This window comes from Gallinula chloropus, assembly GCF_964237585.1.
Source record: "Gallinula chloropus genome assembly, chromosome: 22".
Classification (NCBI taxonomy): Eukaryota; Metazoa; Chordata; class Aves; order Gruiformes; family Rallidae; genus Gallinula; species Gallinula chloropus.
Window position 1 is genome coordinate 3,402,415 of NC_140107.1, and position 70,412 is coordinate 3,472,826.

General features: G+C 46.5%; 3 protein-coding genes across 4 annotated transcripts in view; 2 read left to right on the forward strand and 1 right to left on the reverse strand.

The window, feature by feature from the left end:
* Window positions 1-561: 561 nt before the first annotated feature.
* Window positions 562-19,816, forward strand: ZMPSTE24 (zinc metallopeptidase STE24; the record flags this gene model as incomplete). Its single annotated transcript, XM_084274385.1, has 10 exons — window positions 562-678; window positions 2,771-2,917; window positions 5,266-5,352; window positions 6,020-6,136; window positions 9,611-9,763; window positions 13,522-13,663; window positions 14,182-14,342; window positions 17,190-17,294; window positions 18,939-19,082; window positions 19,403-19,816. 10 exons carry the CDS (start codon window positions 562-564, stop codon window positions 19,625-19,627), a joined length of 1,398 nt encoding a protein of 465 aa, XP_084130511.1. The 3' UTR covers window positions 19,628-19,816.
* Window positions 19,817-23,636: 3,820 nt separating this feature from the next.
* On the forward strand, window positions 23,637-58,063 carry KDM1A (lysine demethylase 1A; the record flags this gene model as incomplete). 2 transcript variants are annotated; one of them, XM_084274061.1, is made up of 20 exons in its annotated part: window positions 23,637-23,921; window positions 26,514-26,679; window positions 31,464-31,523; window positions 35,587-35,720; window positions 37,567-37,645; window positions 38,583-38,675; window positions 39,022-39,128; window positions 41,116-41,197; window positions 43,387-43,481; window positions 45,054-45,196; window positions 46,295-46,385; window positions 47,097-47,231; window positions 48,395-48,468; window positions 49,109-49,220; window positions 50,815-50,947; window positions 52,065-52,252; window positions 52,993-53,107; window positions 53,757-53,884; window positions 55,662-55,808; window positions 57,276-58,063. In XM_084274061.1, the coding sequence occupies 20 exons, from the start codon at window positions 23,637-23,639 to the stop codon at window positions 57,459-57,461; spliced, it is 2,553 nt and encodes an 850-aa protein (XP_084130187.1). In that variant the 3' UTR covers window positions 57,462-58,063. The 2 variants fall into 2 exon arrangements, with proteins under 2 accessions (XP_084130187.1, XP_084130186.1); XM_084274060.1 differs by lacking the exon at window positions 31,464-31,523.
* An 8,391-nt stretch (window positions 58,064-66,454) lies between these two features.
* LUZP1 (leucine zipper protein 1) overlaps window positions 66,455-70,412 on the reverse strand; it is a gene marked incomplete at both ends in the record, with an annotated part of 9,506 nt that continues 5,548 nt past the window's right edge. The window contains 2 exons of the mRNA XM_084274311.1: window positions 66,455-66,493; window positions 67,982-68,146. Coding sequence (XP_084130437.1) covers window positions 66,455-66,493; window positions 67,982-68,146 — 204 coding nt within the window. The remainder of the gene's footprint in view (window positions 66,494-67,981; window positions 68,147-70,412) is intronic.

Here is a 70,412-nt window from a genome sequence, read left to right on the forward strand (position 1 = left end):
ACGTTTCACCTCATCAGGGCGCAGTGAACTAACGCCTGTAACTCACCAAGTCCGTGCTCTGCGGTACTGACCGGTACAACAGGGAAGGGACCTTCCGAACACCTTCGTGCCTGAGCAGCGTGAGGTGTCCGGTACCCTCCCTGCCCGCCGCCGGTGCCTCCCAAGGCCACCCGCCGCTCCCAGCACCCTGCCCCGGGGGTCTCCTCACACGCGGGGCTTCCCCTGGCACACAAAGGCTGGTGGGGGAACGGGCTCGTCTCGCTCCTGAGCGCTTCCGACCCAGGGCGGCCGCCTCAGCCCGCTCCACAGGGAGAGCGGCCGGGCCCGCCGGCTCCGCTCCGCCCTGCCTGGCGCTGCCTTGGGCACCGGAGGAGCCGAACCCCGCCCCGCCCCAGCACAAGGCGGCTGACACGGCGCTCCGGCCCCCTCCGGCCTCGCTGCTGCTCCCGCCTCCGAGGCCCCGGCCCCGCGTCCCGCCCCTCGGGCCGGCCCTTCCCGCGGCTCCTCCGGGCGCCAGGCGGCGCCGCAGCGGGGAGGGCGGAAGGAAGCGTGGGAGCGGCGATGGCGCTGCCCGGCGAGCTGTGGGCAGAGCTGCCGGCCGAGAAGCGCATCTTCTGCTCCGTGCTGCTCTTCTCCTGGGCTGTCTACCTGTGGGAGGCCTTCCTGGCGCACCGGCAGGTCGGTGGGGGCTGCAGCGGGGCCGGGGGCCGGGCCGGGCCTCACGCGGGTCGGGTCGGGCCGGGCGCGGAGCGGGGCCCAGGCCGAGAAGCGCGGGAAGCGCTTTAGTCTGAGGAGGGGTTGTCCCTGTCCCGGCCGAGGTGGCGGGGCGGCGGCGCCGTGTCAGCCCTGCGGGTGGGCGAGGGGAAGGACCGCCCCGCGGGGCCCGGGCCGGGAGGTGACGCTCCGTGTGCCGCCGCTCCCCGTGTCCGCTCCCACACGACCACGGCGGGGTGGTGGGGACGCTCGTCATGGCATCAGGGAGCCGGGTGGGTGCGGAGAAGGATCTGCAGAGCGCAGGAAACCAGCAGCCCAGCGCTTCCATCCCCGGGACGGGGGAGAGAGCAGGAAGAGGAGAAATGTAGAAGCTGAGGATCAGAGTGAAGGCAGCTCAATAAGCGAAGGGAAGAGGAGGGGAAAAGCCCCCGTGTGCTACAAAGGCAGCACCTCCCACAAGCAGGCTGGTGCCTGGATGTCACACTCCTCACCCACTTTCTTCCTCTGCTTCTATTGCTGAGTGTAACATTACACAGCGTGGAATGTCCCTTCAGTCAGCTCAGGCCAGCTGTCCTGGCTGAGTCTCCTTCCAGCCTCTTCAAATCACAGAATCCCAGACTGGTCTGGGTTGGAAGGGACCCCAAGGATCACAGAGCTCCAACCCCCTGCCACAGGCAGGGCCACCAACCTCCAGGCCTGGAGCTACACAAGGTTGCCCAGGGCCCCATCCAACCTGGCCTTGAACACCCCCAGGGATGGGGCACCCACCCCCTCTGGGCAGCCTGTTCCAGACCCTCACCACTCTCTCTGTAAAAAGCTTCCCCCTAATATCTCATCTAACCCTTCCCTCCTTCAGCTTCACTCCATCCCCCTTGTCCTGCCATTATCCACCCTTTAACAAGCTGATTCCCCTCCTGTTTCTCTGCTCCCTTCAGGCACTGGGAGGCTGCAATGAGGTCCCCCCACAGCCTTCTCTTCTCCAGGCTGAACCATCCCAGCTCCCTCAGCCTCTCTCCGTAGGGGAGCTGCTCCAGCCCCTCTGATCATCTCCGTGGCTCCTCTGACCCCTCTCCAACAGTCCCACATCTTTCTTGTACTGGGACACAGGACTCCAGCTGGGGCCTCAGGAGGGCAGAGCAGAGAGGGACAATCCCCTCCCTGTCCCTGCTGCCACCCCTCTGCTGATGGAGCTCGGGATCCCATCGCCCTTCCCAGCTGCCAGAGCCACTGCTGCTCAGGGGAAGTTTCTCATCCACCAGAACCCCCAGGTCCTTCTCAGCCGGGCTGGTCTCAAGGGGCTCCTCTCCAGCCTGTCACGATCCCTCTGGATGACCTCTTTCCTTCTAGCATGTCTTTTACCCACCTTCAGCCTGGGGAAGAGGGAGGGGAAGCCTTGACATTGTTAGACAGTGTGTACAACATGTGTGTGTGTCATCAGTGGTGCTTTGGCCACAGATGCAGCAGGTACTGGGGAGCTGGCTGCTCTGGGGGACAGTGCTGCTGGAAAGGCAGGAGTTGATGCTGCCTCCTGTGAGCTGTGCAGTCAGCTAAGCCACCTGTGGGATTGCAGCCCAGTGATCTGGTTGGGGGAAGAATGTATTTTGAAGTGACAAAGGGTAAGAGCTTTTCCTCTGAGGAGGAATAAATACACCAAAGCAAGACAAGGCAGTGGTTGGGATAAGGACTTTTCATCTTTAGAAGTTTTAAAGTGTTAAGTTCTCTGCTGAAGATGAAAACCTTCTTTATGCAGCCATATCATAGGGATGTTTTCTGGTTGAAGATGTGTCACTTGCCTGCATGGATCTGGGGTTTAGTTTCAAACTCTCCTTATTGTGGTAGAGTAAGTCATATCCTGTGGAAAAATTTCTGGATATAAACTAATAGTTATTCTTCAGTCTTGTATTTGGGTCTTGATTTTGGGAATACTTATGGGGCTTGAATTTATTTTAATTTTCTGTGGTAGCCTGTGGGATCTTACTCTGTGTTACTCTTAAATCTTACTTATCTCTTTAAAAATGCTGGATGTAGACTTTACATTTCTTTTTCAATGTTTCAGAGACGAGTGTATAGAACAACAACTCATGTGCCCCAGGAACTGGGACAGATCATGGATTCTGAAACATTTGAGAAATCTCGCCTCTATCAGCTGGACAAAAGCACTTTCAGCTTTTGGTCAGGCCTGTATTCAGAGGTTGAAGGCACTGTAAGTACCTGAGCTGATCTGGCATTCCTATGGTTCTCTTCTTGTACTTAAACTGTGGAGCATTTCGATTCTCAGTGTCCCTGTGCAGCTGTGCCTTTGGCATTGTGGTGTCTCACATCAAACCCTGCAGTTTGGGAGCTCTGGGATCCTGTGCTTCTTGCTAATGGCTGCATTTGCCACCTGAAAAGAGGAATTCTTCAGACAGCACCTAATAGCTTTATCCAGTGCTGAGTTATAGTGCACAACTACAGTTTACATTGTTATGTTTTACTGGCACAGCTGACCTGTTATGACCTTAGCCAAATAATTAAGATTAGAGTTATTTTAAATTGTTCCAAATACAGCTCTTTTTCTGTGTTTGCAGGTATGCAACTACTTTCCTTTTTAGATAAGATATGTTAGAAGGTAGGAAGAACACCTGTAAGAACAGGAAGAGTACCAATGGATACTTGAATGTAACAAGAATTACCATGGGAGGTAACATTCGCAGATATGAAAAACAGAGCCACTGAGGTAGAGCAAAGTGTTTACATGTGTGATCTGCACAGAGTGGTAAGGGAAACCTTTCCTGATTTCCTGCTGAAATGCCCTGCTCATCAGTGGCACAACTGGGTCAGAAAGGGATCCTGACATGCCTGGTACTGCCAAATGCAATTAGAGTGTTATATATGATGAGTTTAAGGAAGCAGAAAGGTTAGTTATAAAAGATAATGAAAATAGGAGTGTAAGTCATGTAGCTGCCTAATGAGGTGGTGTGAAACTAGTACTTGAGAATCCTGACCCCTCTGAGCTCTCTGTGCAGCCTGACCTGCACCTCATTCGCTCTGTATGAACCTGTACAGATGTTCTGTGTGTGGCTGATACTCTTTCAGAGTGTTTCAGTGTGGTGAGTAGAACTCCAGTCAGTTTTCACATGAAAAGCTTTTATGTTTTCTCCTGACTTCAGAGGGAACATTGCATTTGAAGACTGAAGCTGTCCTCCAACAGTGGATTAGTAGACAGGGTGAGATGGTACAAGCTAGCAAGTGCAACAGGACAAAAAGTTCTGAAGCTTTATCTTCATTTCAAGAGCTTTAGCCAAAACTAGTTCCCTTGTTTGTAAGGAAAACATGTGTCATTGGAATGAGCCTCTCTTGCTGCTGAATTTAGTGCCCTGCTAAAGAAAGAGCTGTGTCAGGAGACTGTGCTTATCTTCACTACTGTTGTTAAGGTCTCCACAACATTCTGGCTTGTACCAGAAACAGTGTGGCCAGCAGGACCAGGACAGGGAGCATCCCCCTGTACTGGGCACTGGTGAGACTGCACCTCCAGTGCAGTTTTGGGTCCCTCAGTACAAGAAGGACATGGAGGTGCTGGAGTGTGTCCAGAGAAGGGCAAAGAAACTGGTAAAAGGTCTGGAGCATGAGTCTTAGGAGGAATGGCTGAAGGAACTGGGCTTGTTTAGCCTGGAGACAAGGAAGCTGAAGGGGGATAACTACCTTTCTATGCTCTACAGCTACCTAAAAGGAGGGTGTAGTGAGCTGCTGTTGGTCTCTTCTCCCAAGGAAGAAGTGACAGGACAAGAAGAAATGGTGCCAAGTTGTGCCAGGGGAGGTTTAGATTGGAGATGAAAAAGAGGAGAAAATTCTTCAGCACAAGGGCTGTTAAGTACTGGAATAGGCTGCCCAGGGAGCTGGTTAAGTCATCATTGCTGGAGGTATTGCAAAGGTGTAGAGTTGCTGCTTATGGACATGATTTAGTGGTGGACATGGCAGTGCTGGGGTGACACTTGGGTTCAGTGATCTCAAAGCTCTTTTGCAACTTAAATGATTCTCTGAATCTGTTAAGCTGATAGCCTGAGGTTTAAGGTGTGTACAGGTTCTTCTCTAGGTGTGTGATGATGATGAGCTGTGTCTTTTCTCAGCATCTGTCTTGGGGTTATCAGATTCCATACAGAGCTAATGGCCTCTTGCTGCTTCCTCAGAGCATAAACTACATCCTTCCTTGGCTTTGGGAACAGCCTGGGCTGCAAAGAAGCTGTTGTGGCCCAAGTTGGTGAAATTGCATGATGGTTTTGCAACATTTTGCTTTTAGTAGGTAGAAGTGTGATTCATTAACTTAGCAAGTTAATTGAAGTGGAGATGCTGTGTGAGACCTGATGCCTTGTTCTGTAAAATAGAAATGACCCTTTGCCAGTTATTCCAGGCTTGCTGTGTGCACTGCCAGGACCAGAGTGGGACAGCCAGCCAGCCCAACTGTAACATTGTTCTCCTTCACCCTTAAAAGGTCCTTATCATGCTGAAATTCTAGTAGAGTAACATGACACTCAGTTTGATGTTGCCCCTGTGGTATGTGCTTTTATTTTCAAGATGATTCTCCTCTGTGGAGGAATTCCTTTTCTCTGGAACGTGTCTGGTCGGATCTCTGGTCGTGCTGGGTTTGGACCAGAATATGAGGTAAAAAGTCTTTGCATTTTAGTGAAAACTTCTGGTCCATGATCTATACCATTATAATTATTTTTTAATTATTCTTTTTAAGCTTGCATTTACTTAAAGTGGGTTTTAGCTGCAAGTATGATATAGTGAGAATAACAGGTGTTTTCTGGTGAACACAGTGGTTGGAGAACTGACACCAACTTTTAAATTACCTTAAAGTTAAAATAGCCTTGGATGGTAACAGCATACAAGCCTCAAACCAGCTTGGGTCAAACGAGGTGGTGGGATGAGGTTTTCAGGGGTTTTTGTGAGGGTGTTGGCTTGTTACTAATCTGAGATATGACCTTACTGCACAGGAAAAGGGGATGAAACTTGAGGCTTCATTTTATGTTGTCTTTGTGCTGTGGATGAGGCATCTGTGCAATGTCTTGTCCCAGAACCTTAGCTTTTATTGGCATGTTTTATCAGTATATTTTTTTCTTTCTTTATCACAGTGAGCTATTCCAGTGATCATAATCTAATTGTCACAAACATGTTATTTCTGTGAAATTACCTAGATCCATCTTCCAACCAATTTCAGTTAAACCAGTTACATAAAATGCATTGTTAACATCTGACATATTAATATTTGTAGAAGTAAATATCAGTTTGGGTTTTTTGTTGGGTTTTTTTGTTTGTTTTCTTTTAGATTGTTCAGTCATTGGTATTTCTGCTGCTTGCAACGCTCTTCAGTGCAGTGACTGGTCTCCCATGGAGTTTATATAACACATTTGTCATAGAAGAGAAACATGGCTTCAATCAACAGGTATTGCAGACAGCCCCTACACTGACCTCACACCTTCACTTGGTTTTAGTTGGTTAGATGGCACCTGTCTGTGTCAGAGAACATTAGTTTCAGGAATGTTTCCTCTTGCCCTGCATCAGAGCAATGCCAGTTTGTGACTGTTGCAGAAGTACCTTGTCTGCACCAGAAGGTCTCTTCCTGAGCCTGTGCCTCTGAGGAGAGAGAAACGTGTATTCAGGCAACAGAACAAATAACATTTCATACCTCAGCTGTTCATTTTTGGATCAACTATTCTTTCAACTTCACATACCCTTCCTGAACAGTCTGGATCACTGCTGGACAGGAGCACAGAGCAGAGGAAACAGAACCGAGAAATGACTCCTCCTCCCTTTGTTCAGCTCAGATTTCTTGTATCAGCTGTTAGTAGATTAGGTGCTTCAGCTCTTCATTTGTATTTCTCCTAGGTACTCAGTATCAGTCCTGGGTCTCTTTAATTTCTCTCACCAACTTAGTTTAACCAGTTTCATGATCAGTTTCTCATGAGATCAGTTTTCCTTTTGGGACGGGAACCTCAGTCTGTCTGGGATGCATCATTAGCCAGGTGATGCCAGAGCATCAGACTTGTTCTCTGCTTTTGGACCTAGTTAGTGTTTTCAACAGTACTTTCTGCTCCAAGACTATTAGGAAATTGGGTTTTGTTTACTTTTTTAACAATAGAATGATATTTGGATGGGTAGCACATGTGGGATAAAGCTGTTTCCCTCATTTTCATAAGGATAGAGATGCTCTTTGTGGTGGTTCAGCCCCAACCAGTGGCTGAGCACCACACGCTGCTCGCTCACTCCCAAAGGAGAAACAAAGCCTCTGTGGGTTGGGATAAGGACAGTTTACTGAGAAAATCACCCTGCAAGTAGAACAACAGCAGCCAATTACACTGATACCTGGTGATAACACAGAGTATCTTATCAACACAGAAATTACTGAGTGCTGCAGGACCCCAGCCCCACTCAGACTGCCCTGGAGGCACCCCAGAGTAGCCCTGCCCAGCCAGCCCCTTCTATGGGGAGGTGGTGTCAGGCGGTGTGGAAAACAGCCCAGGCTGACTCAGCTCCCCTGTGCTGGCTGCTTGGGGAGGTTAACTCTGGCCTGGCCAGGACATTATCCACCACTTTTTCCACACCATCTACATCATGCCCAGATCTTACATTTTCAGTGTACTTGGGAGGTTGATAACACCATTTATCTGTTATTGTTACCATCTGCCATGTACACCAGCAGTTTAGTGACTGTCCTTACCTAGAATTAAACCCCCTTGGGGTGCACACTGGGCTTCCCCATCCTTTTGCATCACCCACCAAGCGCACCCAGGTCCCTGAGGAAAAGCAATCCCACAGATGGGGTTGCCTTTGCCTGAAGCAGGAACAACCCAGACTGTTTTCTCCAACAGGTTTTTTTTTATGAGCACTCCAGGGATGTTATCCCATTCTACAGCATGTGGGAGTTTTGATTGGGCAGGGCCAGCTGGATTGGTAGATCCCCTGGAGTTAACTTGGCTAAATGCATATCCCAGTTTTTTAGGGTTCCACTACCCATTCCTTTTAGTGTGGTTTTTAACAGCCCATTGTACCTCTCAACTTTCCCAGAGGCTGCTGCACAGTAGGGTACATGATACACCCCTCACCCATTTGATGCCATGTTCTTTGGCCCAGGTGTCTATGAGATTATTCCAGAAATGAGTCCCACTGTCCAACTCAGTTCTTTCTGGAGTGCTATGTCACCAGAGGACTTGCTTCTCCAGACCCAGGGTGGTGTTGTGGGTGGTAGTATGGCACAGGGTAGGTTTCTAGCCAGCTGGTGGTTGGTTCCACCATCGTGAGCTCATCCCCCTTGCCTTGGGGTGTCTGGCAGAGCTGTGTCATCCACCTGCCAGGCCTCTCCAGATCTGTGTTTCATCTGGTGTCCTCTTCCTCAGAGGCTTTAACAGCCTGGCTGGCTTGATGGAGGCACGTGTTTCACATTCATGGATGGCCTGTGAGATAGTCCAGGTCCCTCTGGATAACATCCCATCATTCTGGCATGTCAGCTGTGTACCACCAGCTTGGTGTCATCTGCAGACTCGTTAAGGGTCATTGTCAATGACATCATTGTCAATGTCACTGATGAAGATGCTAAATAACACTGGTCCCAGTACAGACCCTTGAGGGACACGGCCTGTCACAGATCTCCATCTGGACATCGAGCCATTGATGACTGCTCTCTGGATGTGACCATCCAACCGATTCCTTATCCACCAAACAGTCCACTCATCAAGTCCATTTCTCTGCAGTTTAGAGAGAGGATGCTGTGGGGGACAGTGTCAAAGGCTGTACAGCAGTCCAGACAGATCACATCCATCACCCTTCCTGTGTCCACTGAGGCGGTCACCCCATCATAGAAAGCCACCAGGTTGGTCAGGCAGGCCCTGCCCTTGCTGAAGCCATGCTGGCTGTCTCAAATCATCTCTCCCCTTCTCCACCAGAACCCAGCCATGCAAACCTATTTCAGTCCTTTAGTGAATGAACCAAAGTCACACCTGGTACCAGTCCAGACTTTGGAATTTCTAGCAATGATTTTCACATGATCTTCAGACAGACTCTTCCTTCCATGGGAGGGGCTTGCTGAAAGGGAGGGTCTTTCTGTCCAGACAAGTTCTGTATCTTTAATGTAGTGGAGGCTTTTTAATGCAACTTTGTTGGGAAGGATCTTTACAGAACATCCCCCTCATTTCTGTGTCTGTCAGTACTGAAGTAAACATTTCCAGAAAAACTAGTTGGGTGTCTGATTGTGTTGCAGGCACCAGACCAGACTCATTCAGGTAGAGGTATTTGAAATTTCTATTACTTCTGTTAAAGTTATGCTAATTTTAAGACCCAGGACAGCTATGTGAGTTGTAACTATAAGTCAAGGGAAGCTTGGAGTAATATGGCCATTGGATCTAAAAAGATTTAATAGGATTTCTAAATGTTTCCAGTTAAGACAGTCCACTTAGTGGTGACTCACATATAAGTTGGAGGCAGCTGTTTAAAGAGAACACGTTCTACAGTAGCTGTGTTGCTTTAAGACTTTTTTTATTCTCTAAAAACCCATAATGCCTAAGATAGGGACTGGTGATGGGATTAAGGGACAGACGAGCTTAAATATTTCTTTCCTCCTTTCCATCCTTTAATTAAGTACATACATGCAATACAGAAGAAGGGTTCAGGTCTGATCTTGCTAAGGAAGTGTGCAACTGCATGGACTGGAGTCCGTGTGGATGTAAAGAGCCACAGTTACCAGGAGAGGAGGGGAAAATCTTCTTCCACCTTTTCTTAACTGACTGTGATTTCCTTATCACACTGATACTGCTGTTTAGTGATCTGTTTTGTTTCTGTGCATCCCCTGAAGGGCTCAGTTCATTAACCACACTGACACCTCAGTATTTACATTTAATATATCACTGATCTTCTTTCTTTACAGACCCTGGGGTTTTTTTTTAAGGATGCTATCAAGAAGTTTATCGTGACTCAGTGTATTCTGTTGCCAGTGACATCCCTTCTGCTTTACATTATTAAAATAGGGGGAGACTACTTCTTCATCTATGCTTGGCTCTTCACTTTAGTTGTTTCCTTGGTGAGTATGAAATGTGTTTGTGTTTCTTTCCATTCCTAGTGTATGGCTCAGTGTGCTGAGGTGTAAAAACAGAACTGAAAGCAAATGGAGAAAAATCTAAATCTGGGAATTTTAGTATCCACAAATATCAACAATGTGTCTTGCTCTCAGTGTGCTTGTTCAGGAATACCAGCTCATACTAATTGTCCACATTAATCTGGTATCTTAGATTTTGTCTGTTTAATACTGAAGCATCTTCATCAACTGAAAAATAAACATTCAAAAAGCTTTAAAATAGATACTGGAAATACAGCACTATGTGGTGATGTGGTTTTGCTTCTTAAATACACAAAGGGCATAAGGACAACTGCCAGCAGGTTGGCAAGCCAGGGCAGAATGTGCTTTCATCAGTTAGGTTTCCATTGGACTTTTACAGGTTATCAAACACCAGCTCTCAGTTGAATTGCTTTGAATTGAGTAGCAATCTTCCATTGCTGGTTCTGCTTACAGAACTGCTTTGATACACTGAGCTGGTAACTGGCATTTTTTTGGCTCTTTTTGTGTACATAGAGCAGAGTTTGATGTCTTCTATTATTACTGTAAACTGAGGGCTGTATTTTTTCTTTCTATTCCAACATAGTGCTCTCCTGTCTTTCTGCTCACCCAAGGAAGAAATTACAGAAGTACTGTTGTATATATATTAATTCATATTAATTCATTTTTATATGAAAAGAGCCCCTCAGCAAGTGAAGGAATTATTTCATTACCATAGTGGAATAAGCCTGACATGTTGGTCCAACAATAAATTTGGGTCAGTGAGATCCTAATTCTTGTGTCAAGTTCAGACTTTCTGGTTGAACTTGAGTGCATCATCAAGAAAATTTTTAGGAATACCTGAGTAGGAAATCATGATTGCTTTCTTTCTTAAGCTTCTCTGTAATGATTTAAGTGTTTATTTATTTCTTTTTTCTTTTCCTTCTCCCCACTGCTGATAGATTCAGATCCCTTTTATAGCTTGCTTGGGCTTTGTGAGCTTCCTCTCTAGAACACAGGCATTAGATGGCCAGGTTTGTACAAAAATGTGGTCATAGTGCTACATGGGAGGTCTCTGCAATTAATGCAGGAAAATCTGATTGCACACTTGGTCAGTGCAGCTTACAGGAATATTTCTCACATGGCAACATGGGAGTTTAAATCACAACTAGAGAGTCTTTTCATAGTCGTGTTGTTATGGGACATGGATCTCGTTACTGGAATAGGATTTGTTGCTTACTTACATTTTTCTTTATTGATGCCTAACATATAACTGAAGTAAAACCTGTGTGGATTAGTGGATTTCTGTCTGGCCACTATTCCAGGCATGGCATAGTTACCAGTTCTAGGTTTCTGAGGAATTTGATGGCAGTAGTGTAGTAGCAGATGTGGTAAGTCTAGCTTACAGTTACTATGAGTTCTTTCAAGCTTTTTTGTTTGTTGGCTTAATTTTATTTATATTTTCATATAAACAAAATACATCTCTATAGTAATTATAATTTATACAGTGTTTGCTGAGTTCTGTTTTGCTGGCTTCTGCTCTCTGTAGTGTTGTTATGCTGTGATATCTTCCCTTTTTTTGTCCCTGAACGTATTCTGAACAATCGTGGGGTTAGGTCTTAAAAATGTCAGTTCACATGTATTGAAATGACTGTTACAGAAAGATTGGTGCAGATTCTGGTAAGTACTACTTGAAGAATTATTCCTTTTCTTTGAAGTATTGCTCAGCAGTATATTACACTCACAATTCAGCATTTGAGCTACTTCTCTGTCAACTGGAGTGAAACAGTCCTTCCATCTTGGTCTAGTTTAACCTTATTTGTAAAATCAGGGAGATACTGGTTCCTCCTGTGATATCCAGTTCATATTTCAAGTCTTTAGTCTTAAGGGCTTTAAAAACTGGCTTTTTCATAGAAGGATCAAGCCAAAATTTTAAAAGAACTGGTAGTTTCAAGATTGGAAGAAGGTGCAGGGAACAGTCTGCCCTCATTTGTACACCAGAAGTGAAAGGGTTTTTCCTTAGCTTCCTTTATGCCAGGCACTGATTGTTTTATTCTTGCCACCTTTTCTTTAAAATATATATTATATAAAAAAAAAAAAAGGTTGCATGATGTCATATGAGAAACTTTCTTAATGTCCATTTCATAGTCTTTACCTGGGAAGTTTAGGAGAAAGAAGAGGTATGGGTGAGGAGCACCTAACACTCAGTGTAAAGGTGGTTACCAGGACATCCTCAGGTGATACTGCATTTCTTTCTCTGGCACTTTCTATCACAAATTAGTATTTTATTTTTGCTTTCCCTGCCCTTCCTAAATAAGCTGTCCTAAGCAAGGGTTGGCCTGTTTTACACAATAAAAGCTAGAAAATTAAATGTGGTCACAGCTACAGACTTCTGTACTGAAAGATTATGCAACATGACATCATCATAGCAAAAAATGAGTGGATCCCCTTCCCCTGAGGATTAAGTCCATGCCCAGACTATTAGTGATTTTTCATCTGTCTTGGAATATCACAGCAGCTGTATGGGGTGTTGATCATAGTTTGAGGCCTTAATGGTTTGAACAGTCTTTATTAACATGCAAAGTAACCTAAAGAGCTGTTAGATTTACCCTTTAGACATTCTCCTTAGGGAAATATTCCAGTTGTAATCACATTCCCTAACTCTGTATTCACAGAGTTGCATCCTTCTACAGTCTGTTGTGCCTGCTGATACCAAGGGATGACACAAAGATCAGAGATAACTTAAAATTTAGTCCACACATATTACGTGGTCTGAGAGGTGTCTGGACTGAAACAGAGGATTTCTGCTCTATAAAATACCCTTCTACACTTGCTGCAAAATATCTGCTGAGGTTTAACAGTTGCAGGAAGGAAGATAACTCTGCTACTTTGTTTCATAGTTATGCCTTCACTTGCTGTGGCTCTGAAGAAGTCAGTTTCCCTAGTTTTAGATTTCATTGGACTTTTTCAACAGTGCAGATGCTTTCAAAAGTCAAGGTACAATGCCCTGCCAAGATAGCTTTGAAGTGGATGCTGATGTCTATTTGCCTTTCATGTCCTGTTGCTGTTTTGCAAACTAAAATTTAAACTTTTCCCCAGTCCTGTTCTTAAAAATAAATAAACAAAAATCACTTAGTGAAGGTCCAGATTGAGAGAAGTGGGTTCAGCTTTCCTTCCCATCACAGAGTTCTTCCAGTTGTGGCTTTCTCATCTGGGATACTTCAGCCAGTTTTAAGAGGACCAGGCACATTGTAGGGTTAATCTTTGTGGACCAGATGCATCGGGCAGTTCATTAGTAGGACTAATGAAGTGTCACTATCTCTTGGTTCAGTCATCTGTTGCTGAATACTTCAGAGCTTTCCAGTATGGGTGAAGTGTGTGGAAGTGGCAGCCAGTCACTGATAAGGCCACCGCTCCCAGCTGTCATAGTGCCTTTGTCTTTTGCAGTTTGATGAACCATAGGAGCAAAAGCACTGTTTACAGGAATTCCTCTGAGGGCTCTAGTTTGTAATTAACCTGCCCCCAGCCCCATCTTCCTGTTGCCCATCTGACTGTCAGCAGACTAAGTACTTGTCTTCATAGATGGGATGGCCCATCGAGAGCCTGGCTATAGGTCATCCTTCATACAGGACTTGTCTTTATCAGGCTGTTTGCTGAAATGGTGCTCTCTTCTTGTGCTGTCTCATGCTGTACCTTCAGTACTAACCACAGGTTTGTGTTTTTGTGCTCTCTGGATGTGTTTGCAGGTGCTGGTCACAATCTACGCAGACTATATTGCGCCTCTGTTTGACAAATTCATTCCCCTTCCTGAGGGAGACCTCAAACAAGAGATTGAAACCATGGCAAAGAGCATTGACTTCCCACTTACCAAGGTGTATGTTGTTGAAGGTGAGGGGGGGGGGTGTTAATTTTTTCCTTTTTAACAGAAAGTCTTTGTTGTTTTGAATTGGGGGATTTTTAGCTTTGGATGTTGGGACTGCAGTAGAGCAGCTGCTTGTATCCCTCAGCTCTTGTAATGCTGTCAACTTGTTGATGGCTGGACCAGTCATCAACAGGAGGGCAGCACGTGTTCTGTGCAGATGGCTCTTTCCATTTGGAACCTGAAATTGCAATAGAATTTGCTTTTCTTTTGGATAGTAGAGCTTCACATGAATTCTTGTGATTTTAGTGATTCTACTGAGTACCTGTTACAGATTAAAAAAGAAATTCTTTCTCTCTTGGAGTCCCTCAATGAGATCATTGTTACTTAGGTCATTGGAAGATATGCTTCACCCTGCACACTCCTGAGTTTGTTGTTCATTTGGGAGCTTTGAAAGTTCATTTTGAAGAGTCTGTTCCATATAACATTGCTCTTTAGTGATGGGAATATTCAGCTCATGGTCTTCAGTGTAAATTTCCCCCCCCAGGCTCGAAGCGTTCGTCTCACAGCAATGCTTACTTCTATGGCTTCTTCAAGAATAAGCGGATAGTCCTCTTTGACACCCTCCTAGAAGATTATTCTGCACTGAACAAAGAGTCAGTAGAAGGAGAAGATGGGGAGAATGAAGAGACAAAGTCTAAACCCAAAGTGAGTTCATTTTTGGTTTTTATCATGTTGTTTATATTAACTTCTGGGTGAGATAGAATCATAAAAGGTTTGGGTTCAAAGGAACCTTAAAACCCATCTAGTTCCAACCCCTTTGCCATGGGCAGGGACACACATCACCAGCCCAGGGTGCCCAGAGCCCCATCCGATCTGGCCTTGAACCCTGCCAGGGATCCAGGGGCAGCCAACAGCTTCTCTGGGAAATCTGTGCCGGGGCCTCACTGTCCTCATGGAGAAGAAACATTTCCCTTGTACCTTACCTAAATCTACCTCCTTTTAGTTTAAAGTCATTACCCCTTGTCCAGTCACTCTCTACCCTTGTAAACAACCTCTCTCCCTCTTTCCTGGAGCCTCTTTAGGGACTAGAAGGCTGCAGTAAGATCTTCCTAGAACCTTCTGTTCTCCAGGCTGAACAACCCCAACTCTCTCAGCCTGTCTTCACAGGAGAGCTGCTCCAGCCCTCTCACCATCTTCATGGCCTCCTCTGGACTTGCTCCAGCAGCCTCAGGTCCTTCTGATACTAAGGACCCCAGAGCTGGATGCAGTTCTCCAGTTTGGGTCCCCTCCCTTGGCCTGCTGGTCACGCTGCTTTGGGCACGGTTGGCTCTCTGGGCTGCAGGTGTGTATTGCAGACACATGTTGAGCTTTTCACCAATCAGTACGCCCAAGTCCTTCTCAGGGCTGCTCTCAATCCATTCTCCATCCAGCCTGCAGTTAGTACATGGGCTTGTGCTGAGCCAGGTGCAGGACCTTGCTCTTTGCCTTGTTGAACTTCATGAGGTTTGCACAGTCCCAGCTCTCCAGCCTGTTGAGATCCCTCTGGATGGCATCACTTCTCTCCAGCGTGCCAGCCACACCACACAGCTTGGCACACCTGCTGAGGGTGCACTTGGTCCCATGTCCATGTAACCAACGAAGATGTTAAAGAGTGCTGGTCCCAACACCAAGCCCTGAGGAATGCCATTCATCACTGGTCTCCACTTGGACATAGAGCTGTTGACCACAACTCTTTGAATGTGACAGTCCAGCCAATTCCTTACCCACTGAGTGGTCCACCTGTCAAAGCCATGTCTCTCCAACTTAGAGAAAAGAATGTCACATCAAGTCTATGATGTGGGACAGTGTCAAATGGTTTGCACAACTCCAGGTAGCTGACATCTGTCACTCTTCCTTTGTCCACCAGCACTGCAACCCCATCATAGAAGGCAACCAAATCTGTCAGGCACCATTTGCCCTTAGCGAAGCCATGTTGGGTGTCATCATTCCCCTCATTTCCCATGTACTCAGACACAGTTTGTATCTGCTCCATGCTCTTGCCAGGCAGAGAGGTGAGACTGGCCGGTCTATAGATTCCCAGGTCTGCCTTTGCCCCTTTTTAAAATGGGGGTTGTGTTTCCCCTTTTCCAGTCAGTGGGAACTTCACCAGACTGCCTTGACTTCTCAGACACGATGGATATTGGCTTAGCCACTTCAGTTCCCTCAGGACCTGTGGATGCAACTCATCAGGTCCCATGGGCTTGTGCATCTTCAGGTTCCTTAGATGGTCTCAAACCTGATCTTGGGGATGGTTCATTTTCCCAGTCCCTCCCTTTGCCTTCTGTGGCCTGGGTGGTGTGGCTAGAGTCCTTGCCAGTGAAGACCGAGGCCAAAAAGTCACTGAGTACCTTGTCCTTCTTCATATCCCAGGTAACCAGCTCTCCTGTGACATTCTGGAGAAGGGCACGTTTTCCCTATTCTTACCTCTAACACAGATACATATATAAAAGCTTTAATTGTTGGGATTTGTTGTCCTGAGCTTGGAGGAGGTGATCCTTGAGTACTACCCATCTTTTCTTGGGCCCCTCTACCCTCCAGGGCTTTGGTCCATGGTACTCTACCAAGCAGATCCTGCAGAGGCCCAGAGTCTGCTCTCCTGAAGTCCAGGGTAGTGATTTTTCTGTGTGCCCTGCTGCTGCCTTCAGGATCTTGAGCTCCAGCATTCCATGGTCGCTGCAGCCAAGGCTGCCCTTGAGCCTCACATCCCCTACCAGCTCCTCCTTGTTGGGGAGAACAGGGTCCAGCATAGCACCTCTCTCTCTCCTCATTGGCTCGTCTATTACTTGCAGGAGGAAGCTGTCATCAACACATTCCAGGAACCTCCTGGATTGCTTATGCCCTGCTGGGTTGTCCTCCAACAACCCAACAATTGAGGTGGTTGAAGTCGGCTGTGAGGCTCACCACCTCTCTGATGCTGATGAGATCACAGCCCTGCAGGCAATACATCTCTAACTCCTCTGGTTTGGTCCCCATGCTACTCATGTTTGCTTAGAGGCATTTCAGTTGGGTCCCCATGAAGCTGACTGACTGGCTGGAGTGGCTGGAATTCCTTGGAGGTACTTTATGAGTGTTTCCCTGTTGGTTCCTTTCACTTCAGGAGCCCCTGGCTCATCTCTCTTAAGACTTCAAGCGTGCTGCGGTGTATCCAGCATGAGTGTCCTTGCTGGTGGGGAGAGAGTTTGGAAGACAAATCTCCCAGAGTTCTTCCAGGTTTACATAGGCATGTTTGCACACATAGAAATAAAAGCACACCACCTCATGGTAGAAACCTGGTTGAATTTAACAGTTTACTTTAGAAAAAAAAGATTACTTTTGCCTAAAGTTTACTTTTTTCTAAGTATCTTCCTGGAAAAGGCTCAATTCAAAATGCTGTGTGTGTATTTGCTGGTAGAAAGGAACAACCTCACCTAGGGCCACTTAAGTGACCAAGGGAAAACCAAACTAATATGGAAGAAATGTATGCAGTTGTGGGTAGTCATACCTAATCTTACTTCTGCTTTGTTATTTCCACAGAATAAGAAACAAGGATGTAAAAATGAAGAAGTTCTGGCTGTGCTTGGTCATGAATTGGGTCACTGGAAACTAGGTCACACTGTCAAAAATATTATCATCAGTCAGGTAATTTATGAATAACTGGTGTTTTTCCTAGAGGGTTGTAATTCCTGCTGTTTCCAAATTCCTGCTGTTTTCCAGACTTATAACGGCACCTTCACACAGCGAAACACCCTGGGACAGAAAGTTGGTTGTTTTTTTTTACCTTTGCTCTATCCAGAGTGAACATGCACTGACCTTTCTGTGCTCTCCTTCCTCCACCTGGTTAGTAAAATCATAGAATCACAGAACTGTAGGGGTTGGAAGGGACCTCCAGAGCCCATGATGTCCAACCCCCTGCCAGAGCAGGGTCCCTAAGACAGGGCACACAGGTCGGTGTCCAGACGGGGCTGGAATCTCTCCAGAGAAGGAGACTCCACACCCCCTGGGCAGCCTGTCCCAGGGCTCCCTCACCCTCACTGGGGAAAAGTTCCTCCTGTGCTCCAACTTGCAGCCATTGCCCCTTGTCCTGTCCCCACAGACACTGAAAAGGGGCTGCCCATTTCCCCCTGCATCCCATACTTAAGATATTTATAAACATTAATAAGGTCCTCCCTTAGTCTTCTTTTCTCCAGGCTGAACAGCCCCAGCTCACTCAGCCTTTCCTCACCAATCTTGGTGCATGCCCAGCTGGGGATGAACATGGGGCAGTCCCTGGAGAGTGCTGCAACCTTGGCCTTTAAAAGGAGTCTCTGTACTCATAGATACACCTCTGAACATTGCACAATACAGGCAGCTTCTCCTCCAAACTTTCTATCAAATTCATTTGTGTGCACGATTCCAGAAATGCTGTTCTGTTCTTTTCCTAAGGCTGTGCACAAGCTTTTTAGGCTGGAACCACCACTATCAAACTCCTGTTTAAGAAAAATCCATTTCCATGCTGGCTTTTCCTTATCCATGTAACTGAACAGTTCAACGAGGCCCTTCTCACCTTCTGCTTTAAGGCAGTTACCTTCTAACTTCTGACATCAGTGTTGATCCCCACTAACCAGCTGCTCTGCTAACTCACATAACTTTTGTCTTTGGACCCACTTTCTAGATGGTGTCATTTGGCTGTAACAGGTAGATTTTTATCTTCATTTCCAGAACACAGTGTCTCCTGCAATGTTGTCCCATTTGTTCTGTTGTTTCCTTTCACAGCCATTCCCTTTTTTTTTCTGTCCTGTGGGTTTTGATAACAAAGAATATTCTGGCACTTTCCACCCTAACCTAAAAGGACTAAACAGCCACTTGAATAGGTTGCAAAGTTGCCAGTTGCCCTCTCTAGAAAGCCTGGTGAGGCATGGGCCTGCCTCTGGCCTCTGGAAAGCCAGGTGAGCACAGAACAAGTGTAGACTCTTTCCAGGAATAGAAGTATGACACAGCACAGGCAGATTTTGTTTGCTTTTAAACTTTTGGGAACCTATACTTAAATCCAAGGAGCTGAATGCTACCTGTACTCCCTCCTTGCTTATCTTGTTGTCTGCCTTTTCATCTTCCTTCATGACTGAGACCTTTTTTTAGCTGACTGACAGAAAACTGTGTGTCTTGTTGCTGTGTGCTTGCAGAAAGCAGGTAAGGCTAGCTCTTTGGCTGTGATTACTGGTGTTTCCTCCCAAATGTGTAATATGAATAGGCCATGTTTTAGATGAGAAACTCCTCTTAATCAATAATTTGGTTTCTTTTCTCTAGATGAATTCCTTTCTCTGCTTCTTCCTGTTTGCTGTGTTAATTGGTCAAAAAGAACTCTTTGCTGCATTTGGTTTCTATGACTCCCAGCCTACCCTGATAGGCTTGATGATTATTTTCCAGTTCATCTTTTCACCTTACAATGAGGTAAATTATTTTCAACACAGAGATGCTGAAGTATTATCCTATTTAAGGGATGATTTTTATTTTGACTGGGGTGAGGGGGGGACAGTTGAAGTTTCTAGGGGTTCTGTCTGGTCTCACATGTTAATAAATAGGCTTAGAGCTTCATGTTGGGTCAGAGTCCCTGTTTCAAGTGTAGCCTGGATAAACCTTAGTGAGGTGATTCTCCAGCTAGAGCGATGTGTGGGATGTGGGAAGGAAGATGCAGTGGTATTTAATGATGCTGTAGGGAATCTGCAGATAGCTGAATTTTAAAATGATTTAAAATCTGTTTCTCTCCACAGGTTCTCTCATTTTGCTTGACTGTGTTAAGCCGACGATTTGAGTTTCAAGCAGATGCATTTGCCAAGGAACTTGGGAAAGCTAAAGACCTTTATTCTGCTTTGATCAAGCTAAACAAAGATAATTTAGGATTCCCTGTTTCTGACTGGATCTTTTCAATGTGGCATTATTCGCATCCACCCCTTTTAGAAAGACTTCAGGCCTTGAAGGAAACAAAGCAAGAGTGACAGGAATGGGTGGTGGTTCAGAGACAGTGCTTCCAGCTCAGAAGCAAAGTTCAGAGCGGCTTCTTAATTTCTTTATAAAAGTGGATAATGCCAATTTAGTCAACAATGCAATGTCAACAGCACCACAGATCTGAGAATCCTGAAACAGGTATTAAATTATAAATGAATGACTATAAAACAAAACCAAAAGTGTGGAACTTATTTTAGAAAAAGCACTGGGTGAAGCCCTCTCCCCCTCCCCCTTATCTCCATGTCATAGTAGACTTGTAAAGGCAGGAAAACAGAAGTAAAGACTTGGAAGCACATGTTTCTTTAGTTGGTTTATGCCTTGAGCATTGCTTTTGATCCCTTTCCCATTCTCAGTGTTCTGCAAACTCCCAGTCTCAACCCTCTTCACAGTGAAGAGTGTTTGAGTGACTCCACTTCTTACATAGGAAAACGTGTACTCGCCAGTCACTGGTTTGTGTTGGAGAAAGTTGCTAATTCTCTGTTCTTCTCCCTTTTGCCTGTGAGTGGAATGGTTAACAACTTTTCCATACCACAGTTCCTCCATTTCTGTTGTTCTTTGCTTATTTTTTTTGTGTATATGGAAGTGTCCAGTTGCTCAGTGTATCTATCAGAGCCAGACTTCCATTCTGAGGGGGTTGTACTTTGCTCCTAGTAGGGTTTTCCATTCATACAAATCCAGCTGAAACAGTGGTGCTGAAATACTTCAGAAATCTTTCTCATGGGTGTTCTGATATAAGGAGCCCAAGACAATTTGTTCATACAGGTCAGTGAAGGACAAAGTGAATAATTGTGGAAATAGCTTTTGCATTGATTATCTCAGTTTTTTCTGAGGAAAGGTGGAATCAATTTTACTTTTATTGAAATAAAAGTTAAATATAATCTTGTACATGCCATACAAGTGCTTTGGCCCAGACTGAATGCACATACTTCATAAAAGATCAGATTTTATATCTGCAGGAAACTAAAAAGTTTAGCTCAGCTCTGTACAGAGAGAAATGGTCAGAGGAATTCTGGTTTCACAGAATCACAAGGTTGGAAGAGACCTTTGAAGATCGAGTCCAACCATTCCCATCCTAAGCTAAACCAGATCCCTGAGCACCTCATCTACCCTTTTTTAAACACACCCAGGGAAGGTGACTCAGCCCCTCCCTGGGCAGCCTGTTCCAGGCCCCAAAAACTCTTTCAGTAAAAAATTTTTTTCTAATGTCCAATCTGCCCTGGCACAGCTTGAGCCCATTGCCCCTTGTCCCATCTCCTGTCACCTGGCTGAAGAGACCATCACCCACCTTTCTGCACCCTCCCTTCAGTTAGTTGTAGGTGGTGATAAGGTCTCCCCTCAGCCTTCTCTTCATGTGGGGTATTCTCAGAGATGTTACTGGTAGCTAAACTCAGCTCTTCTGATCCCAGGGGAAAATGCCTTGTAAGATTATGGCCCTGATGATGTCTCAGGTGCAACAAGATACAGGATGTTGCTGGAAGCCCTTTGTATGCCTTACTCTGTGTTTATACCCCAGTGAGTATGAAGCTATGGATTTAGGAGACAGTTTCACAAATAAGGGGAGCCTGTATTTGTCACATTAACTGCATTTAATAAACGGCCCTTAATAAAAGGATTAACTTGAATCTGTCCATGCAGAAGAGCAAATGCGTCGAGTTTTGAGATCTTGGTTGCTGTAAACCTATAGAAAACACACAGTGCACTCTGAGGAAACTCTGTCCCACCCATTAGGTGAAACATACTCAAAAATTAATTTTGTGGCTATTACAGAAATGTGGGTAAACATACAAAAGGAGAGTAAAGTGGAGTAATGAAGGAAAGAAAGGTTCCTATGGAAATTTTAAGTGCTTAGCCTTACAAGCCTAAGCAATTGTCTGTTGCTTCCTTTTCTTCCCTGACTATTTGGAGTTGATTGCTACATTCTTCCATCTGGATTTCATCATCTAACGCCTCTGAAAAAGGGTTCTGTGTTGGTTCCAGTCTGCTCCAGTCACTTTTCCACACTGGTACTGTCTGTCAGCATGTGCTGTCGACCTTCTGCCTGTCACCACTACTGTGCAGACATCTGGAATGCATCAGCTCCATGTTGCAGACATTCTACAGCATCTAGTTGCTGACTCTGTTCCTGAGGATGGTCAAAATCACATCTAAACCTTTCTGTGCAGCTGCTGCCTTCCCTGGTACCTAAATCCTACACCATCTCCACAGCCACATGACTAGCCAATACAGCCTCCCTTGTGATTGATGGCCAGTTTTGAGGAGAGAGGCAAGAAAATTAGCAATAGTGGGCTTTTGGTTTCTGTTAATCAAGGCAAGGAGACCCAAAGCAGAACATGTCTGGCACTACGCTCTGGCAACAGAGGGGCTGGTGGACACTGAGCAGCTGTGTCCTGCCCAAAGGCTGACAGCTTCAGCTTCCTGCATCCTCCCTCACAAGCTTTTTTAGGTGGTGCAAACAGAAGCTTGAGAGAACAGGGTGAGGAAAAGTCCAGCCCAGACCTTGGAAGGAAACAGACGGAATCATAGAATCATGAAAGAGTCTGGGTTTGAAGGGACCCCAAGGATCACAGAGCTCCAACCCCCTGCCACAGGCAGGGACACCAACCTCCAGGCCTGGAGCTACACAAGGTTGCCCAGGGCCCCATCCAACCTGGCCTTGAACACCCCCAGGGATGGGGCACCCACCCCCTCTCTGGGCAGCCTGTTCCAGCCCCTCACCACTCTCTCTGCAAAGAACTTCCCCCCAGTATCTCATCTCCCCCTTCCCTCCTTCAGCTTCACTCCATCCCCCTTGTCCTGCCATTATCCACCCTTTAACAAGCTGATTCCCCTCCTGTTCCTCTGCTCCCTTCAGGGACTGGAAGGCTGCAATGAGGTCCCCCCACAGCCTTCTCTTCTCCAGGCTGACCCAGCCCAGCTCCCTCAGCCTCAGGACTCCAGCTGGGGCCTCAGGAGGGCAGAGCAGAGAGGGACAATCCCCTCCCTGTCCCTGCTGCCACCCCTCTGCTGATGGAGCCCAGGATCCCATCGCCCTTCCCAGCTGCAAGAGCCACTGCTGCTCATGGGAAGTTTCTCCTCCCCCATGACACCCAGGGCTGGTCTCCAGGGGCTCCTCTCCCAGTCTGTTTATCTGTCTGGGATTCCTCTGGCCCAAGTGCAGCACCTGACACTTGGCAGTGTTGAACCTCATCAGGTTCACCCACCTTTTCAGCCTGTCAAGCTCCCCCTGGGTGGCTCTTTTCCTTCTGTTGTGTCAACCACACCACTCAGCCTGGTGCCAAAATTGAAACGCTTCATGGAAATGGGCACAAAGCTCCCTTTCAGCAGCCCTGGGCATTGCCCACGTATGTCAGACATACACCCGCACAGCCCTGCTATGGGCACAGGGCTCCTAACACTCCTCTTGGTGGCCTCGCCGCTTTGGACTGGGTGTGCGGACACGGGAGCTGTGGGGAGGTGTGTGCAGAGGCGGCTCACGGCATGCAGCTGAGGCGCAGTGTGGGCTCGCTGAAGGGCTCCACTGGTGGCACCCCACAGGCTGGCGGCAACACCAACCCGGCAACAGCTCTGCTCGGGTGCGGAGCCAGGGGCTGCCCCGAACGAGCCACCTCACGCCAGCCTGAGGCGTCTGAGGGAACAGCGGGCGGCGAGACGCCCGTCTGAGACTCCTCCGCGGTCGCGGGACACGCCGGCCCGTGTCCCCCTTCAGCGTCTTCCCCGAGCGAGTCGCCCTCCGGCGGGTGACCTCCCCATCCCCCCGCCGGGCGCGCTGCACGCGCCGCGAGGAAGCGCCGCGAGCCCCACCCCTGCCCGCGCCCCGCCCCGCCGGGACAGCTGCGGCGGCGGCTCGCGGCGGGCCCGCCCGCGCGTGCGCGGCTGCGGCCGGCGCCAACGCCTCAGTGCGCGCGCGCGCCGCGGCCCGGAGGTGACGCGGGAGGGCGGGGCCGGCAGCGCGCTCGCGGGGGCTCTTTGTGTGCGCGGCGGCGCGGCGCGGCCGTGGCGATGCTGTCGGGAGGGAAGAAGGCCGCGGAGGCGGCCGCGGGCGGCGAGGGCGGGCCTGAGGCGCCGGCACCTCCGCCCGCTGCCGCGGGGGCCCTGGGCTCCTCTGGCGAGAGCGGCGTGGCTGCGGAGCGCACTCCCCGCAAGAAGGAGCCGCCGCGGGCCTCGCCCCCGGGCGGGCTGTCCGAGCCGCCGGCCGCCGGCGCCGCCCCTCCGCCCGGTGCCGAAACCACCGGCATCGCCGAGACCCCCGAGGGTCGCAGGACCAGCCGCCGCAAGCGGGCCAAAGTAGGTGTGGGGGAGGCTGGGGCTACGGGCCTGGCCCCGCCGGCCTGCAGCCGCGGCCGGAGCGGGGGTGTAGCGGGCGGCGCTTGCTCCGGGCGTTGGGCTGCCGGGCCCCGGCAGTGAGCGGGGAGGCTCTCGGTACCGCGACGGGCTCCAGGGAAGAGGCTGGCGGGACGGGCCGAGTGCCCCCGGGACCGCTCCCTGCCCGGCCCGAGGGAGCTTCCCCGGGCGGCGCTGGTGTGTGGGGTGGGGGAGCCGCTCGGGAGGGATCGAGTCCTCCTCGGGGGTGATGAACATGCGGGCGCGCAGGGATCTAGCGCGGGTTTAGAGCTCCTATCGAAATCTTTCCTATTAGCTGCCCTTCGCCAGGCCCGGGGCTTAGTCCTGCGCTCTCACAAAGCTGAGCAGCCTGCAGTGGTCCGCGGAGCTCTGTAGGGCTTCCTGGTCAGGTATGAGGGATAAAAACCAGTGCCCTACCATGGCATCTGAGCTCCTGCGGTCATACGTCCTTGTTATTGCTAGGGGTGTGTGACTGCGGGCTCTCTCGAGGCTTGTATGCATGGGATGGTGTTGGTACTGCAGCATTATAAAGGTAATGACACCGTGCTCAGTCCTCTGTTCCTCAGTTTCCCTCCGTTATCAGTGGAGCCAATGTGCTGTGTTAAGGGTGAGACTGAAGGCCAGAAACAGGTCCCAGTAGTTCAGGCTTGTGGTTTTCCTGTTTCCATGTGGGAACGTGACTGTATCTTGGTGAAACTTTTTTCTTGGAAACCCTGTAGCAGAAGGCTTTTAAGATGTTGGCTGTGCTCAAAGCTGGGTGTGCTTGATGTGGAAGCTGAAATGACTTTGAGGAGCGCTCTGTTGTGCTGTAGCTGTGGCACTGAATGTCTCGCTCTTCAGAGCTCTTATGCAAGGTGATAGCTGGACTCATCCTTTGCATATAGGAAGTGTTGAGTAGGTCAGTCTAGTGCATCGTTTAAGCTTGAAGAGGATAGGTGTAGATTAGACATGATGAAGAAATGTTTTTTATGATGAGGGAGAGGCACTGACAGATTTTCCAGACAAGCTGGGGCTGCCCCGGGATTCCTGGCAGGGTTCAAGGCCAGGGTGGGTGGGGCATTGGGCACCCTGGGCTGGTGGGGGGTGTCCCTGCCCATCGCAGGGGGGCTGGACCAGGGAATCTTTAAAGGTTCCTTTCAACCTAAACAGTCTGTGATTCCTTTAGAGGCAGTATATCTGGAGTTTGCTTGCTTTATAGTGTTTTACTAACAAGTAGGAATTAGTGTGCTACCAGTGGGTTGTATTTGGGTGTGTTTACTGACAGTAACCATTTGCTAGGGGTGTCAATCTCTTAACACAGCATGTCCCCACGTTCACTTCAGGCTAGCATAGGGTGCACCTTACTGTGGATGTTTGTGATGTGAACTCCATTGCAGAGGATATCCAGATCAAAAAGAAACCTTGGGGCAAGTTAGGTTTTTATTGGGCTTGATTGTTCTCTGAAAGTTTTGTGAGCACAAGGTGGATGGGGCACTTAAGAAGCAGAACTAGTCTGTGCTGGGCTTATCTGCCTGTGGTACTGTACTAGTGATGTGGTGGGTCATGGTAACTTGCTTCAGAAGGGGCGTTCACAAAAGGTCCCAGTAGTGTGACATTTGCTCAACCATGTGAAAAGCTGAATGTGCTGGGCAGGATGGGATGGAAGTATTTGATAGGTGATGGGGTGTGTTAGTGGTTTACAGAATTTGCTTTGCTGTACCTGGGCTTCCCAATGATACTTTGAATCGTGCCTGCTAATACCCTTTCTTAATGACTGAACTTTTTGAAAGGAGCTGCCCTGTGGTGTGTTGGAGGTGCACTAGCTGCTTTCTTGTCTTTCCCATGGTTGTATATAGTGAGAAGTGCTTATTTCTTTTCCAGTACGTAGGGAAATTCAGTGACAGCATACAAAGCTTTCTTACCTTGTGAATGTGCTTGGTTTATTAAGCAGTATGAGGTGCATCCCTTCTATGTTATTTCATGGAATTTCCACATTCCTTTAAGTTGGACAAAGGTTTTTTTCAATCTGGTAATATTTATTCTTACCAGAGAACATAAAACATAAATGTCAATAAAGTCTTTTGGGTTTTGGTTTTTTTTCTTTTTTGGTCTTGTGTGACCATACTGGAGAGGAGGCAGATGGGATCCTCTGTACCAGGGCAAGGTGACATCCCCTGCACAGTTCTGGTCACCCATGTTTGAGAGAGAAATTCAAGTTGGAAGATATTGATTGGATGCAGAGGCAATTTGTTATCCCAGGGTTCAACAGGAAGGTGAAGGAAGGGAAGAAAATGAAAGAGGTTAAATGATAACAACTAGACATAAACTGGGCTTGCTATGAGTAGAAAGTTTTGGGTTTTTTTTTTAAATATAGTGGAGGTGAAAATAAGTGGACCTTGGTAAAATTTTATAGCATAGTAGCTGTTGTAGAACTGGACAAGGTAACTCAGGCCTCTTCTTCAACCTGTAAACGACTTCGTCACTTGCAGCGTTCACTTTAGTACAGAGACTTACAGATGTCTGCAGTGTGTTCATCCTCTGTTCTGCTTTTTACAGGTGGAGTACAGAGAGATGGATGAGAGTCTTGCAAACCTGTCAGAAGATGAGTATTACTCTGAAGAAGAGAGGAATGCTAAAGCTGAGAAAGAGAAAAAACTACCACCACCACCCCCACCAGCACCTGCAGAAGAAGAGAATGAAAGTGAGCCAGAGGAACCATCTGGTGAGTTGAGGGAGGCCTTTGTTAATTGCCAGAAATTAAGCAAGGTCATTCATATTCAGCGTCATGAATCCTGTGTCTGACTTTGAATGGCTGTTCTACAGTGTTTTCTTTGCTGGTGCAATATGTGGAAGGAGGGGGAAAACCACAGAAGAGCCACCTAATAAAGATGGGAATATGCATGATCTAATGACAAACTAACCTAAACCTCTTGTACTACATTCTCATGATCCTTATTGACTGTTCTTTGCAAGCTTATTGACCAGGTGAGGCATTTTGGCTTTTAGCTGCAGCATCTGTGTGCCAACATTCACCTCCCCTGAGAGAACAGAGGATAGGTTTTGCTGGGGGTGTCGCTATGATGGAGAAAGACTTAACATACAGTGGCTTTAAACTATGATTAAGTTCTGGTTGGATACTGTTTGCTTAAATTTCAGTGCTTTCCTCATTACCTGTGACAGACTTGTAAAGCTTCACTTTACACCAGAAAGTTTTTGTGTCAGTCTTGTTCCAGAGGCAGCTGTTGAAATGTATGGTGTTAGCAGTACCATATCCATTCTTTCCTTCTGTTGTGTCTATGGCTACCACCATGAGTTAAGTCTGGTGTTGGTGTATCCCTCTATCTATAAAATCATGCTTTTGCTACGTTCAGCTGTTGGAGATTCCATGATGTGTGTGTGCTGATTGGTTTTTGGCAATGGCTGAAATTTAGGAGTTGAACTTCTGCTCTATCACTGATGTAACTGTTTTCAGTCCTACTGCTCTTACTTGGCTTATTTTTGGCTGTCAGGTTTGAGAACGTAGACAAAAGACTGATGCCAGTTTGGGAATACTTACCTTCAGTTTCAGAAAATGTTAAAAGCTACAATTAGGTCTTATCTCAGGATTTGTCCCTGTCATCTCTCTCCAGCTGTGGCTGTTGACTCCTGGCTTCATACAGGAATGCCATAGCCTAGACTGGAATAATTTCAAATCCTCACCGCCCCTAGTTGTATCTGACATATAAAAAATGGAATCTTAATTGGTGTAATTAAGTATCTTAAGTTTAGCATTTCATTTAGCTTAGACTTTTTGTTTGATCTTTGTGACCTAATATTAAGAAATCGTTGATTTTTTTTCAGATGCTGTTTTGTGCCTCTGAGAATGATGATTGAAATTAGCTTGAGACAAAAGTCATTGAAGTAGAGTGTGTTGCCCATGAAGGAAGAGATGTGGAAGTTAGGCAATGATAGACTCAGGCTATTCTATGTACTCGGTAGTCTGTTCAGCAGTTGCTTTGCAAGCACTCTGGATTAGTTGTATTAATACAGCCAGTTTTAAACCAGGTTGTATCTACCTGCCTAGATTTTGGGTCATCCTATCCTTTTTTTTGTTCCTAGAAATCCTGTGATACACATGGAGCATAGGAAGCTGAGAAATGTTCAGTTGTCATTCCCTAGGTGGTCTTGCTGTGTTTTTAAAGGCTTCTGAAGCTGTATTCATTGGTGCATCTCTCTGTCTTTGTCTTTATTAACGCTGGTGTCGAGAGCATCAGGTCATCTATGCTGACTGTTCCAGTACACTGAAACTTCTAATTCAAATGCCTGTTGACAGGAAGAGGCAGGGAGTCTCCTGCATATAGAAGCAATGTTTATAATTGAGATTTTTCTCTCTGCCATTTCTCTGAAGCAAAAATAAGTGCTCAATAAGACATATGAAATAGGACAGCAATGCTAGATCAGGATTAGAGATTGGAAGTTTAATAAAATACAGAAAGTTAGCTTGTGTGTTACTGTTGCTTTATTCTCACTGTGGTTCTTAGCAATGGCCTTGTATGTTTAAAGTCTGTGAAAACACAGGTAGTGGGGTGGAGGTGCAAAGCTGTCCTGTTCTAGGTTATGATGTTTTGTGTTGAAAAGTATAATTGTGCAATCCTAACGTAACAGTGACAGCAGCAGGTATTTAATTAGTCTGTCCTCACAGACAGTTTACCATAGAAGATTATGAACTGTCACAGTTAGGTGCCAGTGAAATGCTTGGTCTCGTTTGGGGTGCATTCCAGTAGTGCCCTCCACTGTGGGGAAGCTCAGATGGTTTTGCTACTATTACAGTCTGGATTAGCAAGATTTACCATGTTTTATGGCACAGTTGTTTTAGAAAGTGCAGCAGTACTTCCTAAGATCACTTTCTTAAGGCATCTCTCCTCTTTTTTTACCTGAGACAAAAAAAAAGCTTCAAGCTCATTTCAGTCCTGATGGTATGTGTGTTCTTGTTTGCCAGCATCCCTTTTGAAAGTAAGGAGCTTGCTGCTTTAATTTTTCTCCTCTGAGGGTCTTTTTTGTTTGTCCTCACCAAATTGGGTTTTCTTATAGCTTCCTGAAGTGGCTCTTACCTTTTCGGTTCAGTCAGTATTCTGTGTGGTAATCTTGCATTTCTAGCTGCTGTTTTCCATGGAAGCCTGAGACTGAATGTGATCTAGACTAATGTCAAATGAATAGTCAAGCTATTGGTGCTGTCTCTGTTTTCCTGCCTCTTTTTTTCCTGTTTTCCTAATTAAATCCAGTCCTCAGTGGTAATTGTGTGCTGCTATTCTTTATATTAAGGCAGTGGATGATTGTACAAGGTGGACTCCTTGTAGGCCTTTCCTGGCTGTGGTTCAGCCCACGGTCCATTGTTCTGTTGCCTTGAGCCTTTCAGCAGATGCTGCTGCTGCAGAGGCTGCATTCAGCTGTGAAAACTTGCTGGTAATGTGGATCAGCACATTGCTTGCTGCTTTGTTCCTGTACAGATGGAGCATGACTTTCTGATGGGGAAGGAGAGGCCATCTGCTCCCACAGGCCTTGTTCCCACACCTCTGTGCTCAGACTAGGCAGTGTTCAGAACTGGGTTCAAGCCAGCAGTGATAGTGATGAGCTTTCTTTGACCTAACATTGAAAACGGTTTCACTGTTGCTAACAGAAGAGGGAAATGATGATTTCACTTGAAGTCAAGCAATTTAGTCTCCTTTCCTCACTGTCAGTGTGAATTCATGGGTAATAAATGTCTGGTGTCAGCATCTGTCCAATTTCATGACTTTTAGAAGGCACAAGTGTAACTTTTCCTGCTAATTAATGGCCTGTGTGGGAGTGTAAATACTGATGTTTGAGTTGTGTTAATCTCTCCCAGAATGGAAGCAGGTCTTGTAATGTTCTGAGGAAAATAAAGTACTTACAGATTAAGTGAAGTGAGGAATTTTCTCTTGCTGTTGCAGATATGTAGAGTCCCAACTCTGGGACTTCTGAGGCCTGTCAAAATGCAGTAATTTGTAACAGTCTCTCCTGTGAGTTTCTGAGCTTCCCTGCTGGTAGGCTGACAAGTACTGACTGTAGCTTCTCTGCTGTAGCTGAGTGAAAATGGCTGAGTGAAACTGTTTCAATTCCTGTTGTATCTGTAGATGTGTAATGTTACAGCAGTCCAGATGTTCATCCAGCTTTGGGTCACTTTGTGACCTGCACTAGGGGTTAAATTTGTAGTTCAGATTAAGTGCTTTTAAGTTAGTATATCCCTTTAATAGCCTCAAATTACATTCTGGCAAAACAGTCCACCCAATCCCAAACTCCAAAGAGTAATCTTAACTGTGGTACGTTCAGCCTCAGGTTAGACCTTACTCTTATGTGGTTAGAGGTGGCACCTTGATCAGAAAGCGACTGTTCCATTTGCTGCCTTGACCTCATCACTCTGTCTCGAGTGAGATTTTGTTTGGACTTCAGAAAACACCAGTTTGCTGACTGTTGAAGCTTTTGGGTGCAGGAGCAGCAGTGGAACAGTGCTCAGATATCTCTCTTCCACAGCTTCCTGCTCTAGGGCTGTGACAAGACTTCAGCAAATATCTGACAGTGGAAGAGTATCACTTACAGACTAAACTTGCAGCTAGTGTCTGTGAAGATGAGCAGTGTGTGAGGTGACCTTTGTCAGCTTTGTTTCTGCAGACATCACAGCTGTGTTCTAGATATGCCCTGTTGCTGGTTGTGTTGTAGCCCTGTCAAGGTTGCAATTTAGGACTTACATGCAAGCTAAGGTAATTTTGAGTCTTCTTCAGATCTTTGAGTGCTTTGCCTTTCCTTGTGCTTCCAGCCCTGGGTATGTTGAAAGACCAATGTCTTTCAGTGCTGGGTATTGATCATGTTGCTGATCAATGGTATTGATGTGTCCTTGGCTTCAAAGGTGGTCTTCATGTGTTAGAATATTTCTGGTGTATCAAAGGTGCTGAAGCTGAAATAAGTGGTCTGAGCCTTTCCAAAAAAAAGCTTTGTCATCAAGTTTCAAGGAAGAGTTTATGGCCAAAGAAAAAAGCTCATGTGAAAGTAGGAGGCTTTTCAGAGTGGTTCAAAGTGCCCCCTTACCCCTATGGGGAGGCTTGTGAGTACCAAGGTCAAGGTTGTCAAATTCTTATTGTTTGAGATCTGTAGGATCTGATGGTATCCATCCACCAGATCTTGGCAGTAAGAAATGTAATCTTATTATTTGAATCCTAGCTGTTAATGAAGTTGATCATAAGTATTTATCCACCAGGAATGCTACATATTGTGCACCTCTTTAGTTCCCATAAAGTTTGATGTAAAGCGTTCCAGTAACATGGATAACACTTTAGAAGACCACAGAGTTTGGTGCCCTGAACCTAGGTTCTGGAAGATGGGATTCTTTCTCAGAAATGGGTTGAAGTTAGTTGGTGAAATTTAATACCTAAAACGCCAACTGCCGGGCCTTTATGTCCAGTATGATTTAACTTATGGAGTAAGGTCCCTGAGTTCTCCTCTTTCCTTCCACAGGGCAAGCAGGAGGACTTCAAGACGACAATTCTGGAGGGTATGGAGACGGCCAAGCATCAGGTGAGGGTGGCGTTTGATGCTTGCCACTTAGTAGCAAGAGCCGCCAAGTTAGGGATGATGCTTGCAAGTGCGCATGGGTGCGGTGGTCCAGAGCTTAGCCAGAGACCCAGGAGTTGTGTACCCCCTGGTTACAAAAGTGAAGGGGACTCTCAGACTGCAGTTGGGGTCTGTACCAGCTGCAGAAAGGATGCTAACCTGTGTTGAAATGCCTCAGGCCGATCTCTCATCCCTCCACTCCTCTCCATGTTTAGAGGAGTCCAAACGTGCAGAAAGATACCTAGTACTTAGCCAGTTTCTACCACCTGGAATGACATGTAAAGCCCTGGGCTTCAGCATAGTAAATAAACCTTTTTTTCTAATTTGCTGAAGAAACGTTGTGGGGAGTCCTGTTTGTGCTCCTTTGCTTTTGTTTTTTTCTTTTGAAAGGGTTTGTGCTTGAGCTGTGTGCCAGTGGTGGCCTGTAAGACTTATCCGTGGGGAAAATTCTTAGTCTGCTTCTCAGTGGACTAGACTGGGAATGGCATTTGCCATTTGACCTAAGTACTGATGCTAGCAGTGTGCCTTTATTGCTTAATTCACAGATTTGGTGTCTTTACTCATAAATACTTAGAGTGCTGCTGAAAATCTTCTTCAAACTCTGCCACTTTCATTCTTGCTTGAGGATCAGGGGTTTAAGCAAAGAAGTTGAAGGCTCCAAATCTATTTTGTACCTCCAAGTTGCTCTTTTTGAAGCAAATACACCTTGAAGATACTCATTAGAGTGTGCATCCATGCTGTTCAAAGTAAAGGAGCCTAGTTATGTCTTGGATCTTGTCACTTGCTTGTAATTTCTGACTTCTAGCTAGTGGGCCTAAAGGATGCATTGCCTGTTTCATTTTTAGGCAGGCACTGGCTGGCAAGAAATTCTGCATATTTTGCATTTTATATCCATGCTGAGGGTATGCTGTAGCAATTGGCTGATTCAGTCATCAGGCAAATAACTTCCCTTCAGAATGTTTTTCATCTGCAGATGTTTTAGTAAGTGTTTAAATGAACAGCATCCCTCAAGATTTCTTCTGGGAGAAAGAAGATAATCAAAACATAGTTGCTCATGCTGAATGTCAGGAAGTGGTGAGTGTGTGTGCCAGTGTGTGTGAGAAGGACATGAGATTGGCAGGGCCATTCCTGCAGTTATTAGTTACCTACACCAAGGACAGTGTGTGTAGTTTGGAGTTGATGCTCTTTAATGTGTTGCTTTCATGAAACACAGACCCTAAGGGGGGGAAATTAATCACCCTGAAATTGATTTAATTTTGAGCTGCGTAGTTGTAAAATTGAAGTAAATTCTTACAAGGGCTTCCAGTTGTCCCAAATAAAATGGTATCATCTGGAATAGTAGATAGTTTTTTCTAAATTCTGGTGTCAAACATACCATGTCAGAGTCACAGAATGGTTTGGGTTGAAAGGAACATCAATGTCCACCTAGAACCAGTTCTTCCCTCTACCAGTCCAGGGTGCCAAAGCCCCACCCAACCTGGCTTGAACTCTGCTAGGGGCAGAGTGGCAGCTCCTCTGGGCAGTCTGTGCCAGGGCCTCCTCACCCACCCTCAGAGAGAATATATTATTTCTTCCTAATATCTAATCTAAATTTACCATCTTTAGGTTAAAGCCATCATCCCTTGTCCTCCCACTGCACTCCCTGATCAACTGTCACTCTGTCTTTCCTGGAGCCCCTTGAGGGATTGGAAAGTTGCAGGAAGGTGTCCCTGGAGCCTTCTCCTCTTCAGGCTGAACAAGCCTGATGCTCTCAGCCTGTCTTCACAGGAGAGGTGCTCCAGCTCTCTGACTGTCTCTGTGCCTCCTCTGGACTCGCTCCAGCAGCCCCGTGTCCCCTTTATACTATGGACTCTGGAGCTGGAAGCAGTATCCCAGTTTGGGTCTCATCAGAGAGCAGGAGCGGAACCCCCTCCCTTGCCCTGCTGGTAACAGTGCTTTGGATGCAACCCTGAACACACTGGCTTTCCTGTGGTTTGTTGCTTTCTAAATCCCAGCAGTCCTCCAGAGCTGGCCTGACATGTTAAAGTTGGGGGATTGCCACAAAAGACACAAAAATCCCCAAACAATAAAAACCCCACCTACCTTCAAGCTTTCCCCAAAGCTGTTAGAAACACCACGTTCTCTGGATTCTTAATTTGAACAACTAATTTTCAAAGCTTTTCAAGAAGGTGGAGATTTGCCTTAAATTGATGTGTATGAGGGGTCCCTGGTAGTTCTTGCTTCATGATGGGCTAATACTTTTTAGCAAATACCTAGAGAAATCAGGCTCAGCTCAGCATAAGCCTGGAAGAGCTTCAGCATTTAAAATCTTTAATTGACCATTCTCTGGAAATTGTGCTGCTGAAATTTTTGAGGATACTTGATGAACTAGGGCCTTAATTAAGATTAGTTAACATGAATAAAGGAGAGTTGCTGATTTTGGGTTGATTTGCATGCATGGTTTTAGGGAGTTTGTAGTTGGCATTTGCATTCATACCTCTGTGTTCACATAGTCACTGTTAGACTGAAGACAACAAAAACACTGGGGACTGGTTATTATTGGAGATGCTGGAGTTCTAGCAGAGTTATAATTTCTATTCCACAGCTGAATATTAGTGTCAAGAAGCATTGTGGGTGTGCCAACATTTCCTGTCATTCATTTAATTTTACTTTTTTGCAGTGCTCTGCACTCTTACTAACTTCCTCTTACTAATACCTCTTGCTGTAAAATTCCTGTAAATTAGAGACAGTCTTTGTGACCTTGAGTTATCATGCAGATTCTCTAATCTCTGCTTGTTGAAGGGATTTTGTAAGCTTCACAACTGTTACCTTGCTTCATCTTTGGGATGTAAAAATGCTTGGAAGTTAAAGGGGGGGCTGTGTGTAGTTGCACCAGGACTGAAAGAAGAGAATTCCTCTCCCCATAGTGATGTGTATCTCTGCCCATGAGCTTCAAACCTTCCAAGAGTTGCCTTGGTTCATGTAGCACACTGCAAGCTTCTATTTTCTTTGCTATGTATTACAATTTGATCAACTCCAGTTTTGGCAAACTATCTTGCTGCATTACTTGTGGGTTTATTTCCTCTTAGGATATATTGGCTTTTGTCTTTTCAGATTGAATATCCTCTCCCCTTGTCCTGATCTTGTTGCTTACTAGGATGGAGAAGACTTACATTGTTCTTGCTGTATTTCACATCTCAGTATTGAATGTTGCTCTCTGTAGCTTCAAGGTTCACTCCTGCACTTGTGCACTTTCTGTAGCTGTCTCATGTTACTCTTGTACTGTGTAACGTTCAAATGAGCGTGAGGAATGGAGGGTGTGTAACTGCATTACCAGTGTTGAAGTTGATACAAGCACAGGTGTCTTATGAATGGAGTCTTTCCATGGAGAAAATGTCTGTGGTGTATGTTCAACATTAGCCTTTCTACATGTGGAGCATTTAAAAGTCACAAATCTGTTGAGTAGAGGCAGCACTTGGGGAGGGACACAGGAAAGAGCATAAGAACATTGCATTTCATAGCACTGCCTGCTGTGCATGTGGAAAGTATGCAAAAGGAGAGGTGGTGATGGGTTCCTCTGCCTTGAGGAGCTCAGTGCAAATGAGAAGCGTGTGAGAGCAGGGCTGCAGGTATTGTGCTTGTACCCTACTGAGCTTTTTTGGCTTTGAACATGCTCCACAATGTTTCTCATAGTCTGGTAGAGACTGGAAACTACTCAAATGCAGGACAGCACCTAAACCAGCCACGTGTTATTGATCTTGTATATGATCTATGTTGTGGTGTGGGGTTTTTTGTTCGAGGTGTTGTGGTTTTGCTCTCCAGTAGAGCTTTTTTCATTAACCATAGATGATACTTGTGATTCCAAGCTGTTGACTGGAGAACCTGTGTGTCCAGCAGAAGAACATAAAAGGACCAAATTGAGAGCATGATGTGAGATTGGCCACCGTATCACCTCGTGGCTGGATGCACTGGGGAAGGGTCCTATACAAACCAGTTACTCAGCAGTTCCTTCTGCAGTGTCTGTAGACAACTTGTGTTTTTATTGTAGGTGTGGAGGGTGCAGCTTTCCAGAGCAGACTGCCACATGACCGCATGACATCTCAAGAAGCTGCCTGCTTCCCTGATATAATCAGTGGGCCACAGCAGACTCAGAAGGTGTTTCTGTACATCAGGAACCGCACTGTAAGTTTGTTGCAAGAGTATTGATGAAAGAGTAAGGGAATAGTGCACCTTGCAAAGCCTTTTGGCAGTTATGCTGTCTAAAAGTTGTCAGGCATGATGTTTTTTGGGGTTTTTTTTTGGAAAATGTTACCCATTTCTTCACTGGGGCAAGGCTGTGAGGCACATGGGGAATGTGGTATATTTACAATATCCAAAACGTGGTCATAACTACCAGCAAAACCATTCAGCTAAAACAGCTTTTGCAAAGTAAACCAGACAGAAAGCTGGTGCAAAAATCTATTACTATATATTAAAATAATATTGAATCAATTAAGTTCTTACTTAGAAGAAAGCAAACTTCTCAGCTGCTGGTTTTTGACTTTGCTTAGCATTCAGTTGCTGTAACACTGAGACATGAAGCTAGTGATGTGGCTTATTCTCAGAACAGAATGCTTACCTTGCTAGCTTTTATTTCATGAATTAATTGTAGTTCTGAAGAAATGAAACTGTTTCTCAATGTTTCTAGCAGTTCTGACCAATTCAAAACTTCCATACAACTTAAAATACTGAAAAAAGGACTAATATGCAAATAATTAATTGGAATTCATTCAAGTTTAAACACTAATACAACTTAAGCTGTATAACTGTGTTTTGCAAATGATGCTTTTAAAGGCTGATGATGCTTTTAGGTTCCTCAACACATCAGCAGGGTTCAGGGCTTTTATAGAAGAGTGTTTTAGAAATCTTAAGTCCTATTAGGAAAATTATCAGTAGGTTAAAGCAGATCATGAAAACTTACAAAGCACAATGTAGGGTAAATGACCTGTTGTGACAGTGCAGGGCAGTTGTAGTTTGAAGCCCTTAAAAATCTTTTAAGGCTTGCACTGTTTGTAGAGAATCTAAAATGAGAATTTGGAAAGGAGTGGTTGTACAAAGTTACTTTAAAAACTGCAGAGGATCAAGACTGAAGAGTTACTGGGTGATAATATAGCAGAGGAATTTTAAATAAAAGTAAAACAATGTGCATACTGGAAGTAATTGTATATATACATACATAGAGATTATAAAAACATACATTCTGGGCTTTGTACTCTTCCAGCTGAGAATGGAGTCGTGGCATTACTATTTGTAGTACTACAGAATGGTCAGTTCCACACTTGGGACAGATCAGAAAACATGGTTAAAAATTAGTAGAAGTAGTATGCTAAAGATGAAATTTGCACCAAATGGTCTCCTAGATCATATGTAAATTCTTAATCTTTCATATTCATTGTACTTAGAAAAATAAACTGGAAATGAAGTAGCTGTGAGGAGCTATGAAGTTCAGTAGTATAATTGTAGAGAAATACCCAAATGAATGACAAATTCTAGACTACAGGGTGGTGTGGAGAGATGCTCTGTATGACCCAGGTCTAGGCATTAATAGTAAAACATTATTTATTGCTGTCCATACCAGGAAGTAGGGTTTCTGTTGGGGAAAACAGTTGTAATTCCCTTTTGTGCTTTTTTCAGTGAGATTGAGATGATTATAAAAGACTGAGGTAAATTACTTTTGTAAGAGGACAAGGACTTCTGTAGATTTTACAAAAATAACATGAAAAGTGGTGCTGAACAGTCAGATGTGGTGTATGTTTTCTTGTGTGTCTGATGAGGAGATCGTTCACTTGATGTATTTCCACTTGTGGTGTAGGAAGTTAAACTGGGCTGTAGCACACAGTCCTAAAGAACACTGGAAGGCAAATTCAGCACTGCTTGGACAGCTTAACTTGTTAGTTTTTCATCTCCTTACAGTATTTGATAACAAACGTGTATGGAAAACACCTCTTGTGTTGCTTAATATAATATCTTACTGTTCCTTTAAACACAGCTGCAGCTCTGGCTGGATAACCCCAAGATTCAGTTGACCTTTGAGGCAACTATTCAACAGTTGGAGGCACCTTACAATAGTAAGTGATGTTTTTCCACTGTCAAACCATACTGTATGTATTGCTGCTACTCTTTTTTTAGGTTTGATTGGAGAAAAGCTGCTCCAAATAAAAAGAGGACTTCACATGGGTCCTGTTGTTAGTGGTGATTCATGAAGGTTCATGTACAGAATGGGGTGTTGCAGTATGCTCCTGCTTCAGGTTTGCTTAGAGTATATTGCCAGGTAAAGAAATACATCCCTAGCATAATTCCAAAAAGCTGATAAAAAGCTTGTTATAGAAGCTTCCTGTGAGTAAATTCATCTGCAGCTTTTAGGGTTTGTTACAACTCTCATGGTTTGCAGCTGTGAGATTGTCATAAAGTTTCTGGGAGCCATTAATAAGTTGCATATGGACTTGTAGAGACTGGCTGTGGTGAGGAAATGGGATGAGAGAGCAAGGAATTGCTGCAAATGCAGGCTGTGCTACTGGTGTAGAAAAAGATCCCATTAAACTGGAAAAGGGTGGAGAGGAGCCATAAAGAAAAAGTAATTAAAGAAGAAAATAATTATGGAATTAACACAGATACACTGTGAGGTATTGAAAATGTTACAGTATTGTGTTTGCAAAATTCAGAGTGAGAACTGAGTGTTCCAGGAGTGGCTTGGATTAATATTGGCAAATCACACTGAAATTCTGGGTAAAGGTCTGCTGTGCTAGATAGAAGGAATTCAGATCCTGTGCTGCTGCTCAGGCAGAATCCAAAACTTTCCCAGTATAGCATGGAAAAGAGCTGGTGGTTTCCAGAAGACTTTAACCACAGCTTCTTCAAGCAGATCAATTCTTCAGTAGGGTAGATGGAGATGCAGAATGGGATCTGATCAGCGTGCCTTTGCTGGGGTGTACTTGTGAATGTGTTTTTGCTACATATGTGCTGCTGAACATACAGAATCATTCCAAAACCTTCCAATTCTTGCAGGTGACACGGTGCTGGTTCACAGGGTGCACAGCTACCTTGAAAGGCATGGCCTAATCAATTTTGGTATCTACAAAAGAGTGAAGCCCCTTCCAAGTAAGAAACTTGAAAATTCCAATTATTCTGTGATCTGCTAGGACAAATTGAGTGCTTTATTGTTTTTATTTAGGATTGCAGTGCTGGGGTGGGGGGCTGTGAATTTGGCTGCTAATATTCATGTTTAGGCTATTTTAAAATTTTATTTTGGCATGGAGAAGCCATGAATTTCAATGAATCACTTTGAGGTGGGGGATATTTGATAAAGAGTTTGTTCTGCTGGAATGGTGGATGAGAAGGAAGCTTATTTTTCTTCTTGGTATCTCTTAAATGCAGCTTTGACACGATGACTTGCAGTGTAGTAACACACATATAGACTCTGTACCTTATTTTCCACTTTCTTTAGCCAAGAAGACTGGGAAGGTGATCATCATCGGCTCTGGGGTCTCTGGGCTGGCAGCAGCTCGCCAGCTGCAGAGCTTTGGGATGGATGTCACAGTTCTGGAAGCCAGGGTAGGAATGTTTGTGCTCTTTTGCTTCTGATGCAGAAACTGAACCAGCAGCCACAGTCCTATCATGAGGCCAAGTGTCCCAGGAGCCTGCCTGAGGGGGGTGAGCTCCTGTGTGGTTACAGGCATTTGGGGAGTGTTTGCTGAGCACTGAACACCCTGTACTAGGAAACAAGCGTTACCAGTTCTCACTGGGAGCTGGGTAATGCTTTCTCAGGGGGTCTCTGCATAGTGCTGTGACTAGACAGGTGCTGCTGTCATATGCTTACACATGCACTGCTTACACCAGTACTAGACTGGAATCTTCTGTCTTGCATGATTAGGAACTGATTTTTCACTGGAAAGTAGAATTTAAGCTAGTATTTCAAGAACTTGTCCCATGGATGGAATCTCTGTTGTGAATTGCCATATGACATCAGACAGGAGGTTTTTCTTCTACCTTTTAAGTCTACAGTAGTTATTTTCTTATTTATTGCTGCATTTAAAGTTAGAGCTCCATTTCGTGGGCTATGAACTAGCTGATTGTTCTTCCACTAATAAGGTATTTTTTTATATCTAGACCTAATTTGGAATCTTCTCTTTTTTTAAAGTTGGCAATTTTTTCATATAATTTTATCAATCAAGACAGCTTGATGCTAATTTAAAATCAATCAATCCACTGACTAATTAAATTGGAATTTATCTAATCCTTGGCTAAACTTTGTCTCTTGAGTTCTGATGTTTTTCTAGCACAGATTAACACAATGTGCTTTAGGGTTTTTTTTATTACAATACTATTTCAGGCTTTTAGTTTTGCTCCCTAGCAGTAGCTAGCAGGAGCTGCTGGCTCTGTGCTTCACAGGTGCTGTACAACTAAAGCAAAGGGGTGAGTGCAGCAAGCTTGTAGCAGTCTCTTGCTCATCTGAATGTACTGTAGGGTTTCTCTTTTCTTTTGTTCTTGCTTGTTTGGCTGTTCTGGTTTTGTTTTACAGATTTTTTTTTTTTTTTTAAACAGGAAGAAATGATTCTGTGTTGTAACCTGGGTTTTGGTTTGTGCATCTTTGTTACAGCCAGTATGTGGATCTGGCAAGAGGCTATTTTAAAATAACACACTGTATTTTCCAGTCATTTTTCTCTGGACTGCTTCATCTCTTCTTGAGTAGTCTGTAATTATTCTTTTTAAGGGTGCCTGGTATTTTTTCACATTACAATTTCAGTGAGTCAGGTTGCAGTTCCTTTGTGTTTATCCATTTTCTTTAACTTTTAGACTATTAGTTTGCATGCCTCTGAACCGCTGATATGACTAAAAATCAAACTACGTTTTTATATTAATTGGTAGCTGTTTGGGATCTTTGCCCACTTGTAATTGTTATTTCTGGCATCAGCCTGTTAGCTGGACTGAGAATAAGGAAAGGCAGCTTTCTCTTTAATTTTCCTACCTTTTTGAGTTCAAGTGTAATCCTCAAGGCAGCAGGATGTGTTTCCGGCCTCTAAAATGGGCTGTTTATTTCTGGTTATCTTCATGACTGATAGCTGTCTCTTCTGTGGAAAACAGATAGAAAAACCATCACTAATTATTCCCAAGCCTACAACTTTATTTTCTCAAGCACAGTTACATCATTTCCTATATGGCTGTTGGATTTTTGTGGTAGGAGGTTGGAGGAGGAAATACAATATAGACCTTAATCTCTCCATGGACAACAAAGGGCTGGTTTTAGTCACAGTAGGTGCTATTGTAGATAGTGAAATCTGTCCAAATTGAGCATCTTATTTTGTTCTTCCAACCCTTTTGCTGAAGTGAAGTGTCCACATTTTTCTCCTTCAGTTTGGCAAATCACTGGAGAGGAAGTGTTCATGTGCAGAGGTTCTTGGAAAATAGTACCTTTGATTTAATGAACCTTTGGGTAAAGAGAATATTTACTCCCACGTTTTGTAGAAGCTTCAGGGATTATGTTTGAGTGAGATGTGTTGCCAGATGTTCCCAGAGGTTTGATACATTCTGCTTTTCAAAGGACCGAGTGGGAGGAAGAGTGGCCACCTTTCGCAAAGGGAACTACGTTGCCGACCTGGGAGCCATGGTGGTGACTGGCCTGGGTGAGTTCTTACAGAGAAAAAGGAGCAGAGAGGACAGTTGTGGGACAGGATTTTACAGATCTTTCATGGGCAGAATAATTGGATGTTTTTAACTCTTTAAAAAAATCAGTGTTCTAGTTCAGCCTCCTTGACAGCAGGCTGCATCTTCAGATGGCAGCCCACACTCAGGGCTGAGGTTCTGTTAGTGCCACGACTCTCAGTGGGTGCTGAAGTCATGCAGGTGCTTGTCATGTCCTCATGTTGCTGTAGATACATTCTTTTACAGCTTGCTTGTGCTTGGTGGAATTCTTTGTTCTTTCCTTGGCATGCTGCCCTCCTGTGCGTTTGCTCCTTTGCCTAATCCCTTTCAGGTGGTGTCTGCACAGGGTTCACTGCACTGGCTGAGCAAGTCTTGCTGAAGTTGCTCAGCCAGCTGCCAGCAGCCTCTGAGCTCAGGTCCAGGGACTGAATTTCTTGGTTTCTCTCAGTTGTTCCCTTGCATTTTCCAAAGCATGAGCTGAAACTGAACATGGAGAAGTAGGAACACAGCGAAGGGCATTAGTTGAGGAGTGAAGAGCAAGGTAAATAAGAGCAAATGAAAAGCAAAGTTAAAGATGGCAGAGAAACCACTGAGTTGGAATATGTTTTTTCATTTACCCAGGGGAAGAAATCTGTAGGAGGGGGAATGGGGAACAGAACCATTCAAAAGAGAAAGCCCCTCTTAAGGTCAGGGTTTAAACCTCAAAAGTCCTTTCTCTAACTGATTTCAAAAATAGTTGTAAAAATAATGGTAAACAACCCATATTCTTATTTGATGCCAGTTTATGGGATGGCATCAATTGTTAATACTGGTTATCCTGCTACAATGATGAGCAGGTGTTTAGTGTGGGATACCCTTCAGTAATGCAGTGGAATGATTTTATTACAGGCTTTATGCTATTTTAACTGAGTTTACTGACTGCCAGATCTTGGTGTCTATCTTATGATTAGTCTTTATTAAATTGCATATAGAAATTGTGTCCAGATAAATAGTGGGGAAGTTGCACAGTCCTAGTAGAAGACATTTAAGGTTGCCTAGTGAAAGACTAATATTTTTATATTCACCATGGATGTTTCCACTCCAAAATAACCGACCCTTTGTCTTGAATGAGGCAAGCATGCTGTGGATCAAGATTTCTATAGTATTTGAAGAGCCTCCTTCACATGTCTGAACCTGGAAGAGATGTAGGGAAGGAAGACCACTGAATGGGTCAGACTGGAGATTTAGGATCTTTTCTGGTTTTGTTAGTAAACCATGGAAGAACTCAAATTTTTAGTAGTTTGAATTAACTTGAAAAGTTAAAGATGGCAGAGAACCCACTGAGAGCTTATTTAGACCAACTTCAGAACTATTCTGCTTGTTCAGTCACCTTTTTGAAAACAAGGTATTAGCGTGGCTGAACTTCCCCCCTTTTTTAAAGGAAGGTTTTGGGTTTGATTGGATTGCAGAATCACAGAACACTGGGAAAGCTAGATCTGAAATTCTTTTTCCCCAAGTTAATTTGGTGAAGGAATCCATGTTGCCTTTCCTCTGTGCCATTTCCCACTTGTGTCTGTTCTTCCTCTGCTGTACTTAGCAAGAAGCTTTGGTCTTTAGTGATTCTGGGTGCTTGAAGTCAACGCTTTCTGCCTTCATCCACATGGGATCCCCTAGATTGTTTTCTCATCTGTTTAGATGAGTACATCTTCCAGGTACAGTTGGTGTACCTGGTTCATGTTCATAGATTATATTCACTATGTCACTTGGAGTTCCACTGAGTCTTAAGGCACTGAATTATTCAGGTTTCATTGCCATGTTACCACGTTTTCAGAAGCTACCATGCTGCTGTGGGAGCTTTCCTTGGCTTGTCAAACACTCAGCAAAAGTTTTGGAGAAAGATTTATAGCTGGAAGCTCTCAATTGTACAAAGGTTGCTGCCACCCTAGGGATTTGCTTCTATATAGTCAACCCTTTGTAAACACTCTCCTTGATGTGTTGGTGGGTAAGTGGTGGTTTGTCGTGATGTTGCATGAATTGCTGTGAAAATAAACCTTAGTGTCATATGACTGGTTGGAATGCATTTTGCACTAGATTTGGTGTGTTTAGTTTCTGAAATAGCTTTAAATGTGGCACTTTTATTTAATTGAAGACAAGCTTTGCAGTACTGTTAACTGTACAAAATGTTTTCTAGGAGGAAATCCCATGGCTGTGGTTAGCAAACAAGTGAATATGGAATTGGCTAAGATCAAACAAAAGTGTCCACTTTATGAAGCAAATGGACAAGCTGTAAGTCTGATACTGTTTTCATCAACTTTTTTTTTTTAAAAAAAATCTATCTCAAGTGAATTTATTACCAGGCTCTTGATCTAGCAAGAGATCTAGAGTGTGTCTGTCTTCAGGCAGTGTAGTAATCCTGTAGGACATCTGCATGTTCTGTTTTCCCAGGGATTGTGTTTATTTTCTTCCTGGCAGCTGGCACAGTGCTGTGTTAGGGGGTTGGGATGAGAATCATGTTAATAACACATGAATATTTTAGTTGTTTATAAGCAGTCAAGGACTTTCCAGCCTCTCATCCTGCTGCCCTGACAAGAAGGTGGGGGGTGTCCAGGGAACTGGCACAGGACACAGCCAGGATGGGTAACCCCTGTCCATTTGATATGATGTCATGCTTATAATGCTTAGAATGGAGGGTTGGCTGGGAGACACTGTGACTGAGGAACTGGCTGAGCATGTGTTGTGTGTCACTTGCTTGTTTCTGTATTCTGTAGAACAATCCATTGTTGTTTTCTTCCTTTTCTGCCCTGTTAAGTTTATCTCAACCCACAGGTTTTTCTTTTGGATTCTTTTCCCCATCCCTCTGGGGGGAGTGAACTGTTTTGAGGTTGTTCTAGCTGCCAGCTGGGTTAAACCATCACACTGCAGCTATTCTTCAGAAACCTGTTCTTTCCACATGAGTTTCTAACTTCTGAGAGGCTTTGTGGAAGCCAAGTTCCTGTCTTCTTCCCAGATTTGCTACTGTTTCTCCTTAACTAGCTGTCTCACTCCTCTTTGAAACAATTCTCTGCTGTGCTGGCACTGTAGCTTTATGTTGCTGCTCCTTCTTTGCCCTGAACTAAGCACACTCTGGCTGCTGTTGCTTTTTAAAGACTTGACTAACCAGTGGGACTAGCTGAAGGCCTGTAGCAGTTCAGCAGTAATATTGTGGAGTTGGGATTCACAGACTTAATCGGCTTCCTTTCCTCTGCAGTGTCACAGAATCACAGGGCTGGAAAAGACCTTTAAGATCATCAAGTCCAAACATTCCCATCCTAAGCTAAACCAGATCCCTGAGCACCTCATCTACCCTTTTTTTGAACACATCCAGGGAAGGTGACTCGGCCCCTGCCTGGGCAGCCTGTGCCACAGCCCCACAACTCTGCCAGGGAAGAATTTTTCCCTCCCATCTGCCCCTGCCCTGGCACAGCTTGAGCCCATTGCCCCTTGTCCCATCTCCTGTCCCCTGGCTGAAGAGACCATCGCCCAACTCTCTGCACCCTCCTGGCAGGGCAGAGGGCCTGCTTGTGTCAGAGGTGTGATGTTCCTAGTTAATATCTAGCAAGTTGAAGTCCCCCCATAAGGACAAGGGCAATCTGCACTACAGATTTCTCTGGAATGTTTCTTACTGCTGGTTTGGGGGAGTGGTTGCATTTTGTTTGTTAGAATGTGCTGTGAATTTAGACTGCATGAGAGAAGATAACGTGTCATTGCTGTTGTTTCTTTTAAAATGTTCTGTGCCACTCCAGTATCTCCTCTACATTCTTTTGGTTTTTTTTTTATGAATATGTTATTAAGAAGAAACTTTGGGGTTTTGACTCCTAGGTTCCAAAAGAGAAAGATGAAATGGTGGAGCAAGAATTTAATCGTCTCCTGGAAGCCACCTCATATCTCAGTCATCAACTGGACTTTAATGTTCTCAATAATAAGCCTGTCTCCCTAGGTCAGGCTCTAGAGGTTGTCATACAGTAAGTGGCTTCTCTCTCCATGGTGGCACTTTCCTATTTTTGTGAGGATTTTCCAAAAGATGCCTGAAACAATTGTGGGGCTCCTGGGGTGAGCTGCGGGGTCTCTGCCGAGTTCTCCTTCGGGTGTTTCTTGTTTATTGAAGCAAAATAAGCCAATGGGATCCTGGGCTCCATCAGCAGAGGGGTGGCAGCAGGGACAGGGAGGGGATTGTCCCTCTCTGCTCTGCCCTCCTGAGGCCCCAGCTGGAGTCCCTTGTCCAGAGCAGGGGCCCCAGGACAAGAAAGATGTGGGGCTGTTGGAGAGGGGTCAGAGGAGCCACGGAGATGCTCAGAGGGCTGGAGCAGCTCCCCTATGGAGAGAGGCTGAGGGAGCTGGGCTGGGTCAGCCTGGAGAAGAGAAGGCTGTGGGGGGACCTCATTGTAGCCTTCCAGTCCCTGAAGGGAGCAGTAGAACAGGAGGGGAATCAGCTTGTTAAAGGGTGGATAATGGCAGGACAAGGGGGATGGAGGGAAGGGTTAGGTGAGATATTGGGGGGAAGTTCTTTCCAGAGAGAGTGGTGAGGGGCTGGAACAGGCTGCCCAGAGAGGGGGTGGGTGCCCCATCCCTGGGGGTGTTCAAGGCCAGGTTGGATGGGGCCCTGGGCAACCTTGTGTAGCTCCAGGCCTGGAGGTTGGTGTCCCTGCCTGTGGCAGGGGGTTGGAGCTCTGTGACCCTTGGGGTCCCTTCCAACCCAGACCAGTCTGGGATTCTATGATATTCCAAAGACAGCTAAATGAGCAAAAATCTTCTCTTGAAAGCTTGCTGGAAATCACTACTATAGTAACTGATAGTGGATAATTGATTTAGTATGAATTGGTGTGCATGCAGCCTACTAATGCTGCTGGAATAATAATGGCATTTCTAATGTGCCTTTTAATAGTAGTAGGTAACTTCAAACTCACGTTTCAGCTGGTCAGATCTCTCTTACAGAAGAGTATTTACTGAACTCTCCCATGACAGGCTTTTATTGTGTTCTACTGAGAAAATTGTGATAATGAGTTTTCTCAGTAACTCTAGGTTTCTATCCAGAAGTAAATCTCACTTCTTATCTTTTCCAGATTGCAAGAGAAGCATGTGAAGGATGAGCAGATTGAACACTGGAAGAAAATTGTGAAAACACAGGAGGAATTGAAAGATCTTCTTAACAAGGTCAGCTGATGACATTTAGAACAGGAGGATAGCATCTTACTCCTTGAAGTGGAAAAATGTACAAAAACTTGTGGATTGGAAAAACTTGCACCTGGAAAAAAGTATCAGAAAGCTGTAATTAATGCTGCTGTTAAATACATTTGGTAATTTCAGTCCTGCCTGGAAGCACTGTTAAAACAGAAGAGTTTCTGATTTGAGGAGGAGCACAGAAGTGATTGGGCAGAACTCTAAAAACATAAATATGGGAAAAGAGAGAGGATAAGCATGATTTTACTATTGTGTTTTTAGATTTTATCTATTGTGTTTTAGCTGCTTTAGTGAGGTTAATGAAGACTGCAGCTTTTGGGGGTTACTTGAAATTGTTTGCTTTCTTTATCACAACTCTGATTTGTGGTGTAGAAGTGGTGTTTTAGGCCTACTTACAATCTTTTTTGGTCATAGCAGATTACTTCTCCATGTAAGCTTCTCAAATGAAAAATGTCTAAGGACAGCTCTCATTTGTGGGTTTGTGCAACAGATTTTGTAATAAATCAGTGATGTTGTGTTTAAGCCATGTTTTGGGATGGAATTGTGTAACCAAACCCAGGGAATCTCTTGGTGTAATGGAGTAGTTTGAGATGAGGATCCATTTTACACAGTCACTTGCATGAAATCTACTTCCTCTCTTTTTTTTCCCCTCCTTTCTCCCTTTTCCTACTTCACCTGAAAAAGATGGTGAATTTAAAAGAGAAGATTAAAGAACTTCACCAACAGTATAAGGAAGCATCAGAAGTGAAGCCACCTCGGGATATTACAGCAGAGTTCCTTGTGAAAAGCAAGCACAGAGATCTGACTGCACTTTGCAAGGTAGAAGATGACACACAGTGGTTTCTGAGGGCTTCAGCCATCTGATGAAACTAGCCAATAGAGATGTTTCCACATCTCTCTAACCCAACACTGAAGAGAATGTGATTGATTGTGATACTGATAAGAGCTGCATTAAGTACTTCTGGGTACCTGCCCTTCATGGTTGAGAGCATTAGCATGTTGAAGGCTTGATTTGAGGGGACTCTGCTGGCTCATGTCAGACAGCATTTAATATTTTGAAAGCTAAATTTTAAATTGAACGTGGTCTGATTGGTACTGCTGGGTCTCACAGTAGCCTGGAAGTAAAAACTGTGTTAGAAGTGGCCTTTCCCTAAGATAAAAAAGGCAGTTTTCTGAGTACACCGCTTCTTTCTGTCTAGAGATCTTTTACAGACCTCTGTCTTGTCACCCCCTGTGTGTGTCTCTTGGTGTAGACTTAGGCCTCACAAATGAAACCTTAACAACTGCTCTTGCTGTGACAGTGGCAGGCACCTTGCTAAGCTGGGTCAGCTAACACCAAGGACTGTTTCTCTGCTATTTGTTCACCAGCAGACACACACCTTATGTGGAAGCTCAGTCTGTTCATATATACCTACATACATAATACATTGTCTTTTACCAGTGAACAGCTTTCTGCTCTTCTTGGACACTCCAAATTATTCTGCCATAAAAGAAGATGATTGTCACCTTATACCTACTTCTAATAATGTTTTTTAAAATTAGGAAAAAACCCAGTGATTCTGAAAGAAGCTGGAATCAGATGAGTGCCTTCTGCAATACAGTTTCTGAACTCCATGTTCAGTGTTAACTAATATTTGAAGAGACAGAGGAATAGGAACAACCTTTCTGGCAATGTGAGGAAGCTCTTAGCACCAGAGACCCTTAAAATACCAGGACTGTAATAGACCTTGATGCTCTTCAGATCTGTGTGTTTAAATTCCTGAAATATTAGGAGTGTGTCATAGACTCCTGTATATTCCAACAGCAGAAGGGCAAAATATACTGGATTAAATGTTGAAAAAATAAGTAACTTGATTTAGATTCTCTTAAAACCATGAGTCTTCTGGTTTCTCTTGGGATTATGCCTAGTTTGATGCCACACAACGTCTTTCTTTAATTCTTAGATGTAAGCTGATTTTAATGTTACCTTTTAATCTTATTAGGAGTATGATGAATTAGCAGAAACACAAGGAAAGCTGGAAGAGAAGTTACAAGAACTTGAAGCCAATCCACCAAGGTAAAGATACAAACTATAAAAGTAAATACTCAGGAAAGCAGGTTTTTAACAGCCTTTCACTGAGTTTCAGGAATGCTGTGGTTTGCTTTCTTTTAATTACAGGAACTCAAGGGGTTAGAAAGGTACAAACCCCAAGTTTGAACTCCCTCGGTTATAGAATTCATCTTCCTTGTTTTTAGGGTTAACTGGGACAAACCCAGTGTTCTAAGAGTGCATGACAGAGAGAATTCTTTCTGGAAGCAGTGCCTGATCTCAGGAGGCCTTTCAGATTGGAAATGCCCATCAATAATGGGAGCATACCAACCCTCCTTATTTTGGCAGAGTATGATTTTGTGCTCTGTGTGATTATTACTAGGGTTTTAGTTGTATATAGTCTATTTAAGACATTATTTTGGTAACTTTTTATTATTTCTGAAGTTAAGTTTCTAGCTTCAGTTAGAGTATTTCACAGGAACTCCACTGTTCTGTGAAGGAGATCAGGATGTCTGAACCAGAATCTGTTTGTGTTTTTTTTAAAATGTGTTTATTTCTCTGCTAAGGAGGGACTCAAGTCTGGGAATAAATTTTCAGAGGGAATGAGCTTGCAATATCCTGCTCTAGAAACTAAATATCTTTGTATTATGCTTTTTTTCCCCCCTAGTGATGTTTATCTCTCATCAAGAGACAGACAAATACTTGACTGGCATTTTGCAAACCTAGAATTTGCTAATGCTACACCCCTGTCTACGCTCTCACTGAAGCACTGGGACCAGGTAGCTACTTAATTTATTCTTTCAGCAATACACTAACAACTTCAGCTATATTTATTTAATTCTCATGGAGCTATATTAACAGTTTCTAATGTTCTGTCTGCTTTTATGCAGATAGGGAGTTTTTATGTGATGATTATTTGCTGATGAAATTCCAGAGAGCTCTTTGTTAGCATCAAAACAATCTCTAACAATACTACTGTGGTGGTTTGGCCCTGGCTAGAGGCCAAATGCCCACCAAAGCTGCTCGCTCAGTCCCCTTTTCAGCCAAAAAGGGGAGAAAATATTTATCAGGAGGCTTAGGATTCAAGATAAGGACAGAGGGATCACTCTGTAATTAGTGCAATGGGCAAAACAGACTCAGCACAGAATAAAAGAAAGAAAAGTAATTTATTACACTACAGCTGCACACCCAGTGAACCAGAGTTGGGTGATGAGCAGTGTGGCTGGGTCTTAAAGCACCTTCCCTCCACCCCTCCCTTCTCAGCAGACTTAAACTTTATCATGATTTTACTCCCTGTGGCATAGGGAGGGGCAGGGAATGGGCAGTGGGGTTCCAAGCAATTCCTTACAAGCTGCTTTCCTCCTCCAGATCTTAACACTTTTGCTTCCCCCCACCTCTCCTTTCTTTGCAGACTTGACCTTGGTCATAAATTGGCTCTGTTCTTCACCCCGTCATGGGGCGGGGAATGGGGAATGGGGCTTTGCAGTCCCTTCATCCCGAGTTGTCTTCCATCTTAGCTGGGGGAGGGGGGCATTCCACACACCCCCTTCCCCTGTGGTACCATGGGGTCCCCACCCACGGCAGACAGTCCTCCATGAACTTCTCCAGCATGAGTCCTCTCTACTGGGGAGTCATCTCCTCACCACTTGCCTCAGTGTGGCTTCTTCCACGGGGTGCTGACCTTCGGGCCCAGACTTCTCTGGCCTGGTACCCCACAGAGTCACAAGTCCCCTAGCAAACCTGCTGTGGCGTGGATCAATCCCTTCACAGGCTGTAGATGGTCTCTGCTCCCTGTCCTTATCCATGGGCTGCAAGGGGACACCCATTTCACCATGGTCTTCTCCACGAGCTGCAGAGGCATCTCTCTCTCCAGCACCTGGAATGCCTCATTCTTCCCCCCACTCTCCTCCTTCCCCAGCCTTGGTGTCCCCACGGCTTGTTACATCTTCTGTCTTCCTTCTCTGGGGGCAAAATGCAGCTTCTTGTGGTTTTTCTCTCCTCACTGTGATTCCCAGAGGCGCTGTGACCATCGTTGACTGGCTCAGCCCTGGTCAGCAGCAACTTTGGCCTTGAATCGGCCGATGTTTCCTCCTTGAGGCCTGCAGAGAGCTCGAGCTGCTCCTTACAGCAGCCATCTTGGCAGCACCCCCCTTCTCCATTAAAATGCAGCTACACAAAACTGCAACAGCTGTCTGCAGAAGGTTCCTATACTTATTGCTCAACCAATCAACAGAAAGGCTTTCAAATTTATTTGACTTTATTAAAGTTTAAATCTTTTTATAAACTTGCCATTGTGTGAAGTTCCTCATTGTTTTCTATGGAATGATGTCATTTCATTCTGAATGTGTATTTTTTCATGTATCTTCATTTTAGGATGATGACTTTGAGTTCACAGGCAGTCACTTGACTGTGAGGAATGGATATTCCTGTGTGCCTGTAGCCTTGGCAGAAGGGCTGGATATTAAATTAAACACAGCAGTTCGACAGGTTCGCTATACAGCATCAGGTAAATGAAAGCACCTCCTCTGGAAAAGGGATCTGAGGGACTGTGGTCATAGAAATTAGATTTCAGTGCTTCTGGAAGCAGATGTGAAGATTGGTTTCATATAAGCCCTCCCATTATATGTTTTGGGTTAGATAAACAGCCACATTTCTTAGTGTGATTTAATTGGTAGGGAGCCATTAGGGATTTATCAGTTTTGAATGGGTTTTGCTTGTGTAGGTGGCTGTTTCAGCACCATCCTTTTCAGTTGTATTTACTGATTCACAAGGTCACATTCATTCTTCCATTTCTTTACTTAATTGATTGAAACACTGGGAGTAAGAGGTCTTACACTGCTTAAGAGTTGGTGCCTCAAGGTATGATACTAGAAGTATAAATTAATGTAATATGGACCCAAATAAATGGATGGGCTATATCTTCAAAGCATTGCTCTCAGGAAACTGTCAACTGAGAAAGCAACTCAATGAGAGGCTCATTCTTTCCTTACTATTTATTTATTAATATATTTAAATATCAGAAGATATTTAAAACACTATCTTAGAAGAAAATATATCTTAGAAGACTGAAAGGGGATCTGATCAATGGTTATCAATATCTGAAGGGTGGGACGCAGGGGAAATGGGCAGTCTCTTCTCAGTGTCTGTGGGGACAGGACAAGGGGCAATGGCTGCAAGTTGGAGCACAGGGAGTTCCACACCAACATAGGGAAGAACTTTTCCCCAGTGAGGGTGAGGGAGCCCTGGGACAGGCTGCCCAGGGGGTGTGGAGTCTCCTTCTCTGGAGAGATTCCAGCCCCGTCTGGACACCGACCTGTGTGCCCTGTCCTGGGGACCCTGCTTTGGCAGGGGGTTGGACCCCAGGGGCTCTGGAGGTCCCTTCCAACCACGATGATCCTGTGAATCTGTGATAATTTCCTGGCCTAGATGAGCCTTTAAGCTCATCCCTTCTGGCCATTTCCAGATGACACTCTCTGCCATTAAGCTGTGTGGGTAGGAGCATTTGCTGGCCTACAAGTTAAGTAGCTAGTGTATAGCTAGTGTAAAGCTGCCTTCCAGCTTTACAACTGCCTTCCAGAAATGCAGTGTTGAATGATGTGGGTGTGTTCCTGTCCCTGTTACAGGCTGTGAGGTGATAGCTGTAAACACCCGATCTACCAGCCAGACTTTCATTTACAAATGTGATGCTGTGCTGTGTACTCTTCCCTTGGGAGTGCTGAAGCAGCAGCCTCCAGCAGTGCAGTTTGTGCCTCCTCTACCCGAGTGGAAAACCTCTGCAGTGCAGCGGATGGGATTCGGCAACCTAAACAAGGTGATGTGGTCACTGGGGGAACTGCAGCACATCAGGGGCTGAGACAAGTAGAGTCGGGGGGGGGGGGTTGTATGTTGGCTGAGGAATGGCAGTTTTGCTGTTTTCCTGGATTTTGATGCTGAAAATTATCTGAAGAGCTGTAAGGACTCTTCTCTGTTTCTCACACAAGTTTGAAATAGTTAAATTTCAGAAGTAGGTTGTTTCACTGTGGCTGCTGTAGCTTGTTAAGCCACAAATTTGTCAACTACACTGCATATACAAACCACATATTCACCAGCCTGAATGACCTGGGGCTGTTCTGCCTTGAGAAAAGAAGCCTGAGAAGGGGATCTGATCAATGGTTATCAAAATCTGAAGGGTGGGATGCAGAGGAAATGGCCAGGCTCTTCTCAGTGTCTGTGGGGACAGGACAAGGGGCAATGGCTGCAAGTTGGAGCACAGGGAGTTCCACACCAACATGGGGAAGAACTTTTCCCCAGTGAGGGTGAAGGAGCCCTGGGACAGGCTGCCCAGGGGGTGTGGAGTCTCCTTCTGTGGAGAGATTCCAGCCCCATCTGGACACCGACCTGTGTGCCCTGTCCTAGGGACCCTGCTTTGGCAGGGGGTTGGACCCCATGGGCTCTGGAGGTCCCTTCCAACCTTTGCAATTCTGTGATTCTTTCCAGTGCTAAACATCAATTAATGTAATTGTCTTTATTGTTTCTGTGTCTGCTTCCTGACTGTATTCTTCTTGTTTCTAGGTTGTGTTGTGTTTTGATCGTGTCTTTTGGGATCCAAGTGTCAATTTATTTGGTCATGTTGGTAGCACTACTGCAAGCAGAGGAGAACTGTTCCTGTTTTGGAACCTGTACAAAGGTAGCTGTGGTACATGTCTGTTTTTACCAGTGTCTTTATGTGGTTTCAGATCTATTGGTATATGCTGTAATCCCAGTAACACTCTTCCTCACAGCATCAGGTGGGCTGCTGAGTTGTTTGATACCAGTTCGAGTTCTCAGAGCTGCTGCTTCTCTGGACCTTGTTCTCCTGGCTGTAGTTTCCACTCCCCTGAGATTATTTAATGTGACTGTGCATTGGTAATGAAGAAATCTAGATACTTTGAATCAGTCAAGTACTTACAGGGGCAACTTAACTGCTGTGCTGGTGGTTTGGCTGTATAGAAATTAGGTGGTTTGGAAGGTGTTGGGGTCTCTGAAATATAGCACAGGTGACTGTTGGATCCCAATGGAAACTCCTGTGTCAAACAAGTGATGTTTCACTAAAAAATGTACTTCTGCATGCTGTACTTCCTAATGTGTGTATTTATTTTTTTACCACATTAGTTCTCTGGTAATTCTAAATAGCACCATAGCATATGTTAATTCATTTTCCAGGTGGCAATGATGGGGGAAGATTTAGGATCTTTAGTTGGCTTTCAGTAGTTTTTAACCTCAGGTCTAACAGGTCTGATTAAAATGTTCCATTTCAATAATTCAAGCGGTTTTGTCTCTCTCTTCCCATCCCCCAGCACCAATTTTGTTGGCCTTGGTAGCAGGAGAAGCAGCAGGCATTATGGAAAACATCAGTGATGATGTCATTGTTGGTCGGTGCCTGGCCATCCTCAAAGGCATCTTTGGCAGCAGTGCTGTGCCCCAGGTCAGTACCCACAGTCCCTTTGGGGTTCTTCTCTGCCTTTCCCAACACAGTGCAGTGCTCAGGGGCTCAGCTGCACCACTGAGCCCTTTGGCCCAGGTCCCACCTTCTGGTTGCTCAGGGTTTGTTTGCAGGAAGGAGGGGTTGAGGCTTGGGTTGTTTGTAGGGTTGGGGTTTTGGGGCTGGGTTTTTTTTTGTTGGTGGGGTTTTTAAAAGGGTTTTTTTTAGACCAGATCTTGCTGTAGCTTTCCAGAGTGTCATATAGACATCAGTTAATTTTCTACCTTTTACATTGCTGGTGTTCCAGCAGAGCTGTCCATGGCTAGGGACAGCACTGCTTAGATACTCCCTGACATGTTCTGTACCTTCTCTAACATACAGTAAAGTGCTTGACCTCCACAAAGAAATTGGTGTGGCTGGAAAATAACAAGGGGGACAAAGGCAATCTTCCTTGTGGATCAGTTTCCCAGTGCAGGTAGCCAGTGGGGATTTAGGTACAGGAAGTGTGAAAGGAACAGTTCAGAAAATGCTTAAATATTACTCCAAAGAAAGAAGCTCATATACTTGGCTCATTGATTTGAAAAGCAGTATAGCTGTTAGGCCTACAGTGCAGGTGACTTAGTTGGGCTGTTCTCCTAAGGGGCAGTGTGGAAACAATGCTTACAAATGGCATTGCTTGTAAATACACAGCTCAGCTCCCCTCCACTAGGATTTCTGTATGGTCCTGCTGGACTAAAGTGATCTCCTTCTATGGCAAGGGGATGCATTTGGTGGGTGAGGGAGAGGCTGTAGATGTTGTCTGCCTGGACAGTGATGTTAGCTTTTTCCCAGGAAATGTCAGTACATGAGGGCTGGCTCATCACTCAGTTTCTTATACCTGAAACATGTGGTGAGGATTCTTCTCAATCAGACCATATTGGAAATGTGGTCTTCAGCCCCCAGTGGTGTCTTATACCTTGGAACTCAGCCCCAGTTCTTCGTGGCCTTTTCACAGACTCAGCAAGAAGGCATTGAATATAGTCCAGTTGAGGCCAGTGCCAGAGAAATCACCTCAGATCTGTTGGTGTTGGGTTCAGGAGGCTTCCCTTGCTGTGGTGTGATGCCTCTGGACTGGTTTCTGGATAATGCCCTCTCTAGATAAAGCCTCTTTCTCTTCCTTTGTGGGAACATCTGTTTAAGTAGGAACAGCTCCATGTAATATCTTCATGCCCAAGGAGACAGGATGAGGTGGTTGTCCTGAAGCCTGCATCTTTATCAGTATGATTCCTGTTAAAAGGCAGTTCCATGTTTGGACAGGGTTGGGGCTGGCTGAAGATTCACACCCATTATTTCCAGTGCTGGCCTGGTCAGGAAGATGTCCTGTTTTCTCTTGAACTGTTGTTACACCTTGAAATGCTTCTTGTTCTGGTGATTCTCTCACTGGTGCATCTTTCTGTGGAACATCTTATTGTGACCATTATATTGGCAGAGCAGATGGGTTTGAGAACTACAGGTGTATGTGCAGGTGCCCTTCACTCAGCTGGTGTCTCTGAGTTACAGACCTCATCAGTCAAATCAGAAGAGTCAGGTGAGCTTTAGCTGAAAGGAAGGACAGGTGTGTAGCATTGTCATGGTGTTGGTAACAGGAAGAGACAGAGCAAACAGTTCAGGGTGTGCATGTACAGCTCAGCACTGCCCAGGTTCCTGTGCAGAAACCACGTGCAGCAGGATCTGGTGGTACATGGAATGATGTACAGGAACTTGCACAGTGTCAGTAACTGAAGCTTCTGTCTCATCTCAGCCCAAAGAGACTGTGGTGTCCCGCTGGCGTGCCGACCCCTGGGCCCGGGGCTCCTACTCCTACGTGGCAGCTGGATCTTCTGGAAATGACTATGACTTGATGGCTCAGCCAATCACTCCAGGACCAGCCATTCCAGGTGCTCCTCAGGTGAGACATGGGATTGTTTTTTTATAGAAACCCCCCCTCAAACCAGGATGACTGTGCTAAGCAATGTGCTCCCATATCTAAACACAAGTTCTAACGAAAAAGAATGAATTCAGTAAATAATTCAGGTCTCAGTCCATGAAGGATTCCTTCTCAGCTTTGCTGTCATTTGGTAACTGGAAATTCTAGAGAGCGGTTTGATTCAGAAAGGCCATTTGGTAATGTCTGTACAGAGTGGTGTAGTACTCCTTTAGTGTGTTTCATACTCCATGTTTAAGCCAGTTGTAGTGATTTGAAAGGGGGTGTAGGGCAGAGTGAGAGGAAGAGGAATCAAAGGTCTCTCCCAAATTGGCAGTGAACACAATGAAACACAGAGTTGTCTCCTGTGCACTTCGAGAGGCTGAAGCTTTGAAGGGAATAGTGGAGACAGATGCATGGCTTTGGTTTTACTTGGGTTCTTTTTTCTAGTGCTACAAGTCAGTAATAAACACAGGGATGGGGAAAATGATTCTGAAGCAGCCTCCCTACAGAGAGAGGCTGAGGGAGCTGGGCTGGGTCAGCTTGGAGAAGAGAAGGCTGTGGGGGGACCTCATTGCAGCCTCCCAGTCCCTGAAGGGAGCAGAGGAACAGGAGGGGAATCAGCTTGTTAAAGGGTGGATAATGGCAGGACGAAGGGGATGGAGTGAAGCTGGAGGAGGGAAGGGTTAGATGAGATATTGGGGGGAAATTCTTACCAGAGAGAGTGGTGAGGGTCTGGAACAGGCTGCCCAGAGAGGGGGTGGGTGCCCCATCCCTGGGGGTGTTCAAGGCCAGGTTGGATGGGGCTCTGGGCAACCTTGTGTAGCTCCAGGCCTGGAGGTTGGTGGCCCTGCCTGTGGCAGGGGGTTGGAGCTCTGTGATCCTTGGGGTCCCTCCCAACCCAGACCAGTGTCTGATTCTAGGATTCTCTGCAGAGTGCAATACATGAGGGTCTGTTTTTTGTCTACTTCTGACACAGGAGTGGGTTTAGGTCTCTGTTTTAAGTAAATTCCTGAGGTTTTTGTTTGCTTACTGTGCTGGAGTTTGTCCCAGGAGCAGAAACCATCACAAACCTGTTTCACAATTGGGCTGTAGAGTTGTAGAATCATCATGCAAAGGCTTTTTCAGTAGACGTTTGGGGATGTTAATTTCTCCTGCTTATCTGTTTCTGAAAGCACTGTAGAGCTTTATTATCAAAGCCAAGATACTGACAAACAATTGGAGAAGGTTCCATCCTATTACAGTCTCAGCAGCACGACAGCCTCCTGGGACACGAAGTTGTGTGTAAACATCTAAAGCTTAAAATAATTCTAAAATAGCCTCTTTTCTCTACCCCACCTTCGTGTTAAGGGAGAATGTGGTGTGATGAGAGGATTTGTAAGGTTCTTAAAGTACCTGTTTGCTCTGAAAGGACATGAACAATCCTCACTGGTGTCCTCTGCCCCCCCCCAGCCTGTCCCTCGCCTGTTCTTCGCGGGGGAGCACACGATCCGCAACTACCCTGCCACGGTGCACGGTGCCCTGCTGAGTGGACTGAGAGAAGCTGGGCGCATTGCAGACCAGTTCCTTGGAGCCATGTACACTCTGCCTCGCCAGCCTACGCCTGGGGTGCCTCCCCAACAAGCTGCCAGCATGTAAGAAGAGCAGGGGGGTCAGAAGAGGAGTGCCAAACCGCGGTGCTGCTGCCGCCAGAGTCGGTACCAGAACCTGCTGCAAGGACTCAGCCACCAGTCACTGTGGAACGCTGCAGCCTGAATGGCCTTAGGAAAACTTACCTACCCTGGGACTTGGTGTCTTCTTACAGAATCTCTTACAGCTCTTTTGAAAGTGTCAGTGTACACAGAATCCTTTCCTACCAAAGCTGGTCAGGGACTTTTTTGACTCTGCAGCTACTTTTTGAATGTCAAGCTGGAGGTTTCTGTTGGGTTTTCTACCTGTGTGTGTATTTATAATTTCATAATTGCACAAGGCCCTCTAGAAGCTGGTTGCTATGAATAGGAGCTTAGTGTAGAATCTATTTAAACTACTTCAGTGAGGTTTTTTAATTGTTTTGAAGACTAGTACTTTTGACCAACTCTATTCTTACCTGCTGTTTGACAATTAGGTGCAACTTGTTCCCTATCACTAACAGCAAATTACACCCATCCAAACTGGTCTGTTGCTTGCCTGCATCCTGGTTTAGAAAGCAAGTTGCTTTTACTAAGAATGTGCTGAGCATACTTTTTTATTAAATACTTTCAACAAAAGGAATCAGCAGAACTGGATATTTGTAATGTTAAAAACTAGAACCATGTTTGTGTTTTGTAGAGAAGCAGAGTTCCCTGGGCAGTGAGGTAGCTGCAGGACCTGGTGTCCTGCCTTCTGCACACCACAGCCAGGCCCTCTGTGTACCTCTGGGCTTAACTTCTAGGTTGATGGCAGGATGTTGCAGCTGTTGTTGCTTCTGAAAGACACTTTGATTTGGCTGCTTTTCCAATTAGTTTTCTTCTTAAAACCATGCACAGAGCCTTCCTGGCATTGCAGGGAACAGGCTTATTTAAACATTTACATCCTTTTCCCCACACTTAGCTTCCCTTTTGTTCTTTCTTCCAACTTTTCTGATCTTTTTTTCTTTTTCTTCTTTTCTTCTAACTCATGTAACCATGGTCTCTGTTCACACAGTTTTTCCTGTTCTCATTCTCTCTGAACCCATCTGTACATGCACAGTCCAGCGTCCTTCTGTCCTTGCACCTTCTGCTGTGCTAGAGGGCCAGTACCTCCTCTTGTCCCATGCTCTTCCCTCTACACATACATTGCCCACACTTCATCCTGAAGAAAATAGACACAAACACAACTGCAGCCCTGACGTGTTTATAGCTGGTCTGTCTTTGCCCACAAGCTCTCCATCTTCTAGCACTGTTGCTTCTACTGTTCCTCTGTTTCCTTTTTAGTAGCTGGGGAAAATTCTTTCCATGTCTGTTACCTTCTGGTTGCTTTCCATTTGATGTTGAAGTCTGTAAGGGAGAATCTCCACAGCCAATCCTGCTGCTAAGCTGTGAGAAAGGGAAGAACTCTGATGTGAGGTAATGCAGTGAGGGGCACAGGGGGGTGTCAGGGACTGAGCCTGTGTGGAGTGGCTGGATTTGGTGCCATGGGGGAGCCCCTGCTCTGAACCTCTAAATCAGTGCTACCTTCCCTGTATCTCTGACTTTGCAGTTGGTGCTACTTGAGCCCTTTACTGACAGGGGTACTCCTCAGCATCCCTGCTCCTCCTCACCTTCCCCTCTGGGGACAAGACACTGTTGGTCAGAAAACTGGCACTGACATGGGGCAGGAGCTGGAAGTCCAACAAGGCATGGAGGAGGGGTGTCCTGGGGTGCCTGAGGGTGAACAAGGAGGAGCATCCCAGGAGGGAAGGTGATGCTGATGGCTTGAACTGTGGTTCTGTCATTGCCAGGGTGATGGTTTATTCTCTGTGACACCCCACCCGGGGTGAGGAGCCCCAGGTAAGCCAGAGGCACCAGAGAAGTGAGGGCAGAGCTGGGCTGCAGTCAGGTTCAGGAAGGGTTAATGGTGAATGTGTGCAGGGACAGCAGCCCTGGGGCTCCAGCTCATCCACGTGGCTGTATTTAAAGAAGGTAAGAAGAGTCCTGGGAGAGGATGGAGCCTTTGGGTGGCCCGAGGGGACAGTTTGACTGGGGAATCTCATGGGGGCTGCAGGGAATGTGTGTGGTGTGGGGAGGCAGTGGGGTCACAGTTCGTGAGGGAGGCCCATTTTGTGTCTTGGCCTTCAAGTCCTGAGCAAGGCTGGGAACTGAGCTGCTGCAGATGAGGCCAGGGAGATCTTGGACCAAGTCAGGTGATTCTTCTCCAAGCTGAGCTCTGCACTGCAAAGGCTCAGGCTCCTGTTCATTTATTTCCTCCTGACTCTGCTGTGTTCTTGTGCTCTGACTGTGTCAGCAGAAGGGAACCATCCACCCTGCTCCCCCCTCACTTCACCCTGGTCTTCTGAGACCTAAGAGATGTTGGCTTGAATCCTCAGCAAGCTGAGGAGAATGGAGGGAAACCTTCCCTTCCCCGTGGTGTCCAGGCCAAGGGGGCAACATGACCAATTCATCTGGTGGTCACGTGGAAGGCAAATAGCCCTGGCTGCTGTGCCATCTGTGAGTAGGTGGTGTGTAACAGAGAAGATGGCTTTGGGGACTGGAGGGTCTGTGTATCCTTGTTTCACACCCTGATGACATTACACAGAACTCGACTTCTAAGCTGAATGCAGAGAACTTGGAAGTGATTGATGACCCTCAGCCTCCTCTTCTCCAGGCTCAACACCCCCAGCTCCCTCAGCTGCTCCTCAGAGGATTTGCCCTCCAGCCCCTTCCCCAGCCTGGTTGCCCTTCTCTGGACTCGCTCCAGGACCTCAATGTCCTTCTGATGGTGAGGAGCCCAGAACTGGACACAACACTCCAGGTGGGGCCTGACCAGGGCAGAGTAAAGGGGGAGGATCCCCTCCTGTGACCTGCTGGCCACACTCCTCCTGATGCCCCCCAGGATCCCATTGTCTCTCTCAGCCCCCAGGGCACACTGCTGGCTCGTGGCCACCCTGTCACACACCAAGACCCCCAGGTCCTTCTCCACAGAGCTCCTCTCCAGCAGGTCACCCCCAGCCTGTCCTGATTCCAGCAGTTATTCCTTCCCAGGTGCCAGACTCTCCACTTGCTGTTGTTGAACCCCATCTGGTTTCTCCCTGCCCAGCTCTCCAGCCTGTCCAGGTCTCTCTGGATGGCAGGGCAGTGTCCTGTGTGTCAGCCACCCCTCCCAGCTCTGGATCGTCGGGTCCGTGCTGAGGGTGGATGCTGTTCCCTCATCAAGGTTGTCAATGAAGATATTAAACAGGACTGATCATAAAGGGGAGAAAATGGCACCAGGAGAAGAGTGAAATTTCACAGTGAAGCAGCAATTGTCACGTTGGAGCAGTGAGCTGGTAACAGCCACATACTGGTACGTGTTCAGGTCTTGGCAGGGGAGGGAACTGGGGTGTATGTGGAAGCTATGAGCAGCTCTTCACTTAGACCTTCACAGGTCTCTGCTGTCCTAAGCAAGCCAGAAACTACAGTGTCTGTGTCATGGCTACAACAATGGTTAAGAGATGAAGAACCACTTACTACTGTTCAGTGGCCACCTATGTGAACTGCCACAGAGCCCTGTCTTTGCCAAGCCAAAAGTCAATTTTCTTAGACAAATATTTAGCAGAGGGACTGTTTGTAGGACTTCACCTCTAGCTACTGAGCTGTAGCCAGGGAGCAGCAGCTGCAGCAAGAGCAAGGGGTAGCTCCCAAACTGTCAGTCAGCACCAGTAACCTGTCAGTATTGCTGCTGGGAACGAGTCCAGCTCTGCAGTCAGGTAGAATAAGGCAGATGTAAGGAGAGCCCATTACAGACCAATGGACTTCTCCACAAATGATGTGGTTCTCTACCTTCCCAGGGCTGGGTCCTGTGTGTCACGTGCTAATTGTACCTGTGTATAAAACGTTAGGAGATGTAAGGGGGACTCTGCCACTTGTACTGACCTGTATCCTCCTGCTTCTTCCAGGAAGACAGCCCATGGCTCTTGGTTCCATTAGTGATGGAAATGGAATGAAGTGGTGGCTTGTTTCCCTTGGAACAGGAATGCTGCCCCTCCAGCCTGCTCTCAGCAAGGCTGAGTCCAGACCACCCAGTCCACGTGGAGAGTGGCTGCATCCAGCTTGATTTGCAGTGTGTCTGCCAAGCCTTAAATGCAGCCTAGGGATGGAGGGGTGAGATCTGCCAGGGCAGGGGCAGGAAGCTCAGAACAAGGTGACCAGACTCAGCACTCAGGGTGCTGCAGGCACTTCACGAAGGGGCACCAGTACCTCTGAGCAGCAGACACTGAGCAGGGATTCAGCTGGTGCTGTAAATACCACATGACAAACCGTGTAGAAAGAGAAGGTTTTATTGGTTATACACTCTAGAGCTGACAGTGTTCGAGTCAGAAGAGACATGCAGGCAAAGTGTGTGTTTACATTTGGCATGCAGACTAAGAGCACTGTGGAACTGGAAGGAGGTGAGCACCATCTGTATCCACTGCATGGTCAGCCTGGGGAGGAAAGAGCTGGCTTCCCTTTCTGGAGCATGCTGAGACAGGGGAGTTTTGTGAGGGTAGGACAGTGCTGATAGCTCTACTGGACACACAGTCTGGTTTTGGGCAATAGGCAATACTGAGAAATTTGATTAACTTGGATGAGTCTGTGATTATGAAAAGGTTTCTTTATTTATCTTCTAACTAAGCTGCCCCAGCCCAAATATATGTCTGCAAATACGAAAAAATAGATTTTTTTTTTTTTTTCTTTTAAAAATACATTCCATGCAGCCTGGAGTGCTGCTTCCCTAAGGCAGGAGCCTGCGCTGCGTGCTGGGCAGCCGGGGAAGATGATCCTTTGGGTCCTTCTGACCCTCAGCAGCATCTGCAAACAATGGCTTTGTGTTTCATACATACAGAGCAGCGTGCTGGAGGCTGGCCTGGAGCAGTGCTGGGACTGCTCCAGTGCTGTGCAAGAGAGGCAGAGCTGAGGGCTGCTATATTACAGGTGCCACCCATGGAACTATTGCTTCGGCTGGTGCTCACGGCGAGTGTCTCTTGAGCAGCAAGGGGTGCCACTCTGCCCCCTGCTTCCTGCCTTCTTCTTTTCCTTGAGATCCTGTCTGTGGGACCAGGGTCTCCCCTCCTCTGTGTCTAAGGAGCAGCAGTTTGACAACCTGTGGCACCGGTGGCTTTGCTGTCACCGCTGCGCGGCAGGTGGAAGCGCCGCTCTGCGCCCGCGGCGGGTTCCAGCCCCAAGGGAAGCCGCTGTGAGCTCAGGCAGCTGCTGGTCCCTCAGGCTGGTGCCAGGAAATGTGCTGGCTCTTGGAAGGGACCGGCCTCTCCGCTTCCTGGGGAGCAGCAAGCGCTCACACCCTTCCTCTATACAGCAAATACATTTACACCTTTGGAACGGCCCGAGCGCTTGGCGTGCAGCTGGCGCGGCGGCGGCGGCGCCGAGCCCAACGAAGAGCCTGCTCTACCTCTACGCAAAACTTACAACCACTTCCCCAGCCGTGGCCATATTTACACATAGACTATGTTACAGCTGGTCCAAAAAAAAAAAACAGTGTGCAATTTGAGTAGAACACATTGTGTTTCCTGAAGTCACCGCTGTGCGCTGAATGCTACACTCAGCTCCTATTGCACTCGGGGGTGGGAGGGCACGGCCCGTTTTGCAGTTCTGAGGAGGGGGTTCATTTCTCAGCTTGAATCGTGGTTATAGGAAATACAACCCAGTCTACAGTGAGAGTGACATCTGTGATCACTATTTACAAGCAGTGAGACTGAGTCTAGGGCAAGAGTTCACAGTACGTTCTGTAAAATACTGAAGGAACAACTGAGGCAGCTGGAGAGAGACATCACCTGCACCTGAGGGGAGCAGGGGGTGCAGGAGAGCTGTGCTGCTGGCTGGGAGCTGGCCAGGGTGAAGCCCTCTGGGTCCTCCTGGCTGTGGATGAGCGTGGTCGTTGCTGACAGAAGGGGAGAACCAGCTGCTGTCACTGTTGGTGGGTTCTTCCCTTGCACTTGAGGGGTGGGGTTGTCACGGGGTGAGCTGTGGGGCTGGAAAGCTGATGGATGAATTTGGTGTGATGGTCCTGGAATGCCTGTGTTCACACAGCATGTCACATCAGAGGCGTGCAGAGCTTTCCTGGTCAGGACTGAAACCAGTTCCTTTGGAAGGAGGTTTGGAAGCACCAATGTAAGCTGGATCCACGGAGAGGAGAGGGCTGATGGATGCCTATGGGCCTGTGGACCACTGTCCTTTGCAGGATGGGGCTCATCGCTGGGAGGGAAGTTGTGGAGCTGCTGCTGAAAGTGACCCTCCTCCTCCTCAGTGCATACGTGCTGTCTGGCTTTGTGTGGAGCTAAGCTGCAAGTCCTGGGCAGCAGGGACATGGGACAGGGGGGAGGCTCTCCCAAACACCCTGCTCCTCTGTGGGACTGACCTGCAGTGCCAGGCAGGTCACCAGCAGCAGCTCTTCCATGGTGACTGCTGCTGAGTGTGGATCTTATGGCTGGAGAGCTGCTCAGCAGCAGGTCTGGGACTGTGAAGGGAGGTAACTGCTCTGCTGTCTGAAGGGGCACGTCTCTGCCAAGATGCTTCCAAAATGTGAACTCCCAACTTCAGGATGCATCTACTGCAGGAAGTGTTTTGGCTGCAGCTGCACTGGCTTGAAGTGGTTTTGCAGCAGCATCTCCCATGCAAAGGATGGAAGAGGACCTGAGGCAGCATATTTTGTTTTGAAAGAAAATATTGTCTTTACGATGAAAATAAGGGGGGAAAAATAGAATGGAGCATTCTGAGCCTGGGCAGGGAGCCTGCAGAGTGAGACAAGGGTGCCTGCTGCTGTTCAAGCACCCGGTCTCAGGAATGGCTCTGGTGGTGCTGCTGTAGGATGAGCCTCTGAGCTCAGGGCAGACACTGGATTCCACAGGCTCGGGGCATAAAATCCACCCTGGTGTCACTCGACTCCTCAGTGCCTCTTGGTGAGCACGGGGCAGGGTGAGGCATTTCAGAAATCAGAATTGAGTTTCAGAATTTCACTTCTGGTTTGGATTTTGAGGTTAATTTCCCCATTATACTGGGTCTCTCTATCCCATTCTCTACAGCGCTGCCCTGGCACCACATGGGAAGAGACAGCAATTGATATAATTTAATATAATTTAATCTTAAGACTATAAGAGCTGCCACTTTGGGCGAGTTTAAAAGCATTATCTTTCTGTCTTGTTATGCAACTTGACATGTGTCATGAAATACAAAAGAATCAACTGATTAAAAAATAGAGATTTGGGCACCATTTAAAATCCCAAGAGGGAGCATTCCTTCCAAAAATAAATCTCTCCTTCCTCCAAACAATCTTTATTTAAAAAAAAAAAAAGTCTTCAAACACTTTCCTTTCCATAGAAATGTTTTTAGAGATACTTTCCAACCAGCTCTTCTGTTTTTTCTGGACTCCTTTGCCTCTCAGAATCGAGGCGAATCATCCCAGGGCCAGGGAGCTGCAGCGTGGGGATGGGCACGTGTGGAGCGTCCTGCCTGCATGGCTGAGGCTTCTCTGGAAGGGGAGGTGGGGAATGGGTGTGGGTGAAGCTCAGGCATGGGAGCTGCTGGGTCACAGCTGCTCCTGCAGCACCTCCAGAAGGGGTAAGGGACCCTTCTCCCTGCTGTGACATTGTCCTTGGCCCTCGGAGAGAGGGGTGTGCTGGACTCAATGCGGAGGGGGATGTTGGTCTCATTGAGCTCTGGTGGTCCCTTCCAGCTCCTAAATTCCTGTGAATCTGTGTTTCCAACAGGCAGAAGAAAGCACTGGGGGGGGGGTCATGTACAGAACAACTGTGGGCCAGCCCTGCAGCTGAGCGGTGGGGTAGAAAGGAAGGACTGATGGAGCTTCCACTGTGAGCCAGATGAAATCACCTCGCTCAGTGCAGATGCTGCTCCAACGTGTGGGCACTTCTTGGAGCTGCAGTGTGTCCCCTGCCAGTGATGCCAGCTGCACTCAGTGGCCTGTGGGCACTGACAGGGTGATGTATCTCTGCACTTCTGACTGTAGCTGGGTCCCAGACATGGTGAGTGTGGTGGTCCTGAAGAGGGGCACAGACTGAGGCTGCCTAGCTGGCTGTACTGGAGCACAGCTTAGGGTCCAACCCTGCTGTCTCCAGCCTGGTTTTGAAGTACCAAGGACATCCTGCTTGTCTGTGAGGAAAAGCATTTCTTTCTTTTTCCTTTAGAGCTTAACTGATGAGAAGGAGCAGCAGAGTTGTTGCCTTCAGATCGTGATGGGCACCCCAAACCTTCAGGTGAGGAAGCACACACGCAGCCATGGCAGGAGGACGTTTCACTGCTGCTGGTTTGGCTCAGAGCATGGCTCCTTGGTGCAAGGTCTCAGCTGGTGATGAAATGCAAAGCTTGCTGCAGAGGCTGGTAGCAATAGGGAAGCTGCTTCTTAACACTTTCTGCTCTCCTGGCCTATTAATGTGTAAAGCAACCAGTGGGGAATGGTTTCCTCCTGCCTAGACACAGAGGGTTCTGAGAACACAGGTATTGGGCTGACCATAATGCAAGCCAACAAGGGTGTATTAAGAGAATGCAAACTCTCCCTAGGAACCAAGGGCTTTCAGTTGTGGTGCTGTGCAGGACAGCTGTCATGGGCTGGTGGATCATAATCACAGGGATACTTCTGGGATCTTGTCTAAACTCAAGTGAGTAACAAGAAGTTCTCTGTTGTCCAGGGAGTACCTTCATTGAGTGGCTATGCAGTCGAGGTTTCCATATGGAGCCAGACCTATCATCCTGTGGAGGAGACTAAGATTGCAGGTACAGAGATAAGAAGAAGGAGTCCCCTGAGCAAAGTCTCTGCAGCTGCCTCTTCAGCAATGAAGAAAAAGAATTCACTGGTAAAGCTCCTGTACCTTGCAAATCTCATTAGGAAATGGTTTCAGGCTAACTGAAGCCTCTGGAGAGGTTAGAAACAGGTGTGAGGCCCATGAGCTTTGTAATAATCCCACCTCTTGCTCCACTGTTCAGTGTTTATTGAGTGGAAGGGAACACAACTCATCTCCGAGATGTTGTCTGGCAGGCACGGGAAGCACCCTGAAAGAGATGAGCCCACAGCATCACACACTGCCCAGGAGCTGCAGCTGCCTCTGGCTGCAGTTTTGCTCCAGGGAAGAGCACTGTCATTGCCCTTAGGAAGCCATCCCAAAGCCCAGGAAGATCCTAGCCTGATGGTGGGGAAGGGGAGGGCAGTGGTGGGATGGGTTTGGAAGATGCAGGCTGGCTGTGCTTACAGTGGAGGACTCCCACAGGAGAAGGACCTGGCAGTGGGTAGGGCTGTAGAGTACCCAGAACCCACTTCCACATCCAGCATGTGGACATGGCAAGTGAGATGCACAACACCTGCCAGCACAGAGGAGATGAAGCTGATTTAATGTGCTCATCTCCATGTGCAGGGTGCCCAGGCTCCTGTTACAGCTGGTGGAGATCTGGGCACTGCAGCAGGTCCAAGTGATGACATGGATGGTATGGGGACCTGACTTTACCCAGGTGGATTTCTGTCCTTGACCCAGTCTGTGCAGACAAAAGCAGCAGAGTCTCAGGTACAGGAGTCTGCATCTGCCCAGATGAACATTACTGTGGGTGACACCTCTCAGTGACCACCCAGAACATTGCTGTGGAGTCCACAGCTTCAGGTACTGACACAGTGTCAGGTCACTGCTGCCCATCTCTCAGTGCCCATCTCTCAGTACCAGTCTGCAAAGCTCAGGTGGGACCATGTCCCTCTGGGCTCTGAATTTTGAGGAGGGCTCTCAGCTGCCTCCATGCAGTCCTGCTGCTTTCCCATCAAGACTCAGCAACCCCTGTGCACATCCAGTAAGCCACACTGATGACAGGTTTGAGAGCTTTCCTGCTATGGGTGAGCCATCAAGGGCAAGATGTGCTTTGCTTTGGGGAGCTGCACAAAGAGGGAATGCCAGGAGAGAAAGGGCTTTTGAACAAGCATAAACACAGCTGTGCACCTTGGAATTAAAGGCTGCCTCTGAAGGGGGCCCCTTTAAAGGAGCTGGAATATGTGGCTGTTGATATTTGAGAAGTTATGGGCCATGTTTCACTCCTTTGCATGCCTAGGAAGATGTGTTTTAGGAAGCAGAGCATCAGGTACATAGCAGCAGACAGGCAGCCCAGTAGTTCAGCAGCCAGCTGCAGCAGGGAAGTCAGGGGCTCTGATTTTGTCTCTCTGATGTTTTTTCCATCCCTGATTGTCCAGGGAGTGCCAGGGGATGACTAGATGCAGTCTCTTTATTCCCTGGTGAATGCTTTTAGCCATAAAGCTAGCTGGAACAAACTTAGAACAGGAAAATGGTAGTGGTGTTGTTACTGGAACAGATCATCAGTAGGATGATGTCCCAGGGTGACACAGCAGGTGCCACCTCTGAGTGGTTCTAATCTAAAACTGGATGTCTCCTAAAAGGTTTACATCCATTTGGACAAGCTCTATGAGTTATGTTCCTGGGACATCAGTTCAGACAGTGGCCTCTTGCCTTGTAACTCTCCTTTCTGAGGGTCCTGGAAGTCACATACCTGCTGCTCGACCTGCAGACCCAGCGGGGCGTGGGGGCTGGACGCGGGGTCCTGCAGCTCCATCGTGGTGCCTGGCCTTTTCCCCACTGTGTCAGCCTGGGAGAGGTATTCAGAGGAGCCATACTGTTTCCTTCTGGAACTGGGCACAAAATCTTTGCTTTCATCCTATGAAAAAGAGAAGAGAGGAGGTTGGGGCTCGGGGCCCACGAAGGGCTCTGGGCTGTCGATCCTGGGTCTGCGGCACAAGGTGCTGGATTGAGTCCCTTTCACAAGGGTCACCAGGACAATGCTGGCAGGGCCCCCTCTTAGGTGCTATTTCAATTCAACCCAAGTTATGGGTGCAGAGTCTTCTGTGCAGCTGAGTGACCAGTGCAGAAACCTCTGCTAAGCCTCCATGATTGACTAAGTGTGAACTGTGCCCATGAGGGGCTTATCTGCACCAGAAACACCTTCAGACTGGAGCAGTTCCATGAAAATACTAACTAGGAGTTTTAATCACCAGTTTCTGGGCAGTGAGGATGTGATGTGGCAGTGTCCTACACTCTTTTCCTGCTATAGGAACCTAAATGGCACTTTGAAGCTTTTCAATGCCTTGAATGTGCACAGAGACATTTACAGATCACACCCGAGCTCCAGATGCCTGCAGTCTGCTCAGGGGAACCTGTGTCTTCTACTGAGGCTGCACCCTGCTGTATTTGGGATGACAAGGGGTCCCTGTCAGCCTCCAGCTCCCTGGGAAGATGGCAGTGCTGTTGCTGGCTGGAAAACCTCCTTATCTCCAAGCTCTGGTACGCTGTGAAGCCCCATCATGTCAACATGAGAAACTAAACAAATCATCAGGGCATCAAGCTTCCAAGAGCAGTGATCAGCTCCTGGGCAAAGTGCAGTGGCTGTGCTGCACCACTCAAGGCTTTATCTGCTCTGCTTACTTTGGGCTTGGCATGGTGTCTGCTGAAACATGCAGCACACAGCCCTGTGAAGGGGCTGGAACACATTTGGCCCTGCCTGGTGGCAAAAGGGAGAGCAGGGAAAGGAGAGGCAGAGGTCCTTGTGCCTGGCAGAGAAGTGTCTCTGAGATGGGCACCAGGCTTTGATGGGCTCCCAAAAAGCAGCTGTGACATGTGGTGGGTCTGCATGGGCAAACATCTGCCCTGAGCTGGCCCCACTGAGGGTGACATCCAGCAAACACTGGCCCTGACCTCTCCCTTCTGATCCAAGCCCTGCATCAGAAGGGAGATGTGAGCAGCAGCTGCAGAGCCTGAGAGACCAGGCACAGCACAGAGCAGGTCCTACAGGGACCTCCAACCAACCACTGGCCACAGATAACCATGGTGGGCCAGGCTGCTCTGTGAGTGCTATCAAGGTCATCTTGATGGATCTAGACAGCTTAGCAAGGGATGGGCACCTCTGAGCTGTATTTCTGAGGCCACTGTGTGGCCATACAGGTGCTCCATCCCCTTGAGCATCCGACACTGTCAGACCCACCTCTTCTGTCAGGCAGCAAAAGCACAGTGATGTGGTGAGGCTGGCTGATTAACTAGAAGCTTCTGTGGAGTCAGTGAGGGTGAACTGATGACAGATGCACTTTCTATTGGTCCCTAAGCAGAGGAGAGAAGGGGTGAGAGGCACCACATCCCTGGATACTGCCAGGGAGGCTTTTCCACAAGTCCCACACATCATAAGCAGGTGCACATGGATTCACTGAAGGAAAAGCCCACCTTCAGGGGTTTACTTAATTTACACAGCTCACAGTCCAGCTCCTTTCACAAGAAACACAACTGAAGTGCATTGCTGTCCTCTTGCTGCCTGCTGGGCTGCTCACAGCCTGCCAGCATCTTGACCTTCTTTCAGGCACCACAAATTTTCAGCAAAAGCCACGCTAGAGAGATGCCACCTTCATCATCTGAAACACGGAGCCCAAGGGCTTGAACCTGAGGTCCTGCATCTCCTCGGGTTTTTCACAGGAGGCAGGGAAAGGCTGGCTGCAGGCTCTAGAGGGAGCTGGTCATCAAGCTGCAGCATCTTTCCAGCAGCACCTACTGCTGTCTGCACCCCAAAAAGCTGCTGCTTCTGAAGCACAAGTATTGCCAAGAGCTGCAGTTACCTCCTGGAGCTTCATCAGGGGCAGAACAGGGCTGAAAGTGCTCTTTGTGCCTGAGTGTCTCCTGGGAAGAATTGGTGCTCTGTGGGGTCTGCTCTGGAGGGCAGGCTGGGGCAGCACCTGAGCCTCCTGCCTGCTTTAGCCTCCTGCTGTGCTGCAGGAAGTGCTCAGGCATCGTGGGTGTTTCAAGGAGGACAGGAAGATGGATTTTGGCAAGGCCATTAGACTCCCAGGTAGTTTAAGTGTGGGACACAGGGGAAATGGGCAGCCTCTATTCTATGGTCTGTGGGCACAGGACAAGGGGCAATGGCTGCAAGTTGGAGCACAGGG